The sequence below is a fragment of the Bufo gargarizans genome, chromosome 3, assembly GCF_014858855.1.
Source record: "Bufo gargarizans isolate SCDJY-AF-19 chromosome 3, ASM1485885v1, whole genome shotgun sequence".
Classification (NCBI taxonomy): Eukaryota; Metazoa; Chordata; class Amphibia; order Anura; family Bufonidae; genus Bufo; species Bufo gargarizans.
The window spans coordinates 546352974-546425062 of NC_058082.1; the positions used below are offsets into that span (position 1 = coordinate 546352974).

Sequence of the window (72089 nt, forward strand, 5' to 3'; positions counted from 1 at the left end):
TGATACATTACGAGACGAGAACGGTAGATTTATCTTTGTGAATGGCACAATTGTCCCCCAACTGTTTACCTTTGGTAATGTCTATGCTCCCAACTGTGGTCAAGCTGTGTGGCTCCAAGACGCCATCATGAAATTTGGAGATTTTGCAGAAGGCTTGGCTGTTCTAGGTGGTGACCTCAATGTTACATTGGTGCCCCAACTAGATTCTTCATCAGGTTCCTCGACATTATCAAAAGTTTCTATGAACAAAATAAAGACTGCTCTGACTCAACTATGTTTAATAGATACTTGGAGGGCAATGCATTCTAATGAAAAAGACTATACTTTCTTTTCAGCAGCTCATCAGTCATATCATAGGCTTGATTATTTATTCCTTTCCCACAGTTTCTTAGTAATTGCGTTAGTTTAAAGATTGGGAGTATTCTTCTCTCAGACCATGCTCCAGTTATCATCTCCTTTACAATTCCCAACATGCCAAAGGCAGAGTATAGATGGAGACTCAACAAGACTGCTATTGCGAAACCCTCACATTTCGAAACTGAATGGTCTGCTGGAGGAATATTTCCATTTGAATGAGTCTGTAGATATATCCCCTATGTCACTTTGGGATGCACATAAAACAGTCATTAGAGGCCACTTGATAGCTCTGGGCGCGTACATAAAAAAACAAACAGAAAAAAAATTAAGAGCTTACATTGGAAATCTCTAGATTAGAAATACAACATAGAAGATCGCTGAATGCAGTTACTTTGGCATTCATAGAAGATCTGAATTAAAAAACATACTAAACGCCAATACAGCCAAACTTTTTTTATCAACCCAATACAAATATGCCCATGGCAATAAAGCCTCAAAGTTAATGTTCTCTCAACTTAAAAAAAGGAAAGCCGTAGCATAATATCCCACATTAAAACTACGGATTCACAGCTAGTCCACAAAACAGACTTGATTGCTGAGCAATTTTGTAACTACTACAAACAATTATATAATCTGCGAAATACCCTAACCCCCGCTCAGACTGACCTGAGAAAAAAACACATACAATCATGGCTGAATACGCTAAACCTACCCTTGTTAACGACATCTCAGGTAGACAAACTAAAGTCCCTCTTCAAGTTGTCTGAACTCCAAATAGCTTTAAAAAACTCCTGTCAACAAAAGTCCAGGCCCTGATGGACTTCCGATTTTGTATTATTCTACATTTAAAGAGGTTCTATTGCCTAAAATGTTAAACGTCTGTAACAAAGCGCGAGAAGGGGCAGCTTTCTCCAGTGATATGGTATCGGCTCAGATTACTATAATTCCTAAACCTAATAAGGACCATACAATCTGCTCGAATTATAGACCAATCTCTCTCTTAAATAATGACTTAAAAATGTGTGCGAAAATGCTAGCCAATCGGTTAAAAACGTACTTACCGGATCTTATCTCGGCAGAGCAAGTCGGTTTTATTCCCGGTAGAGAGGGGAAAAATAATATAACCAGAATAATTCAACTTATGCAAATAGCTAATAAAACGAAAACTCTGTTGGCTATTCTCAGTATGAACGCTGAGAAAGCGTTCGACAGGGTAGATTGGGTATTTATGTCACGAGCCTTGGCCAAATACGGTATCCCGGATACCTTCATAGCAGGGGTCATGGCTATGTACCAAGACCCCACAGCCCGCATCTTAGTGAACGGCACCCTTTCCCCAAGGTTCCACATTACTAATGGTAAGCGTAAAGGTTGCCCTCTTTCACTGCTACTATTTGTACTTGTAATTGAAACGCTTCTGCCGTCTTTTCGGCAAAATAGTGATATTGCTGGAATGTCGGTGGGATCCACAGTCCATAAAACCGCTGCCTTTGCAGATGATGTTTTAATACTGATCACTAACCCCAAGAAAGCGTTCCCAGCAATTGTGTCAATCCTTCAGACATTCCATACATTATCCAACTTCTCTGTGAATCTTTCAATATCTACAATTCTAATTGTGTCTATCCCAGCTACAGAAATGACTGCGTTACAGTCACTTGCTTCCTTTAAGTGGACTTCGAGTTCAATAACGTTTTTAGGTGTAAAACTCACACCTGATTTTTCAGATCTATTCAGAGAGAATTTCCTCCAGCTACATGAAAGGTTAGAAAACTTGATAGGCTCATTGGATATACCTTTCATTACATGGTTTGGACATAGAACGCAAATTAAGTCCATCCTTATGCCCACTATCCTTTATTATCTCCAAGCTTTACCAATATCAATTCCCAAATATTATTTTGAAAGATTACAAAAAATTCTCTCGAGATTCTTATGGGGAGGTAGGAAAGCTAGGTTACCTTATAAACAAATAATACAACGACCCACAACAGGGGGCCTTGGAGTCCCAGATCTCTATACATACCACAAGGCGATAGTGTGCTCCAGATGCCTGGATTGGTTGAGACCGTTTGGGAACCATTTGGACCTAGGGGTTTCTCAAGGACACTAGGGCGGTGCTACAAGCTTTTGCTGATTTTAAGTGGAGGGACAACTACTCATGGGTAACAGCGGACATTACGTCCTTATACACCAATATTCCCCACAATTTGGCCATCATTGCGCTGAGGTGGTTTTTTGAACATTATAGTGATTACACCCAGACACTGAGGGAATATGTTGTCCACGTGGTGGATTTCCTCCTCAGGCACAATTATTTTTTGTTTGGTGAGAATTTTTATTTACAGGTGTCGGGGGTGTCGATGGGGGCCAAGTTCTCTCCCTCCATAGCTAATATATTTATGGCATGGTGGGAGGGATGCTTTCTCCTCATCGACACCCTCCCACTCCTGGACCACCTGCTCTGGTATGGACGTTACATCGATGACCTGCTGATGGTGTGGTCTGGTGATGTGACGTCCATACCGGAGTTAATGGAGTATTTTAATTCCAAGGTGGATGATATACAATTTGTGTTTCATACTCACCAAACTGAGATTCAATTTTTGGATCTGTGCCTGAGGGGGGATCCCTCCACTAGTGCAGTCAACACACTGACTTATCGCAAACAATTAGCAGGTAATACCATACTTCTGGCCCAGTCATGCCATCCTTCCCATACTATCCATAGCATCCCCAGGGGTGAACTTATACGTGCCCGTCGCAATTGTTCCGATCAGAGAGCTTTTGAAACAGAAGCCTCTAACATCACTAATAGACTGTTACGTAGGGACTATTCACAGCAAGATATACAACATGCTAAAAAAATGGTTTCACAAATTAATAGACAGTCGTTGATTTTTCCGGTACAATCTCAGGCACGCAGGTCACCAGTGGATTCTAATCATTGCCAGCAAGCAACTTATTTCGTTACACAATATAGCCAAGAGTTTTCTGCCATATGTAAAATTATGAAGAAATATTTTAATGTACTCAATTTTGATGGCGAGTGGTCTGATATTGTGTCTAACGGAATAAAGTGTGTAGCTAAGAAAGCACCCACCCTAGGCAATATTATTAGCCCTAGCTTTTTTTCAGTGTCCAAAAAACCACAAGCCACCTGGTTACAGCATAAAGGTAACTTTAAGTGTGGTCATAAAAAATGCATTTGTTGCCAACATATGACTACTGAAAAAACGTTCAGGTCCATGAATAACGAGAGGATATACAATATTCAATCCTACATCAATTGTAACACCAAATACGTGGTGTATCTTGTTACATGTACGGCTTGTTCTTTGTTGTATGTAGGCTGCACCACTACCCCCTTAAAAAATCGGATTCGCAGACACATTTCCGATGTGCCTCATTATAAGGACCGGAATGTCTCTGCAGTCAGCCTGCATTTTGCAGTGGTACATGCTGGTGATGTATCCCACCTACTAGTAAAGGGTATAGAAAGAGTTTTTTTGCCGCCTAGGGGGGGGGATCACAGGAGGAAACTCCTCAATAGGGAGGCTTTCTGGATTTTCCAGTTAGAATCTCGCCAGCCCTGTGGTTTAAATAGACGTCATGATCTCATTTTACAGTATTGATTTGGGACCGTTTCGTCTTTTCTACCACACATATGCTTTGCTATTAGTACTTTTGCTCTGTTTGTACTTGTATTTTTACTTAGTACAATGATCACTGTTTTTAGTGACTTAATTTATCTATATGTAAGTGTTTTCCTTTTGCTGGTGTCTGCCATTGTTTAATAGGGTTTCTATTTTGTCATGTGCATGGGAACGCCCCCTTAGGTCTCCACCTCCCAGGTGATATCCATCAGCCTGGGGTTAGTTTGGGCTACTTAAGGGAGAGCTCCCATTTCATTAACACGTTTGTCATGAGGAAGGACCCATATTCCTTTGAGGTCTGAAACATGTTGACTGTGTTTGTACACCTGTATGGATTTTAACTCGCTGGAATAAAGTTTTGCATTTTTTCACCGGAGAGAGCTGGATTTTCTTCTCTTTCTCATTTGGACCTAGAGGTTGAAAACAGTATATCACCTCTCCCAATCTGTTCTCTGCTCTTCATAGATTGCTCCCACGCAAATAAAGTAATAAGATCTCTCAATTCCATTACCAGATATGCGCTACATTTATGGATTGACTCTAACTGGAAAAGTCAACTAGCTCCGAACTATCTTGTACTGCTACAAGTAAATTCTTCTATTTATTTTCAGGAAACTTTAACATTGGCGGCCTTGCGGGTCCACCCCTCAATGGTCAGTTTATCCAACTTCCACTTGGCACACTTTATTCAAGTCATAAAAAAACAGGTGTGCCAAACTTCAGGAAAATAGCTATAAGATATTAACGCAATGGTACTATGCCCTAAACTTAGGGAGCATGCCCTAATGCCTGGACTTGCCCTAAAATAAAGCTCTACTGGCAGACAGTATGTAAAAATATCTGAGAAGTATGCATTGTTCCTATCTCGATGTCACCTAAACTATGCCTTTTTGGGATATATAGTGATATTAATTGCTCTAAACCTACCCGTACGCTTTGCAATGTCTTGTTAGCTGCAGCTAGATTACTGATTGCAGTGTGTTGGAAGTCTATGGACTCTCCAGGATTGCCACATTGGACTCAGAAATCCGATCAACTGTACCGCCTTGAGAAAATAGCCTACTGGGACTCCTGTGCATCTCATCAATTTGAGAAGGTTTGGGGGCCCTGTAAAAAGTATAGAAACTTCTCAGATACCTAAATTAATCAATAGGATTAGCGAAAGGGAGATTAGCTCCCATTATAATGATGGGGTCTTGGGTGGAGCCCTGGTGCCTCCTACGCTTTCATTATACCACGTATTCCTTTGAAGTGCAGTGCTACATTTATGCTATATCTTCACATTCCAGCAAGATAATTCATGATACCTGAGGGGTTCCAATTAATTTTATAACCCACTTCCTTTCCTTATCCCCTTATTCCCCCCCCCCCCCTATTTCTTCTCCCTCCCTTTCCCCGGTTACGAAGGCTCCTAATATACTGTTATGCAGCTATGACTTGCTCCTTGGTATTTCACAAATCTGAGAAACTGATTTTTGATGCAGCATTTTAACTTTATTCTGTAAAAATCTAATGTTTTGACTGACTATCTAAATTTCCATGTGTAGCGGCATATTTGTTATTGCAAATTGTTCATAGTATTGTACAATAAAAATAATTTTACAACAAAATTGATGAAAATACAAGAAGAAAACTGGTCTGGGAGGCTACTAAGAGGCCTACAGAAACAATAAAGGAGCTGCAGGAATATCTGGCAAGTACTGGTTGTGTGGTATATGTGACAACAATCTCCCGTATTCTTCATATGTCTGGGCAATGGGGTAGAGTGGCAAGACGAAATCCTTTTCTTACAAAGAAAACATCCAAGCCAGGCTACATTTTGCAAAAAGTCTCCTTCATGCTTCTGCTAGAAAGCTGAACATGAAGAGGAACTTCATCTTTCAGCATGACAACGACTCAAAGCATACATCCAAATCAACAAAGGAATGGCTTCACCAGAAGAAGATTAAAGTTTTGGAATGGACCAGCCAGAGCCCAGATCCGAATCCGATGGAAAATCTGTGGGGTGATCTGAAGAGGGCTGTGCACAGGAGATGCCCTCGCAATCTGACAGATTTGGAGTGTTTTTGCAAAGAAGAGTGGGCAAATCTTGCCAAGTAAAAATGTGCCATGCTGATAGACTCATACCCCAAAAGAGTGCTGTAAAAAAAATCAAAAGGTGCTTCAACAAAGTATTAGTATAAGGGTGTGCACACTTATGCAGCCATATTAATAACAACAAATACCCATATAAAGTTGTCATAGATAATTTATTCCACTTAGAGTCATTCCTCCTCTAGGTGAAATCAATAAAAAAAAATAATGTCCTTTTCATAATGAAAGTCATACAACCTGTTATATAGGATATAATATGGAGTATGTCATATATGTGAATTATAGATAGAGAGTCATGTGGTTGTATGTATGTATATCCCATACATACATACAGCCACATGACTCTCTATCTATAATTATCATCAGGATGTAAAATGCTCATTGTTTACACTCATTCTCACATGAAAAGGTCTCGGAGTATCCCAGGAATCTCCTACAGATGCTAAATAGGAGTGTGAACAATAGGTCTCTACCCTGCAAATACAATGTGTAAATGAAGGACTATCTCAGGAGGCCAGGGCATGCTAAACTGGTTGATAAGAAGGTCACACCAATATTCTTCCATTGTATATTGTAATGAGGGAAGCCAGATCTGATTATGAAAGGTTTTATTGATTATGAAGGTGGGGCTGGGTGTTTCTTGGGGGAAGAGGAGGAGCAGATAGTTATGGCCACGAAAGGGGTATAAAAGACACAAGTATTGCTCAGAAAGCTAGACTTCACCAAGGGAATTTACTTGGATTACTGACTTGCTGAAGAGAAGACACTGAGTGGAGATCAAGTCCTGAGTGTGTGGAAGGTCTATGTCTGGTGTCACTGAACTGACTGTAAGTGGAAGTGTATGAGGAACAGTGAGGCAGATGTATTAACAGGTTTGTTAACTTTTTCAAATGTGTCACAAAATCCTCTGTACTCTCTTCTTGTTAGCAGTTACAACCACTTTGGTTTCATTTGTTTCTACTGCACACATTTCTTTGCTTTATACACATTTATCATATGTAAATCTAGGTTTAAATATAGCTTTTTGTGGCAAAAACATCAGCTCCAAGTCTAATCTGAAGGTCTGTAGGACATATGACATGTAGGACACAAAAGGTAATTTTATTAATTAGGTGGTATTTTTTTCTTGATTCTTTTTAAAAACTCAGCATGCAAAAAAATTATTTTCAGGTATTTTTAAATCTCTTTCACTTTATGGAACCAAAATATGCCAGAAAAGTGCAAGTAGTAAGGTCTTTTCAGATCTAATTGGAATGTTTTCCCATTTCTTAAAATCTATAAAAATCTACAATTTTAAAATACCTATGGATAGTAGGAGGATACTCAGATCTCTAAAGAGATTGTATTAAAGGGAGTCTGTCAGCAGATTTGCCCCTTTTTAACAGTTGCCATTATGCTGTAGCCGCAAAACAGACGATTAACACGGTACCTTTATACGCTTTGGTGGACTTTTAAATCTGCCAAAAACGAACTTTGATGAGGGCTCGCAAGTGCCCAGGGCGGAGTCCACCGTGTTGGAGCCCAGGCAGCTCTGCCTCTTCGGCTCTTATCCCCGCCCAGCCTCCTCCTCTGCTCGCCTATATGTTGTCTCTCCCCCTCAGCGAGATCCCGCGCCGATGCGATAACTTCCTTGGCCGGGGCATGCGCACTGCAATGCCCATTGCTGACACGGCATCGCAGTAGCTTATGCGCATGCCCCGACCAAGGAAGTTATCGCATCGGCGCGGGATCTCGCTGAGGGGGAGAGACAACAGATAGGCGAGCAGAGGAGGAGGCTGGGCGGGGATAAGAGCCGAAGAGGCAGAGCTGCCTGGGCTCCAACACGGTGGACTCCGCCCTGGGCACTTGCGAGCCCTCATCAAAGTTCGTTTTTGGCAGATTTAAAAGTCCACCAAAGCGTATAAAGGTACCGTGTTAATCGTCTGTTTTGCGGCTACAGCATAATGGCAACTGTTAAAAAGGGGTAAATCTGCTGACAGACTCCCTTTAAAGGCTTGTCACTTGTCAGCAGATAAAGGTTAATTGCTGGGTTGTGTTTTTGATGTCTGCTATTTTGTCCCTCTCCATACTGCGTATGGTGCGTATAGACATATTGAGACATAGAGGGGGAATTTATCATTTGCAGTGTTTTAAGTCTGTTCACTGTTCGCCATTGTCCCTCTCCATACTGCGTATGGTGCGTATAGACATATTGAGACATAGAGGGGGAATTTATCATTTGCAGTGTTTTAAGTCTGTTCACTGTTCGCCATTGTGTACTGTGTGTGAGCTTGTTGCAGGATTTTTGGGTTGTTTATATGGGACCATGTTTCAGTTTGGAGGTGCAAAATGAGGAAGGACACATTTCCATGCAACTTGTTAAATGATTCTTAAATAAAAGATTCATAATTTTTATGGAACTGTGAAATACCTTTGGGGGGAAAATGCTCTATTTTGACGTGTGTCTCTCCATTGTATTTCCATTTTGTTGGGGGGAAAATGCTCTATTTTGACGTGTGTCTCTCCATTCTATTTCCATAGGGGTTATTTTCACAGTCTGTATCTTCTCCTCTTGTCTATGTACTCGTTAGTCTTGCTATTTAATTCTGTCTGTGTGATGTTCTGTCTTGCATTTATGTGTTCCTGCCTAGTATGTTTGGGTTTCAGTCATCTTTGCTATGTCTGCCTGATATTTTTGGTACGTTCTGGTTTCAAAAGTTGCTGCCATGTGTGCAATATTTAGACTGGTCTTCTCTATATGTGTGGGTCCTTAAAGGGGTTGACCGGGTTCAGAGCTGAACCTGGACATACCCAGAATTTCACCCAGGCAGCCCCCTGACAGAAGCATCAGAGCATTTTATGTGCTGAATTGCGCAGGGCAAAGGAAATTTGTGCATAGTGATGTCGCAAACATAAAATTTTCCGTTCGCGAACGGCAAACGCGAATTTCCGCAAATGTTCGCAAACATGCGAACCGGGCGAACCGCAATAGACTTTAATAGGAAGGCAAATTTGAAAACCCACAGGGACTCTTTGTGGACACAATAGTGATGGAAAAGTTGTTTCAAGGGGACTATAACCTGGACTGTGGCATGCCGGAGGAGGACCCATGGCAAAACTCCCATGGAAAATTACATAGTTGACCCAGAGTGTGGTAAGTTGAAATCGCAATGCGATTTATAGAACTTGAATTAATCGCATTGCGATTTCAACTTTTTCAAATCCGACAGTACATTCTAGCATGGAGTCGTTCACATGGTGATGGGGACGCTCCATGAGCACGGAAGTCAGCAGAAGTTCTAAGTTGAATTCGCAATGCGATTAATATAACCTGCATTAATCGCATTGCGATTACAACTTAGATCTGAGTTCCTAATGGTTGTATTGCTAGAATTGACAACGAATATAGCACTATATTCTCAATCTTCATTATATTCTATCAATATAACCATTAGGAACCCAACTCTAAGTTGTAATCGCATTGCGATTACGACTTTGTGACACTGCAGCTTCAGAATTAATCTAAGATGGATGCTGTCCTTGCTTTTTGATAGGCGGTGGGAGGGTCTGGGAGGGAGGGTCTGCTGCTGATTGGCTGGAATGTGTCTGCTGACTGTGAGGAACAGGGTCAAAGTTTGCCTAATGATGACGTATAGGAGGCGGACCGAACATCGCATATGTTCGCCCGCAGCGGCGAACAAGCTATGTTCGCCGGGAACTATTCGCCGGCGAACTATTCGGGACATCTCTATTTGTGGAGTTCCGGTGTCATACCGTGCTCTCCTTAGGGCTGCCAGGTGGCGGTTTCTGCCCAGCAGTGAGCCCGGTGATGTCACCGGCACTTATTGGCGGGCTTTAGCGCTGCCTTAGCCTGTAAAGCCTATAAAAGATTTCACAAATGTTCCTCATATTGTTTGTACAATTTTAACATGTTTTCTCTGGTAAGAAAATCACATTGATAACTAGAAGAGAAATACTCCAGTCTCTATGCACTTGAAGTCTTCTAACTGGCATATTACTAAAAGTTTAATGTGCTAAAAAAAATTGGTAATCAGTGATTTTACCTATTTTTAAATGAAGACTGGTGTTTCTAACCTTGATAGATTTTACTTATATAAAAACGTCTGACTTCATGGTATTTAAATGTTTTTTTAAATATTTAAAGTTTATATAATTTACTATGAAAAGAAAACACCATATCTTAAAAAAAATCTGTTTTTTTCCAGGTGAAGATTGGATGAAATGCTTTCATTGAAGTTAAATTTTACCTCCCTCTTATGAAGTAGAAGATAATCAAGCAAAGATTGTCAGTAGTAAAACTAGACATAAACTGGATGAAATGTCTGCGAGTTCTCAATGTGGGACATTTTTTGAAAATAAATTGCACCTTTATATACACAAGGAAATTCACAAGGATAAAAGGCCATTTCCATGTTTAGAATGTGAGAACAATTTTAATACAAAAGCACATCTCGTTGAACATCAGAGAATTCACACAGGAGAGAAGCCATTTCCATGTCCAGAATGTGGGAAGAGTTTTAGGCTTAAGCATCATATTGTGGTACATTTGAAAACTCATACAGGAGAGAAGCCAAATTGCTGTTCAAAATGTGGAAAAAGTTTTGCTCAAAAATCACATCTTGTTCAACATCTCAGAACTCACACAGGAGAGAAACCATACTCATGTCTTGAATGCGGAAAATGTTTTAATCAGAAACCACATCTTGATAAACATCAGAAAACTCACACAGGGGAGAAGCCATATTCATGTCCTGAATGTGGGAAATGTTTTAATCAGAAACCACATCTTGATACACATCAGAGAACTCACACAGGAGAGAAGCCATATTCATGTCCTGAATGTGAAAAGTGTTTTACTGAGAAAGCAGGTCTTATTAAACATCAGAGAACTCACACAGGGGAGAAGCCATATTCATGTCCTGAATGTGAGAGACGTTTTAATCAGAAATCGCATCTTGACACACATCAGAGAACTCACACAGGAGAGAAGCCATATTCATGCCCTGAATGTGAAAAGTGTTTTACTGAGAAATCAAGTCTTGCTAGACATCAGAGAATTCACGTAGGAGAGAAGCCATTTTCCTGTCCTGAATGTGAAAAATATTTTACTTTGAAAACCGATCTTAATAAACATCTGAGAATTCACACATAAAAAGGCCATATTAATGAACAGAATGTAGGAGGTGTTTTGATCATAAAACAAATCTTGTGAATCATGTAAGAATTCCTATGGGAGAATCAATTTGTGTCTAATGTCTCAAACCAAGGTACCAATCGATACTGAAGCCATCTTTGTATTCCTGCTTTAAAATAGTTTTCAAGTTTAAAAATCGAATGCTGAACTCATTTCAACTCATCTGAGCTTATACATTTGATCTAGGCTCCAAAAGTCACTTCGCTCTTCCCTAATAATAGCTTATGTTTAAGTTCCTTCACTTTGCCTAATTGTATCATATTTTTTGTACACCATGTTCTTTTTATTTCTTTTCCACCACTTCTGTCTAGGAAGGCAAGAACTATTTTATTATAGCTATAGTCAAAATGGAAATGTCTAAAAAGAGAGAGTATATTCATCTCTCTTGCCTCCATCTCCAGCACGTCTACACACCGAGGCAACATAACCGGAAGATGGTCTAGTTCTGGTCTATTTCCCATAGATGTTCGGCTTTGACAGCAACAAAAATTACTCGTTCAAAAACATTATAATTGCAAAAATGCACAAAAATGGCATTACAAATCGATCTGTGAACCAACACATAGGGTCCAATCACACGTCCGTATGTGTTTTGTGGATACGCAAATTGCGGATCCGCAAAACACGGACACCGGCAATGTGCGTTCCGTATTTTGCGGACAGCACATCGCCGGCACTCTCATAGAAAATTCCTTTTCTAGTCCGCAATTGTGGACAAGAATAGGATATGTTCTGTTTTTTTTCAGAACGGAAGTGCAGATCCGCAAATGCGGATGCGGACAGCACATTCCGGCCCCATTGAAAATTAATGTGTCCGCACCTGTTCCGCAAAATTGCTGAACGGATGCTAACCCATTTTGCGGACGTGTGAATGGACCCTTAAGGTAATTTAATCCATAGTGTTTTTATGTAATTGTTCATTTTCTAAAGCATTTTTATGTGTTTTTGACATTTTAGGGGAAAAAAGCACAGTTGCCAAATGTTTGCTTTAAGATAATAAAACATTATGAAGTATACTACATTTGTTGTGATGATTTCCCAGTATATATTTTTTCTTAGTTCATGGTATAATTTCCATCATTTCAACCGTCCTTTTAAACACTCCATATTATATGTGGAAGTAAAAAAGCTGAATTGTGACTTCATAAGTAGAGATGAGTGAATTTAAAAAAAATTGATTCGTGGGTTTGCCAATTTTTTAAAATTATTTGTTTGATCCGAATGTATTTGCAGTGAATCGCGTTAAAAAACTGCTATTTCCGGACTGCAGAGAGCCTTCATAGTGGTGTAGAACACTGTGCCTTGCAGTAACACGCATAGTAAGTCTGCTGTGGTAGTGAAATAATACTTTGAGTCAGTATGACATGCAGATGACAGGCGTCGCTCTTAGAATCACTGCACACTTCGATGTTAATGTCAAGAAGAAGCACACTCCTTTTACACCCTCGTCAGCTAATTCCACATAGATGTCAACAGAACCTGTTCTATTAGACGCTTATACAAGTAGAGCCCCCCTGACAGAGTGGAGAGGGTGTCAGCAGTAAGTTTGTGTTGACGTTACTGATTATTTTGCGCTTGCTCTGATTCGTCATAACAATAAACCACAAAAAACAGATACTGTCTGTGGAACATACGCCTTCACTCGGTCAGCATTTGGTCAGTAATCTATCAGTATTGCCAATGCCCAAAAAAACAGGAGTGGATCCAAAACAGAGATGAAACGTGAATTGAATATTTGCATGTCTTCTGTGTTTTGTACTCACTCCTGCTTTTGGCTACCAAGCCAATTCTGATGGGACCATACAGGTTTTACAGCTACCACACAAACAGGAGCCGTTGTACGTCCCATTTTTCCTTCTTTCTGACAGATCAGAAGAAAGGTCAAAAAGCGGCCCAAACAAGAAGTGGGGAGGGTGGTATCAACCTGAGAAGTCCACATAGTGGCCCTATGACATAGCCGTGAGGTGGAAGCAGAATGAGGAGACCACAGAGTGGCCCAATGACAGAGACTGGAAGTGGTGGCAGCAGCAAGATCAGGAGGAGGCAACAGAGTGGCACAATGACAGAGTGTGGAGATGGCATCAGCATGAGGAACCCACAGAGCAGGGGCATAGCTAGAAATGACTGGGCCCCATAGCAAAATTTTTTATGATTTAAGATCCCCCTCCCGGATATCCCACCCCCACATACCTCTCGGACCTCGACCGCCACATCTGAAGCTCCTAATGCACTTGCGACAGTTACGCGTAGGACTGAGCACAGACGGTTGGTCACTGGCAACGCATTTGTATGAATCTAAAATTATATATAATATTTTTAATTACACCTCAGATCAGACCACCAATGTTAATCAGACCTCAGCTAACAGCCCCAATAAGATCTCCAATGTTAATAAGACCCCAATAAGACCTCAGATGATAACACCTCAGCTCAGACCCCAATATGAATGACCCCCAATCAGACCTCAGATAAGAGCCCCATGCCTCATAGCTGCCCCAGTAGCCTCATAGCAGCTCCCAGTCCCTCTCACCAGCCCCCAGTGCCTCTCCACCACCCCCAGTACCCTCTCCACCAGCCTCCAGTGCTCCCTCCCCGGTATTAAAATCTTTGGTGGGCAGTGCACCCTCCCCTGTATTAAAATCATTGGTGGGCAGTGCACCCTTATAGCAATGCGCCGCACAGACCTGTGAAGAGTTAGAAGAAGGAGCAGCGCCCGGCGGCCACAGCGCATGTAAGTATGCTGCTAAGTAACTGGCCATGGCAGACAGGACTTCAGTAGCGTCCTGGCTGACATGGTAACCGCACGCTTCTTTTCATAATTTACTTGATTGCCTTTTGTATCTACTGTTTCTCTAGCATTAAGTAAAAGCGATAAAACATCAATAAATTCCTGACGCTGAAACAGATAAATGGTAACCCAAAGGAGACCGTTCACATGGAAGTGCCTCCTTAACACAAGTCTGTGCTACCCCAGTTCATTTATCAAGCACGGGGAATAGCACAATTAACCCTTTCAGTAACAGGAGGAACCAAAACAGAAGGAACCCAGACACTAGCAACAGGATTAGAAACAGCAGGTTTAGGAACAAAACGAGTTAACAGAGAAAAAAAATCTGAAAATAAATCAGAGGATGAAGGGACAGACTGAGAATGTTTTCTCACCAACAGGCTGCTCCCGATGTGCAGGCAGAGTATCCATCATAGAGTGCTGCTGCTATTCCAGCGCAGATGCTTGAAAAGAAGATCCAGGACATGAAGAGTTAACTCCATGTGCACGCCCCGGGTGCTGATGTTCTGGTCAGCTGACCCTTGAAGCTCCGCCCACTGCAGAGCCGCGCTCTCCTCAGGCAGCCTGTAATGAAGACTCTCGGACGCTGCCATCAGCTGACACACATACATGCACTATTAACCCCTCAGGGACAGTTTTGCCATGTGTCCTCCAAGCAGTGCTGCTCTGCGGGGGCCCCTTTCATGAGGCATGTTTTGGCATGTAACCTGTCTCTAGGTGATGTAGACAAGTGTCCCCAGCCGCTGTGCAGACAGGTGGAGGGTGATGCGGCGCAGCACGCACCATGCGGAGGGGTGTGACAGCCAGGGAGCAGACAGGGAGGAGCCCAGCTCACACACAGGCCGCCCTCCCTGGGATCTCCTGTTATCTGACGTAATCCTCGCTTATATAGCCGACTCCGTACACATCCATCCAGAATGGCTCTCCTGGCTTGAGGGGGCTCCGTGGGCCCCCCTAACTTAGGGGCCCGATCGCAAATGCGACCGCTGCAACCCCTATAGCTACGCCAGTGCCACAGAGTATCACAATGACAGAGTGGTGGCAGCAGGAGTGGTGGCAGCTGGAGCATCAGGAGGAGGCCAAATAGAGTCACAATCGACAGAGCAGAGGTGGTGGCAGCATGAGGAGACCACAGAGTGACAAGGTGACATACTGTGGAGATGGCAGCAGCATCAGGAGACCGCAGAGTGGCACAATGACAGAGACTGGAGGTGGCGACAGCAGCAGCAGCATCAGAAGTAGGCCACAGAGTCGCACAATGACATCAGATGTGTGGCATCAGTTGGGTGTCAGCATCAGAGTAGTAGCTGAGGCAGGTAGCCAGAAGAAACCAGTCTCTTTTTTTAAGGTTTGGGTGAGGCGGCATGGATGATCTAATCAGATGCATCAGGCATTAGTGGGTGGAAATCCTGCCTGATCCACGCCTCATTCATCTTGACAAAGGTCAGTCTCTCCCCATTTCGGATGGACAGGCAAGTTCTTCTTGGGGTAACTATGGCCCCCGCTGCACTAAACACCCGCTCTGATGCCACACTACTGGCCGGGCAGGACAGCTTTTCCAGGGCAGTACTGGCCGGGCAGGACAGCTCAGCCAGTTGCGGCCACAAATCCAGTTTGGCTGCCCAGTAGTCCAGTGTATCTTCAATGATGGCTGGCAGGATGCTGTCAAAGTTCGCCACCACCTGCTGGTTCAGGTCCTGCACCAGGTCTAGCTGCTGCTGCTGGTGAGTAGTTTCTTCACTATGCGGTAGAAGAAAGCTGCTCATCAGTGACTGTAGACTCAGGCTGCTACTAATGAAGCTGGTACTGCTCCTGCCACCCCACCCCTTTCCAGCAGCCATGGTAGTAGAACGTGAGCGCAGGGTTCAGACTTGTGAGAGGATGGACAATGGCGCATATAGGCAGCGGCTAACTGACTACATACGATGTCTCTGTAGTAATTACATTTGTCCTCCCTCTCAATGGGTGTAAAAAAGGCCCCCATTTTGGACCGGTAGTGAGGGTCCAACAAGGTGGAGAACCAGAAGTCACCCCTCTGCTGAATGGTGACAATTCGGCTGTCACTATGCAAGCAGGTGAGTATGCATCGGGCCATTTGTGCAAGTGATTAAGAGGGATTCCCTGCATCCATCTCCACTGCATACTGCCACAGTGTGTCTGGGTCCTCTGTCTTGTCTTCCTCATTGCCCTGTGGCTCCTCTGGCTGCTTCTCCTCTCCTGTCACCTGAGTAGAAAAACCACCCATTTCGCTCCACATTTCCTGTGCTCCAATGTCCTCCTCCCCTCCTCCTCCTCCTCTTCCAGTTCAGCCCCCACAGGGCTCATGTGGCCGTGAGGTCTAAGCACCACATCTCCTGTCCCCTGACCAGCCATTGTTACCACCATCTAGTCCAGGACATGAAGCAGTAGAATGAGGTTGTTCATCACGGAATCCTGGTGACTGACAAATAATGTGGCCTCCTCAAAGGGCCTGAGCAAACGGCAGGTGTCACGCATGAGCTGCCACTGTCTGACATTGAAGTTACACAGGGGAGGAATCTTGTCCACTTGGATCATCAAGAAATCATTGATGGCCTTTCTCTTTTCGTATAGTCGGTCCAACATATGGAGGGTGGAATTCCAACGGGTGGAAACATGGCATATCAGCCTATGTTGGGGGATGCCGTTCTGCTGCTGCAGCTCAAGGAAGGTGTGCTTGGTGAAGTACGAGTGGCTGAAGTGCATGCAAAGTTTCCTGCCTATTTTTAGGATGTCTTGCAGATGGTTGGAAGACTTCAGGATCCGCTTGACAACCAGTTTGAACACGTGTGCCATGCAGGGCGCATGGCTCAGTCTTCCTTGACGCAGCGCCGACACCATGTTCTTCCCATTGTTGGTCACCATAGTTTCGATTTTAAGTTGTTGCGGAAAAAGCCAAGATTCGATTTCTTGATGAATCACACAGAGCAGTTGCTCCCCTGTATGACTCATTTCGCCAAGCCAAACCAGCTGTAGAACAGCGTGACACCGCCATGTCCTGCACATGTAGTATTCTGGATTGGCATTGTGATTTGTCCCTGCAGTGGAGGCTGAGGACATGGTGGAGGATAAGGCGGCATAGGCGAACACTGTTGCAGGACCAACGGCGTGAGAACGTGGAGGCGGAAGCGGCGTCACCTGGATACATTGCTGGTGTGGCTGGGCAGGAACCACAGTCACCATTTATTGTCCTTGACCGTAGTTACAGCTCCACACGTCGGTGCTGCCGTGCACTTTGGCAGACACCGACAGGCTCAAGGACTGGCCCACCTTCTTTTCTACATGTGTGTGCAGGGCTGGTACTGCCTTTTCACAAAGAAACTACGTCTTGGGGCTCTCCACCTCGGCTCGGCACAAGCCATCAGTTCTCTGAAAGGTGCAGAGTCCACAACTTGGAAAGGAAGGAACTGCAGTACCAGCAACTTGGACAGGAGCACATTCAGCTTCTGCGCCGTTGGATGTGTGCACGCAATTGCTTCGGTGATCGATTGTTGACGTCCTTGCTGTATAGTGGAGCTGAGCCCACAGCATATAGTACTTCTCTGGCTGAGGGAACAGAAAAGGACAGAGTAGGTTGAGGACAAGTGAGGGAACAGGGGCTGCTCCCAGGCCACGCCAACTAAGGGTTGTGTCTGATAAACCCTCCGACTATTGGCTGGGGGTGTCTGATGTCACTTGGGATAAAGTGGATGACAGAGTTAACCAATTAAGAACTGCTGGTCTGCTGGATAAGACACGACTGCTAGATGACACCGGGAGCTCAGACCTCTCGCTGTGACTCCTGCTGCCATGCCCCCTTACTCTGCTGCGACCTGTGCCTACGCCAGAAACATTTAGGCCTCTGCCTCCTCTTTGCAGGGCCTGGCACTTCTCGATCTGACATACTGTTTGCTAAAATAAATAAAAAGGAAATTAAAACACCCCTAAAAACGCAGAATACATTTTTCATTTTGTACTAAATAAGTCACTAAAGGTTTTACCACATATAACTGCAACGCTGAACGCTGAATATATTTTTCATTTTGTACTGAAATACGTCACTAAAGGTTTTACCCCATTTACCCCATATACCCCATATACCCCATATATACTGAACGCTGAATATATTTTTTGTTTTGTACTGAAACACGTCACTAAAGGTTTTACCACATATAACTGCAGCACTAAACGCTGAATATACAGTATTTAGTTTTTTTTACTTAAATACGTCACTAAAGGTTTTACCACATATAAGTGCTACAGCAGCGAATGAGAATGTATATTTTTTTCCTACTGATATATGTTGAAAAACCCTGAGTGACGCATAAGTGCTGCAGCAGCGAATGAGAATTTTCGACTGATAAACGACACTAAAGGCTTTTGAACAGATAACTGCAGCGCTGAACGCAGAATAATGATTCCCTGCACTTGTAAATCGCTTTTTTTTCACAATGAGGTTTTTTTCTATCACTGTCCCTAGCGCCTTCTGACATCTCGACCTGCACTAAGATGCTGTGAAATGATTCCTCCCTATACTTTTCCTACTCCTTGACTAATGTTTCCCTACACTTATAACTCGCTTTTTTTTCACAAACAGGCTTTTCCAATCACTCTCCCTAGCGTCTTCTGTTGTCTCTGCCTGCACTCAGAACATTGGACATTGTCTGAATCCAAGATGGCTGAGGCTATTTATAGGGCTGTGACATCACAGGGCTGGCTGCTGTGGCATTATGGGTGATCCCCCCTTCCCAGAGTTCCTTGCCCCAAGTCCTCACACGTGTAGCAGTACTAACAGCCATTTTAGGAAAAAATTCGATTTGCAACCACGAAGTGCGAGGAAATTAGCATTTGGTGCAAATCATATTTTTCCTGAAATTTGGATCGAATTTCACTTCATCGGCTTTAATTCGCTCATCTCTAATCATAAGTATACAAGAAGAACACATTAGTCAATTGTATTCCTACAGAATTCATCCATCCTTATTTTTCACATATATTTTTTGCCCATGTGCAAAATAAGAAAAGGGTGTATTTATTGGTGTTAAACATTGCTTGGTTTTTCAATGCCATACTGTTGTTGCTGACGAGGAAGGTAGATATGTCATAATAGTACACTCTATCAATAGCGAGTTGTATACTATAGCAAACTTATATGTACCTAACACCAATCAACTAAGGTTTATCAAACACTTCATAGATGTAGTCTCTTGAATTAAACTACTAATTGGTGGAGATTTGAATATCCCTAGGATCCTAAGAATGATAAGAACTCTCCTCTTCACCAACCTATAAAAAGCAACCTTACAAGATATTTTATTCCAAGAAGGGTTATATGATGTGTGGAGATTCCTACATGTTAACGAGAAAGACTTCACATTTTCTCTAACACACATAACTCAATTCATATCCTGAATTGATTTGTTTTTCATAGACAGGTGGTTTCTACAAAAAATTATCTCAGTGAATATCCTTTATTATGACCATGCCACAGTCCATCTCTCTTTTCAAGCGCAATTGAATACTGCTTGGTCAACCCCATGGAACCCAGACATATCCTCTTCTTCACCCAGACAGCCCCTCTGATATGAACATCGGAGCATTTCATGCACCCATGCTCTACCTTTGGTGCACCAATGCTCTACCTTGAGATCTGGTGACATACCGGGCTCTTCACGGATAAGCGCAGCCTAGGGCAGCCCTAAAGACCGCCAATTTGGCCTCCTAGCAGTGCATAAAATAATTTGCTTTTACAGCAATCTAACTTACTCTCAACTGCCTCAGATACCTTAATTGAAGCTTTTCACGTTTAACAATAATAACATGACTTCAGGCACCACTTTGTGGAACACTCATAAAGCCTATATAAGGGGTCACGTCCCTTAAGAGGTAACACATAAAAAATAGAATAGAACAACACAAATAGATACCCTGCTGTCTTTAATTAAACAGTTTGAAGATGAGCATAAAAATACCTTAAGCCATATACTCTACAGATTGAAAAACGCTAGATATCAGCTCTACATTCTTTTACAAAATAAGTCAAAATGGAAATGTCTAAAAGAGAGATTATATTTGTCTCTTTTGCCTCCATCTCCAGCACGTCTACACACAGAGGATACATAACCGGAAGATGGTTCAGGTTATTATCCAAAAGTGCCAAACATCAGATGAGACAAGGCACTTTATATACTTGGAGGACTCGGTTCACTCCTCTCGGTAAGCTCCTCTGCCTCTGTCACTGGATGAGGAGTAAGTGTTCTACATGGTCCACTGGGGATATACACTGATGAGCAGTGATAACGATGTTTTGAACTTTTTACTTTCAGGCTCCATTACTCAATATTAAAGTCAAGGTTTCTTCACCCTTTTTGAGCCACCATTCTGGACTTGTGTAATTGGTGCTTGCATGGATGTCTGTGATCTAACTATGATGAAGCATGCAAACCACCTCCACTGCCATGTTTGATGCTCCAGAACTGATAGATCTTCTGACGATCCAACTTGTTGACTCCAAAATTTTGCCTGTACTTCCACCTCTTGGCTTTGGAATGGAAGGACGGACTTCATTTCTTATTCTTCCAACTGTCACATTATGCAGTTTGGCAATTATACCACCATCGTTGAGCTGTATGATGCTGTTTTTCTCTTTTCTTGGGAAATCTTCTTAATTGGTGCTCCTGGAGTCGAATCAGTAACCTTTCACTTGGGAATCATTCTCATAACACACTGAGCTATAAGAGAATGTGAGAACAGGTTGTAATATGTAGTATAAGAAGAAAAAGATTGTTCCACCACCAGGAGCAAAATAGTAACAATGAAGTTACATGACAAGAATCTGCATAACTAATCATATGCTATACAGTTGCAAGTCCAACTTATGTATAAGAAAGTCTAGATGATTGTCTAAAAAATTATGGTACTCTCATGTCCGAAGCTGTAGTGGATTGTGTGATATGAAGCATGAAATTCAAAAGTTCAAAACATTGTTACCCTTTTGCTCATCAGAGTTCTAATATAGGCGTTTTTCTAGATAGTAAATGACCCCCAAAATGTAATTTAATTATTTGTGTCTTATCTGTGACCCACTCCTGCTTTTGACTTCCAAATTCTGATCAAATACTGATGCAAAACACAGAGCAAATACTTACCATCTGAAAGAGGCCTTATGCTTAATCTTCATCCGTTTTGGCAATTTATGTCTGAATCTTTTTTTTTTACAAGGAAAAAAAGTCCTGCATGCAGGACTTCAATGGCCTTGTTCAGACAGTCAATATTTGGTCAGAGTTTTGCATCAGTAATGGTAAGCCAAAAACACGAGAGGGTTCAAAACAGAGATACTTATGTCCACCTACTTGTCCTCATTCTCCTCAGGGCTCAAGTGACCATGAAATATGGGCACCATGTCTTCTGTCCCCTTGTCAATCAGATTTGTCAGCATCCCCTCCAGGACTAGTAGGTAGAAAATGACATAATTTATCTCATAGTTCTGCTGACTGACAAATAAAGTGTCAGTGTCACACATGAGCTGCCACTGCCTAACGTGAAAGTTACATCGGGGAGTAGACCTGACCATCTGTTGCACTAAGAAATCATAGACCGCCTTGCTCTGCTTGTACAGGTGGCAGTGGCGTAGGGATCTCCATAGCAACCATAGCAGTGGCTATGGGGCCCTACGCCACTGGGGGCCCGCCCGTCCGGACCGCATCATTTTTTTTATACATCACAGCACTCACAGGCAGCCAGGGGGCCGACCTCCCGCCCAGTGTAGTGGGCGGGGCGCGGGCGGTCCAACATGAGGTAGGCCGGCGGATGCGGTGGAGGGGGCCGGAACGGGGGCGTAGCGGAGGCGGAGCCAGGCTGGCACCAGCGCCGCCCGCAGACCGCAGTGCAGGAAAGGAATGAATTTCCCCGCCCCCTCCACCGCCTGAGTCCGCCTCCTGAGTCCTCCCACCCAGTCCCTCTAGTTAGTAGGAGGCGGACTCAGGCGGTGGAGGGGGCGGGGAAATTCATTCCTTTCCTGCACTGCGGTCTGCGGGCGGCGCTGGGCCAGCCTGGCTCCGCCTCCGCTACACCCCCGTTTCGGGCCCCCTCCACCGCATCCGCCGGCCTACCTCATGTTGGACCGCCCGCGCCCCGCCCACTACACTGGGCGCTTAGTGGCCCCCACTCCTCAGCAATGCCATGATCTCACCTAGTAATGACACAGTGTGAGCCCTACAGCTGTCCTCCGCCCGTCCCCGGCATTGTCATCACCGTGCACACACCATTTCCCGCCTACTAACTTGAATTGTAAAGCTCCTATCACAAAGCAGCTCGACTTCCGGCAGACGTCACATGACAGGAATGACGTAACGTGAAACTGCTCTATTAGATTCCTATGGTTCACACTCCTGCTGAGATATGAGGTGTGTATGTACAAGCAGGACTGCAGTGATCAGCATGCATGACTCCATCTATCTATCTATCTATCTATCTATCTATCTATCTATCATATATCTAATCTACAACCCCCTCCGCTCATATTTAGTATTTTGTTTAAACATTTTTTTTTCATGTTTTTCATGTTTTATTAAATGGGACTGGGAGTGGGACTATGGAGGGAGACTGGTCCAGCCTAAAACCTACTACTGCTGTCACTGGATGGCACAGAGGGGTGATGGCACCTACTTCTCCAGGCTGCCTGTGAGGACCAGACATCAGCTGTCTACAGGAAAGGTAAGTGTCTGTCTGTAGAAATAGTGTCTGTCTGTAGAAATAGGTGTATAACTACTTGTAAGTTCATGTGTATGTAATGTGTGTGTGTATATATATATATATATATATATATACACAGTATATATGTCCATATATGTGGTGAGTGCGTATGTGAGTCTGTCCATGTATGTGGTGAGTGCCTGTATGAGTGCGTCCATGTATGTAGTGAGTGCCTGTATGAGTGTGTCCATGTATGTAGTGAGTGCCTGTATTAGAGCGTCCATGTATGTGGTGAGTGTATGAGTGCCTCCATGTATGTGGTGAGTGCCTGTATACGTGCGTCCATGTATGTAGTGAGTTCCTGTATGAGTGCGTCCATTTATGTGGTGAGTGCGTGTATGAGTGCGACCATGTATGTGGTGAGTGTATTAGTGCGTCCATGTATGTGGTGAATGCGTGTATGAGTGCGTCCATGTATGTGGTGAGTGTATGAGTGCATCCATGTATGTGGTGAGTGCCTGTATGAGTGAGTCCATGTATGTGGTGAGTGCCTTTATGAGTGCGTCCATGTATGTGGTGAGTGTATGAGTGCATCCATGTATGTGGTGAGTGCCTGTATGAGTGAGTCCATGTATGTGGTGAGTGCCTTTATGAGTGCGTCCATGTATGTGGTGAGTGCCTGTATGAGTGCGTCCATGTATGTGGTGAGTGCCTGTATGAGTGTGTCCATGTATGTGGTGAATGCGTGTATGAGTGCGTCCATGTATATGGTGAGTGCCTGTATGAGTGCATCCATGTATATGGTGAGTACGTGTATGAGTGCATCCATGTATGTGGTGAATGCGTGTATGAGTGCGTCCATGTATATGGTGAGTGCCTGTATGAGTGCGTCCATGTATGTGGTGAGTGCCTGTATGACTGCGTCCATGTATGTGGTGAATGCGTGTATGAGTGCGTCCATGTATATGGTGAGTACGTGTATGAGTGCGTCCATGTATGTGGCGAGTGTGTGTATGAGTGCGTCCATTAAGTTTGGGAGGGGCCCAGTACAAAAATTTGCTGTGGGGCCCAGTCAGTTCTAGCTACGCCCCTGACAGGTGGTCTATCATGTGGAGGGTGGAGTTCCAATAGGTGGAAGCGTCGCATATCAGGCGATGTTGGGGAAGAGCATTTTGTCTTTGCAGGTCAAGGAAGGCATGTTTTGCACGGTAAGAGTGGCTGAAATGCATGCATAATTTCCTGGGCATTTTTAACATCTCTTGCAGTTCAGTGGAAAACTTGAGGAGCCGGGTGACAACAAGATCGAAGATGTGTACCATGCAGAGCACATGGGTCAGCCCTCATTGACGCAGCATAGACAACATGTTCTTCCTGTTATCAGTAACCATGGTTCCTATCTCTAGTTGGTGAGTAGACAGCAAGTGTTCAATTTCTATATTGATAATGCTGAGCAGATCCTCCCAGGCTGCATGGGGGTTGACCAGGTGCAGAATTTCTTGACAACACAGCCTTGCATTGGCCAGGTGCACTTCATCTTTTGGATCGTTGGATAAGTGCACACATACTAATGTCTTTTTGTCATCGCCTCAGTGAACAATTGCTGTCAAAACAAGTGACAAGGAGTAGGAGCAGGAGGAGCATCAGGAGCTATAGAGGATGGTGAAGGAGATGGGAAAGAATTACAGCTGCCTTCGGCTGATGTTGCTGAGCCTTGACTGCTAGAAAGGGGGTGAGGGCTGGTAGGAGATTCAGCGGTTGCTGCATCAGGCTTTAACACTAAATGAGTGCTATGGTTTTCCCACGCCACTTTATGATGACACCTCTTATCTTTGGCTGCAATCTGCCACTGCATACACCCTTCTTTCTCACTAGCAACAATCCATCCTGTTGTCTCACAGGCAAGCTGCCACCCTCGCTCCCTGATGATAATGATGCCCCTTTTTCACCTGTCTCCCACGTGCAATCAGCTACATCATCATCTACATGTTTGCTCGTCACTTTTGTCACCCTCATATGTCTCTTGTGCACGTCTCTGACCTCTTGCAACATGTGCTCCCATCTGACTGTCACCATCAGTATTTGCACTCCTAGAAGACCTTTCCTCCACCTGGCCTGTAAATGCTGACTGTCCTCAAAAAGCTCATCCTCGCTGAAAAGCGGAGCAAAGCCGGCAGCATACCTTACTTGGCTAGCAGAAGGAGCACCAAAAGCAAGAGGCAGGTTCAGGACAGGTTCCGATTCCTGGATGTGTATCTATTGTCACTTAAAATGATGTTGAAGAGCGAGTCAACCATTCTAGTACAGCTGAATTGTTGGTCAAAACACGACCGCTGGATGAGAGTGGAAGCTTTGGCCACCAACTGTTCTTCTGCTGCTACTTATGCCGGCTACAGCAACAGTTTTGCCTGTTCCTTTTGTGGGCCCAGACAACTGTCTGTTTGCCATAGTGTACAGTACCTGAATCAGTAAGGTAACTATGTAATTAAGTATGAATGGTGCAGCAGGTGAACAAGATAAATGTGCCTATATATTAGACCGCCCATTGATACCTAGTCTGACGCACAGTAAGTCTATGTATAAGAGAACAGATTAAGTATGAATGGCGCAACAGGTGAACTAGATAATTGTGCCTATGTATTAAACCGCTTGTTGACACTGAGTCTGACACACAGTAAGTGTAGGCTTGGGATTTCTGCAAAATCTCCCACTGCCTCACCTGTCATATCCCCAGCACCTCCTGCCTTGCTGCCCGCTGCTGTCTCTGCCAGATGGGGCAGGTGCTGCCAGACACATCCTCCGACCACGCAGTCTCCATGCTCCATCCCTTGCTGGCGTTCCATAGGGGCGCACTCCCACAGCTTCCTGTTATTTATGCTTCCAGGGGCGCATGCTGCCACCTGCATTGACTAGTGGACCTGTCTAACCCTGAGCCTGTCTGATCATCTGTGCTACACTACTATCTGATACTAGCTTCTGACCACTAGCTTGTCTCTGACCATGCTTCAACTTCAGCCTCTGACAATCATCATTAGGCCTCATGCATATGACCGTTGCAAACCGCAGATCTGCAAAAAACAGAAGCCACCCGTGTGACTTCAGCAATTTGCGGAACGGAACCGGCAGCCCATTGTAGAAATGCCTATTCTTGCCCACAAAACGGACAAGAATAGGACATGCTATATTTTTTATGCGGGGCCACGGAACAGTGGAGCATTGAAGTTAATGGGTCCGCCTACAAGCCGCAAAAACTGCGGACCCGAACAACGGTCGTGTGCACGAGGCCTTATTATCATCTGCTGCCTTTACTCCAGATTTCTCTGCAATACCACTTCTCCCCACTGTGTCTGCTATTAGACTCAGTTCACACTGTAACCGCAACTTGAGCTATTTTGACCATTACCTGTTCTCTGATTCTGTGAGTCAGCTGTCAACCATATAAGCTAATCCTGTTGGTAGTGGTTCAGTTTCATTCTTGCTGCATTTTGTCTTGTCTCCTGTGCAAGTGCTCAATAACATTCTAGGGATTAGTGGCTACCATTGACACAGAAAATCCACACCATATCTGGTTTGACAGTGAGTCCCATCCACTAGTCATAACAGTAAGTCTATGTATAACAGAACAGATTAAAAATCAACAAGCGTTTAACTCTGTGCCCTTAGAAGCCATCACAGCCATGCCTACTAATGGCATGGCTGTGATTGGCCAGTGCAGCATGTTACCCAGCCTCTATATAAGCTGGAGTCACGTAGTGCTGCATGTCACTCTGCTGTTACTAGTGTAGGGAGAGGATGCTGCTGCTGCTGTGAGGGAGAGAATAGGAAAGAATCTTTAATTAGAAGAAGTTGTTAACTCAGCGATCTACATACATTTAGTTGTGTGGGTGCAGTGCACAATCTTTTTACCCTGCCCTGAGCCCAGTGACACAGAAAAATAACTTTTATCCGTCTGGTAATTAGGTGGGCGGCGGCCGCCATTTAATGCAAGCTCAGTGCACCAGCACTGCATATTTGCATTTGTGACATTCAAATCCAAGCTTGAAATACTGCAATAATAATCTGGGTTTAAAAAAAACACCAATTTTTGGCAATATCCTAAATCTGGTGCCTTTACAGCATTTGTCAGTGTGAAATAGAAGCTTGCAATACTACAATAATTTTCTGGGTTTAAAAAATCACTCATTTTTTGCAAGATCCTACATCTGGGGCCTATGCTGCATTTGTCAGTGTGAAATCCGATCTTTAAAAAGTGCAATAATTTTCTGGGTCTAAAAAACACCAATTTTTGGAAATACCGTACATTAGGTGCCTATGCTGCATTTTTTTAGTGTGAAATACTGCAATAATAATCTAGGTTTAAAAAAACACCAATTTTTGGCAATATCCTACATCTGGTGCCTTTGAAGCATTTGTCAGCATGAAAGACAAGCTTGAAATTCTTCAATCATTTTCTGGGTTTAAAAAAACATCTATTTTGGACAAAAATAAAATTTTCACCGTTTGCTGCATCTGTCAGTGTGAGATACACGCATTAGATACTGGTGTTCTATTCTGGTTTAAAAAAAAAACAGTATCTACACGCGTTAGATACTGGTGTTCTTTTCTGTTATTAAAAAAAACACAAATTTTTTTGCAATATCCTACATCTGGTGACTTTGCAGCATTTATCAGTGTGAAAGACAAGCTTGAAATACTTCAATAATTTTCTGGGTTTAAAAAACACCAATTTTGGACAAAAAACTAAATTTGTAGTCTTTGCTGCATCTGTTCAGTGTGAGATACACGCGTTAGATAATGGTGTTCTATTCTGTTATTAAAAAAACACCTATTTTGGGCAAAATACTTAATTTTGCAGCCTGTACTGCATTTGTTAGTGTGACATACAAGCTAGAAATTCTTCAATAATTTTCTGGGTTTGAAAACACTTTTTTTTTGCAATATCCTACATCTGAGGCCTATGCTGCATTTGTTAGTGTGACATACAAGCTAGAAATACTGCAATAATATTCTGGGTTTAAAAAAACACCCATTTTGGGCAATACCCTACATCTGAAGCCTATGCTGCATTTCTTAGTGTGACATACAAGCGGAAAATACTACAATAATATTCTGGGTTTAAAAATAACACCCATCTTGGGCCAAATACTAAATTTGCAGTCTTGGCTGCATCTGTCAGTGTGAGATACACGCGTTAGATACTGATGTTCTTTTCTGTTATTCTGTTATTTAAAAAAAAACACCAATTTTTTTGCAATATCCTACATCTGGTGCCTTTGCAGCATTTATCAGTGTGAAAGACAAGCTTGAAATACTTCAATAATTTTATGGGTTTAAAAAACACCTATTTTGGACCAAAAATTTAATTTGCAGTCTTTGCTGCATCTGTCAGTGTGAGATACATGTGTTAAATACCTGTGTTCTATTCTGTTATAAAAAAAACACCAATTTTGGGCAAAATACTTAATTTTGCAGCCTATGCTGCATCTGTCAATGTGAGATATAAGCTTGAAATACTGCAATAATATTCTGGGTTTAAAAAAACACCCATTTTTGGCAATACCCTACATCTGGGGCCTATGCTGCATTTGTTAGTGTGAGATACACGTGATAAATACTGGTGTTCTATTCTGTTATAAAAAAAACACCAATTTTGGGGAAAATAAGTAATTTTGCAGCCTATGTTGCATTTGTTAGTGTGACAAACAAGCTAGAGTACTGCAATAATAATCTGGGTTAAAAAAATCAAAATCAAACATTTTGGCAATATTCTACATCTGGTGCCTTTTCAGCATTTGTCAGTGTGTAAGACAAGCTTGAAATACTTCAATAATTTTCTAGTTTAAAAAAAAAACACCAATTTTTGGCATTACCCTACATCTGGTGCCTTTGCAGTCTCCTGCTGCTGCTGCTTATTAGCCTTGCGTTGCTGCAGGCTGGTCTCTCGCTGCTGTAGATTATCCTCCATGAGGGCCTTCACAACAGCCTCCATTATATCGTGGGGCACTGGTTTTAATACAGCTGGTTCAATGTACGACATACAACCGTGCCTGAAAAATGCAGAAACCAAAAATATCGGCATTCACGCCAGTCTCACTGCTCTTGCCAGCATCCTCCACCAACTGTGGGGTTTTGCTCTGGTAGATAGGGTAAGCGGGCGCAGTACAGAGGCAAAATACAAGTTGATAACTCAAAATGTCAGTGTTTATTCACATTTGAAGCAATTGCACAAAACAGCATGTAACTTTGCAGTCTTGGTGTTGATTCACACACAATGGAAATTCATATAACATAAGTCACGGTGCCGGCAGTTCTGCATCCAGTAGTCCACAGCAGGCTTTAGGGGGCCTGTTTCCCCAGGGTGCGGCTCTCAGCCCTCCGGCATGGCACAAAACCTTAGATCCACCAAAAAAACTGAGACATCTCTGCTGAGCGAAGCTGCATATTAAAGAACAGCCAGGTGCTGCCAAAACCTGGAGCGGCACTTAAACGCTGGTCCGGTATTTGACCTCACCTGGCTGGAAACCAACCCAGCCGCACATGCTGGGAGGAAAATACCTGCCTTTCCAGACACAACTCCTCACTGTGTCACAAAGGACACAACATTTTTTGTTTTACCAACTGAATATTTTGATAAGATAATTTATATCCAGATTGATATAAAATGTGGCGCACAGGACCGACAGAATCTATGGTAGAGGTGCTCACAGTAAAGAGGAATCACCCTTCCTCTAGGGTTAATAAAATAAATACAAAAAATACTGGGCACTCTAACTGTCTATAAAACCACATACCGTATTTTTCGCCGTATAAGACGCACTTTTTCTTCCCCCAAAATGGGGGAGAAATGCCCCTGCGTCTTATACGGCGAATGCAGTCAGTTTTACATCGCTGGATGCGATGTAAAGCGAGCGGGGACTCGGGGAGGGACTGGGAGGAGGAGCTGGGGCCGGCAATAGCGGCGGGGCGGTGCAGTCACTGTACTAAAGGCCCGCCCCGCCGCTCCGGTGTACTAATAAAATGTCATATTCAATTAATGGTTACTAGATATGCCCCTTTATGCCTAATGGTACCTTAAATCCTAAGCGCATCCGTACAATGCAGGCCGGGCGGGCGGCAGCGTAACTCCCTGATGTCACGTGCCTGCGCCGCCTACTTTATGAATGAAGCAGGCGGCGCAGGCAAGTGACGTCAGTGAGTGACGCGCCGCGCCGGCTGCCCGGCCTGCCGGCATTGTACTAAAGCGCTTAGGATTTAAGGTACTTTTAGGAATAAAGAGGCATATTTAATAACTATTAACTGAATAAGACATATTATATTAGTATACTGGAGCGGCGGGGGATCTGTGGATGGCACAGTTATGGGCTGGGAGGGTCTGTGGATGACACATGTATAACAGTGCCATCCACAGATCCCCCCCCTGTAACAGTGCCAGCCACAGATCCCCCCATAACAGTGTCTGTCATCCACAGTTCCCTCATAACAGTGTCCGTCATCCACAGTTCCCCCCATAACAGTGTCCGTCATCCACAGTTCCCTCATAACAGTGTCCGTCATCCACAGTTCCCCCCATAACAGTGTCCGTCATCCACAGATCCCCCCATAACAGTGTCCGTCATCTACAGATCCCCCCATAACAGTGTCCGTCATCCACAGATCCCCCCATAACAGTGTCCGTCATCCACAGATCCCCCCATAACAGTGTCCGTCATCCACAGATCCCCCCATAACAGTGTCCGTCATCCACAGATCCCCCCATAACAGTGTCCGTCATCCACAGATCCCCAGTAATAGTGCCATCCACAGACCACCTAGTTCCAAACCCACAGCACACCTTTTGGTTAAAAAATTTTTTTTTCTTATTTTCCTCCCCAAAAACCTAGGTGCGTCTTATACGCCGGTGCGTCTTATACGGCGAAAAATACGGTAGTTTATTAATAAAATTGCAATAATAAACAGTGATATTAATACATATAAATTAATATAATGCAAAATAAATACAAATAATAACACACTAAATCCTACAATATACAATATAAAATAACATCCGGATAAATATTATAAAATCAATATATACTACTAAGTTGTTCAAAAAGTCCTTATATTGCTGATAAAGTCTGTGTATAAAGTGCAGCAGTACAGTCCCTTAGGGATATAGAGTCTCACAGTTCAAATATCTTCACCTCCAAGTATGTTCGTTAATAAGTTAGTTGCAGTGAGACATATGCGGCGTCCCGCTATACTCACAGTTTGACTCGAGTTTCCTTGGCTTTTTCCATGCATACCATATCGTGCTGGTTTTCCGGTACAGTTGGTGGCTGTGTCCGGCCCTCGTTTGTGCTCCTGCAGTCTCTCTCGGTCCCTCTTTAGTTGCCGCTCCGTATAAAAAAAGAGCCGGCACTCTGCGCTGGACTTCGTTTGCACGTGTCGTTTGTAGCTCGTGCTTCTATGCGACAGTCCTGTATAAATGCGCATCTTCAGGGTTGAGTAAGCACTAAAGATATCAACGTAGATATGGTTGATGTCCGTCCGGGGGTCTTTACACCAGATGCGTTTCGGGGTGTTAATACCCCTTCCTCAGTGGTAATGACTCCCCCTTGTAACTTTCCTTATAAAGCCTTTGACTAATTGCATTTTCAAGACCGCTGTGAGGTCTAATCTTTTCCTACAAATCCTGGTATGGATTCCGGAAAGCAGATCAGTTATACGTCCATATCCATTTGTAGTATTCCAAATAATGTAAAAATTATTTTGAGCCTTTCAAAGACCTCATAAAATTTTTTGTTTTTCTGTCGATAGAGCTACATGAGGACTTGTTTTTGTAGGACTTCCGTTACTACCATTTTGGACTATATGCATTTTTTATAGAGCATTTTTTGGATGGTGGAATAAAAAAAACCCCTGTATCTTGGTATTTTACTCAGATGGTTCACCATGTAGGATCAAAATCATTTTGTTCTATAGTTCATTATTAGTACCTTTATTTTTTTATCACACAAAAAATATGGTTTTGAAATTGATTTTTTTTATATTTTTCCCACTTTTTTTTTTTTTAATAGATCATAAAATGTTATTAATGATTGTCTAAAATATAAGCCTGGCACTATTAATAACCACAAATAACCATATAAAGTTGTCATAGATAGTTTATTCCACTTAGAGTCATTCCTCCTCTAGGTGAAATCAATAAAAAAAATAATGTCCTTTTCATAATGAAAGTCATACAACCTGTTATATAGGATATAATATGGAGTATGTCATATATGTGAATTATAGATAGAGAGTCATGTGGTTGTATGTATGTATATCCCATATATACATACAATCACATGACTATCTATCTATAATTCTCATCAGGATGTAAAATGCTCATTGTTTACACTGATTCTCACATGAAAAGGTCTCGGAGTCTCCCAGGAATCTCTTACAGATGCTAAATTGGAGTGTGAACAATAGGTCTCTACCCTGCAAATACAATGTGTAAATGAAGGAGGCCAGGACATGCTAAACTGGTTGATAAGAAGGTCACACCAATATTCTTCCATTGTATATTGTAATGAGGGAAGCCAGATCTGATTATGAAAGGTTTCATTGATTATGAAGGTGGGGCTGGGTGTTTCTTGGGGGAAGAGGAGGAGCAGATAGTTATAGCCACGAAAGGGGTATAAAAGACACAAGTATTGCTCAGAAAGCTAGACTTCACCAAGGGAATTTACTTGGATCACTGACTTGCTGAAGAGAAGACACTTAGTGGAGATTAAGTCCTGAGTGTGTGGAAGGTCTATGTCTGGTGTCACTGAACTGACTGTAAGTGGAAGTGTATGAGGAACAGTGGAGCAGATGTATTAACAGGTTTGTTAACTTTTTCAAATGTGTCACAAAATCCTCTGTACTCTCTTCTTGTTAGCAGTTACAACCACTTTGGTTTCATTTGTTTCTACTGCACACATTTCTTTGCTTTATACACATTTATAATATGTAAATCTAGGTTTAAATATAGATTTTTGTGGCAAAAACATCAGTTCCAAGTCTAATCTGAAGGTCTGTAGGACTTATGACATGTAGGACACAAAAGGTAATTTTATTAATTAGGTGGCATTTTTTTCTTGATTCTTTTTAAAAACTCAGCATGCTAAAAGATTTATTTTCAGGTATTCTCTATATCTCTTTCACTTTATGGAACCAAAATTTGCCAGAAAAGTGCAAGTAGTATGGTCTTTTCAGATCTAATTGGAAAGTTTTCCCATTTCTTCAAATCGGTTAATTGCTGGGTTGTGTTTTTGATGTCTGTTCTGCTATTATGTCCCTCTCCATACTGCGTATGGTTCGTATAGACATATTGAGACATATAGGGGAAATTTATAATTTGCAGTGTTTTAAGTCTGTTCACTGTTCGCCATTGTGTACTGTGTGTGAGCTTGTTGCAGGATTTTGGGGTTGTTTATATGGGACCATGTTTCAGTTTGGAGGTGCAAATCCACCTCCATTGTTTGTGTACTGGCCTCTATGAGGAAGGACACATTCTTTTCTACGCAACTTGTTAAATGATTCTTAAATAAAGGATTCACAATTTTTATAGAACTGTGAAATACCTTTGTCGGGGGGAAAATGCTCTATTTTGACGAGTGTCTCTCCATTCTATTTCCATAGGGGTTATTTTCACAGTCTGTATCTTCTCCTCTTGTCTATGTACTCGTTAGTCTTGCTATTTAATTCTGTCTGTGTGATGTTCTGTCTTGCATTTATGTGTTCATGCCTAGTATGTTTGGGTTTCAGTCATCATTGCTATGTCTGCCTGATATCTTTGGTACGTTCTGATTTCAAAAGTTGCTGCCATGTGTGCAATATTTAGACGGGTCTTCTCTATATGTGTGGGTCCTTAAAGGGGTTGTCCGGGTTCAGAGCTGAACCTGGACATACCCAGAATTTCACCCAGGCAGCCCTCTGACAGAAGCATCAGAGCATTTTATGCTCCAATGCTCTCCATTGCCCTGTGCTGAATTGCGCAGGGCAAAGGCAATTTGTGGAGTTCCGGTGTCATACCCTGCTCTCCTTAGGGCTGCCAGGTGGAGGTTTCTGCCCAGCAGTGAGCCCGGTGATGTCACCGGCACTTATTGGCTTTAGTGCTGGCTTAGCCTGTAAAGCCTATAAAAGATTTCACAAATGTTCCTCATATTGCTTGTACAATTTTAAGATGTTTTCTCTGGTAAGAAAATCACATTGATAACTAGAAGAGAAATACTCCAGTCTCTATGCACTTGTAGACTTCTAACTGGCATATTACCAACAGTTTAATGTGCTAAAAAAATTGGTAACAACCTTCCTTTAATCAGTGATTTTACCTATTTTTAAATGAAGACTGGTGTTTCTAACTTTGATAGATTTTACTTATATAAAAACGTCTGACTTCATGGTATTTAAATATTTCTTAAACCTTTCAAGTTTATATGATTTACTATGAAAAGAAAACACCTTATCTTAAAAAAATCTGTTTTTTTCCAGGTGAAGATTGGATGAAATGCTTTCATATAAGTCAAATTTTACCTCCCTCTTATGAAGTAGAAGATAATCAAGCAAAGTTTGTCAGTAGTAAAACTAAACATAATCTGGATGAAATGTCTGCGAGTTCTCAATGTGAGAATTTTTTTGAAAATAAATTGCACCTTTATATACACAAGGAAATTCACAAGGATAAAAGGACATTTCCATGTTTAGAATGTGAGAACAATTTTAATACAAAAGCACATCTTGTTGAACATCAGAGAATTCACACAGGAGAGAAGCCATTTCCATGTCCAGAATGTGGGAAGAGTTTTAAGCTTAAGCATCATATTGTGGTACATTTGAAAACCCATACAGGAGAGAAGGCAAATTGCTGTTCAAAATGTGGAAAAAGTTTTGCTCAAAAATCACATCTTGTTCAACATCTCAGAATCCACACAGGAGAGAAGCCATTTTCATGTGCAGAATGTGGGAAATGTTTTAATCAGAAACAACATCGTGATAAACATGAGAAAACTCACACAGGGGAGAAGCCATATTCATGTCCTGAATGTGGGAAATGTTTTAATCAGAAACCACATCTTGATACACATCAGAGAACTCACACAGGAGAGAAGCCATATTCCTGTCCTGAATGTGAGAAGTGTTTTACTGAGAAAGCAAGTCTTATTAAACACCAAAAAATTCACACAGGAGAGAAGCCATTTTCATGCCCCGAATGTGGGAAATGTTTTAATCAGAAACCACATCTTGATAAACATCAGAGAACTCACACAGGGGAGAAGCCATATTCATGTCCTGAATGTGAGAGACGTTTTAATCAGAAATCGCATCTTGACACACATCAGAGAACTCACACAGGAGAGAAGCCATTTTCCTGTCCTGAATGTGAAAAATGTTTTAGTTTGAAAACCGATCTTAATAAACATCTGAGAATTCACACATAAAAAGGCCATATTAATGAACAGAATGTAGGAGCTGTTTTGATCGTAAAACAAATCTTGTGAATCATGTAAGAATTCCTAAGGGAGAATCAATTTGTGTCTAATGTCTAAAACCAAGGTACCAATTGGTACTGAAGCCACCTTTGTATTCCTGCTTTAAAATAGTTTTCAAGTTTAAAAATCGAATGGTGAAGTTATTAACCAAAGTCTCACGAGACATTGGTGATAACTCATTTCAACTCATCTGAGCTTATACATTTGATCTAGTCTCCAAAAGTCACTTCGCTCTTCCCTAATAATAGCTTATGTTTAAGTTCCTTCACTTGCCTAATGTATCATATTTTTTTCAACACCATGTTCTTCCTATTTCTTTTCCACCACTTCTGTCTAGGAAGGCAAGAACAATTTTATTATTACTATAGTCAAAATGGAAATGTCTAAAAAGAGAGATTATATTCATCTCTCTTGCCTCCATCTCCAGCAGGTCTACACACCGAGGCAACATAACCGGAAGATGGTCTAGTTCTGGTCTATTTCCCATAGATGTTCGGCTTTGACAGCAACAAAAATTACTAGTTCAATAGTCCCTTAGCTCCATTCACACGTCTGTATGTGTTTTGTGGATACGCAAATTGCGGATCCGCAAAACACGGACACCGGCAATGTGCGTTCCGTATTTTGCGGACAGCACATCGCCGACACTCTCATAGAAAATTCATTTTCTTGTCCGCAATTGCAGACGAGAATAGGATATGTTCTTTTTTTTTTCAGAACGAAAGTGCGGATCTGCAAATGCGGATGCGGACAGCACATTCCGGCCCCATTGAAAATTAATGGGTCTGCACCTGTTCCGCAAAATTGCACAACGGATGCGGACCCATTTTGCGGACGTGTGAATGGACCCTTAAGGTAATTTAATCCATAGTGTTTTCATGTAATTGTTCATTTTCTAAAACATTTTTATGGGAAAAAAGCAAAGTTGCCAAATGTTTGCTTTAAGATAATAAAACATTATGAAGTATACTACATTTGTTGTGATGATTTACCTGTATTTTTTTTTTCTTAGTCCATGGTATAATTTCCATAATTTCAACCGTCCTTTTAAACACTCCATATTATATGTGGAAGTAAAAAAGCTAAATTGTGACTTCATAAGTAGAGATGAGTGAATTTCTAAAAAAAAATTGATTCGGTGGGTTTGCCCAGTTTTTTTTAATTATTTGGTTCAATCCGAATGTATTTGCAGTGAATCGCATAAAAAAACGTCTATTTCCGGACTGCAGAGAGCCTTGATAGTGGTGTAGAACACTGTGTCTTGCAGTAACACGCATATGAAGTCTGCTGTGGTAGTGAAATAATACTTTTAGTCAGTATGACATGCAGATGACAGGCGTCGCTCTTAGAATCACTGCATACTTCACTTATTAGGGCAGTGACGGGGCCAAAACTGACCAAATAACTCAAGTATGAATTCAGGTCGATGTTAACGTCAAGAAGAAGCACACTCCTTTTACACTTTCGTCAGCTGATTCCACATAGATGTCTACAGAACCTGTTCTATTAGACGCTGTGGGGGTCAATTATTACAACAATATAGATAATCTAATAGAGACCACCTGAATCAATTGAAAATATACGGTAAGTGATCAGTTTAAAACTTAACATTTAATACACATAATATAGAAAATTTGGTCCCATGATGATTGGATACAATTGTAGAAAATAAAAGGAGCAGCGCGGTGGTACACCTATGGAGAACAGGTGCAATCAACCAGAACCCAAAAACAGACAATGGTGCTCGGCGGCACTCAAATTAAACCCGGTGGTCCTACCGCTTAGATGAGAAGCTCCTTGGATTCACGACCGCCCGTCCAGTGCTGATAGATATACACACCGTTTGGTGACGGCAGACGTGTGCATCAGGGTGTAGGAATGCTAGGATTGCTGGCCCTAATATCACCCTCGGGCCCTACAATGGCCTAAATGGCGTGACCACGGTATTCCGCGATCAGCCAATGCAGGAACCTACCCCTGGAATTGGTGCGCCCTAATAAGCCCTCAGCTGCCTAGTCCCTACACGCATGTTTCGCAAACATAGAAGAGTGAATGACTCATCAGGGGAAACACGGAGCCTGGGCTGAGACTGTGCAGGGAGTGCTGACAGATGTCATCAGCGGACACTGCACAGAGGCAAAGTTCAGACCACAGTCCAGATAAAAGGAAAATGTGGCCAAACCTAATAAACAGTGAGAAGGACAAACTGATACTCGTCCTAGCCACTGCTAAACACTAATGGCGCATGGGCTGATGTAGCCTGGGGAAGCGCTCAAAACCGCCACCTTTTAAACCAGGACCGAGCCTCAGAAAGAGGCTTGGTCAGGACACTCCCATCCATGGTAGACAGTGCGAAAAAACGCGCGCATGCGCGAAAAAAAAAAAAAAAAAAAAACGGATCGCACAGAGGGGGGAGGTCTTTTCAGCAGACGCCTGTGAGCATGGTTACGTCACCGCACCCGATCCCGTTTGTTTATACGAGACCACGCGGCAGTTGCCAGGCGACCGGGACGCTACTCCCTGACACCGCCGGAAAACGCAGCTACAGGTTAAGTAGCTGTGCAAACATGAATAAGGCATTTAGGCAAACATGATAATCAAAAGAATCCTGGCTAGGATGACAGTATACGAACACCCAGAAACAGAAGGAGGGAAAATGAGGAAAAAACTATACAAATAAAATTAGGAGGACAGAGAGGAGGCAAATGGCATAACAATAAGTTAAATGAGGGATATATCGAGGCCATATAGATCAATAAGTCCAAAAATGGGGGGACCAGTATAGATTGTCTAAATAAAACAGCTATAATTAAGCTGTTCATTTAGGCCGGTAGGTGAGACCGTGCCTAAAATATAGATCCAGCGGGATTCTCTCTGGAGTAAAACACGGTCCCAATCACCCCCACGAATTGGATGCGCCACCTTCTCGATTCCCATTGCTCTCAGACAGCCAGGGTTGCCCTGATGGCAATCATGGACATGTCTGGAGATAACGGTGTCCCTCTGATTGGCAATGTCGCCAAGGTGCTCGCCTAGGCGTCTGCGTAGTTCACGCCTCGTTTTGCCCACGTACTCCAAATTGCACTCGCTGGTAATTTTATAAATCACACCTTGCGTTTTGCAATTAATGAAGTCTTTGATCGGAAAGGACTTATTGAGGTTAGAGCTAAAAAAAGATTTCCCTGTTTGGATAATTTTACACGCTACGCAGCCGCTGCACCTGAAGCAACCCATAGGCAAGCGGTCGAGCCAAGTACCCTGCCTGGATGGTGGAGTAAAATGGCTGTGTACCAGGAGATCCTTTAAATTGCTACCCCTTCGAAATGTTACTTGGGGGTAGTCGTGAATGATGTCCCTGATGTCCGGGTCCATCATTAAAATTGGCCAATGTTTGCCCAGGATCCCACGCATTCTATCGGCACAGCCATCAAAAGTGGCTAAAAGTCGGATCTTCTGGTCACCGGCTGATTTAGCCTTAGGTACCAGGAGGTCCGACCTAGCCGTGTCGACCGCTCTATGATAGGCCTGCTGAAGCACATCGTCCGGGTAACCCCTGTTCAGAAAGCGTACCCTTAGGTCGTTCGCCTTTTTTCTGAAGTCTGGTCCCTCGGAGCAGTTCCGCCTAAGACGCAGATACTGGCCACATGGAATACCCCTTTTGAGGGGGGTGGGGTGGCTACTGCTCCAGTGTAGGACTGAATTAGTAGAGGTAGGCTTTCTGAAAATGGTTGTCGAAAGTTCATCGGACCCCTTTCTGAAGATGGAAATATCAAGAAAGGACAGACTATTGGGGTCAGATTCAAATGTGAATCTAAGGCCTATACTGTTTTGATTAAGCTTGGATACCAAACTAGAGAATGATGACTGAGAATCGTTCCAGATGATAAAGACGTCGTCGATGTAACGTGCCCACAGAGCTATGGGCACGGTACTCGACGACATCTCCTCAGAGAAAACACAGGTTGCCTCCCACCAGCCCAGGAGCAGGTTGGCGTAGGCCGGCGCACAAGAACAGCCCATCGCCGTGCCCCTGAGCTGGTGGTAAAGCTTGTTACCAAAATGAAAAAAATTATGGGTCAAAAGATACTCAAGAAGTCTCAGCACAAATTCATTGTGCCGAGAAAACTGACAGCCCCTCATCCTCAGGAAATAACTTACTGCTTTGAGACCCGCTGCATGGGGAATAGAGGAATAAAGTGCCTCAACATCAATACTCCCCAGAATCGCATGGGGTTCAATGTTAACGCCGTCAAGTCTTTTAAGTAGGTCCATGGTGTCCCTGACATAGGATGGCAGGGACACCACAAAGGGCATAAGGACTTTGTCGATATAAATACCCAGGTTTTGACTGATACAGCCGACCCCCGAGACAATAGGTCTCCGTTTAAGGGGAGTTGTCCCCTTATGGACCTTTGGTAGGCTGTAGAATGTGTCATTTACTGGATATTTAGGGTATAAGAAGTCCAATTCCTCTGCGGAGATCAATTTTTGGGTTTTAGCATCCTGCAGGATATCCCTTAGTTCTACTAGATAAGAGTCTGTCGGGTTGGATGGCAAAACCTCATAGGTGTTTCTGTCCCGAAGAATATGCTCACACATATTTCGATAGTCAGTAGTGTCCATAATCACTGTGTTGCCTCCTTTGTCCGAAGGCTTCACAGTGATTGTGGTATCATTCTTGAGGGCCGTGATAGCCTCCCATTCCTCCCTGGTACAGTTGTTATTCAGGGGGGGGGGGTCAACCATATTAGCTAATCCTGTAGGTAGTGGTTCAGTTTCTTTCTTGCTGCATTTTGTCTTGTCTCCTGTGCAAGTGCTCAATAACATTCTAGGGATTAGTGGCTACCATGCCTTGGTTGACACAGAGAATCCACTCCATATCTGGTTTGACAGTGAGTCCCACCCACTAGTCATAACAGTAAGTCTATGTATAGCAGAACAGATTAAAAATCAACAAGCGTTTAACTCTGTGCCCTTAGAAGCCATCACAGCCATGCCTACTAATGGCATGGCTGTGATTGGCCAGTGCAGCATGTGACCCAGCCTCTATATAAGCTGGAGTCACGTAGTGCTGCACCTCACTATGCTGTTACTAGTGTAGGGATAGGATGCTGCTGCTGTGAGGGAGAGAATAGGAAAGAATCTTTAATTAGAAGAAGTTGTTAACTCAGCGATCTACATACATTTAGTTGTGTGGGTGTAGTGCACAATCTTTTTACCCTGCCCTGAGCCCAGTGACCACAAAAAATAACTTTTATCCATCTGTTAATTAGGTGGGCGGCGGCTGCCATTTAATGCAAGCTCAGTGCATCAGCACTGCATATGTGCATTTGTGACATTCAAATCCAAGCTTAAAAATACTGCAGTAATAATCTGGGTTTAAAAAAACACCCATTTTTGGCAATATCCTAAATCTGGTGCCTTTACAGCATTTGTCAGTGTAAAATAGAAGCTTGCAATACTACAATAATTTTCTGGGTTTAAAAAATCACTCATTTTTTGCAAGATCCTACATCTGGGGCCTATGCTGCATTTGTCAGTGTGAAATCCGATCTTTAAATACTGCAATAATTTTCTGGGTTTAATAAACACCCATTTTTGGAAATACCGTACATTAGGTGCCTATGCTGCATTTTTTTTGTGTGAAATACAAGCGTGAAATACTGCAATAATAATATAGGTTTAAAAAAACACCCATTCTTGCCAATATCCTACATTTGGTGCCTTTGAAGCATTTGTCAGCATGAAAGACAAGCTTGAAATTCTTCAATAATTTTCTGGGTTTAAAAAAACACCTATTTTGGACAAAAATTAATTTTTCAGCCTTTGTTGCATTTGTCAGTGTGAGATACACGCATTAGATACTGGTGTTTTATTCTGTTATTAAAAAAAAACACCCATTTTTTTTGCAATATCCTACATCTGGTGCCTTTGCAGCATTTGTCAGTGTGTAAGACAAGCTTGAAATACTTCAATAATTTTCTGGTTTAAAAAAAAAACAAAACATTTTTGGCAATACCCTACATCTGGTGCATTTGCAGCATTTATCAGTGTGAAAGACAAGCTTGTAATACTTCAATAATTTTCTGGGTTTAAAAAAACACCAATTTTGGACAAAAAACTAAATTTGCAGACTTTGCTGCATCTGTCAGTGTGAGATACCTCTGTATAAGCTGGAGTCACGTAGTGCTGCACCCCACTATGCTGTTACTAGTGTAGGGAGAGGATGCGGCTGCTGTGAGGGAGAGAATAGGAAAGAATCTTTAATCAGAAGAAGTTGTTAACTTAGCGATCTACATACATTTAGTTGTGTGAGTGTAGTGCACAATCTTTTTACCCTGCCCTGAGTCCAGTGACACAGAAAAATAACTTTTATCCGTCTGTCAGTTAGTTGGGCGGCGGTGGCCATTTAATGCAAGCTCAGTGCACCAGCACTGCATATGTGCATTTGTGACATTCAAATCCAAGCTTGAAATACTGCAATAATAATCAGTGTGAGATACACTTGTTAGATACTTGTGTTCTATTCTGTTATTAAAAAAAATCTTCAATAATTTTCTGGGTTTAAAAAAACACCTATTTTGGGCAAAAAAAATAATTTGCGGTCTTTGCTGCATCTGTCAGTGTGAGATACACGCATTACATAATGGTGTTCTATTCTGTTATTAAAAAAACACCTATTTTGGGCAAAATACTTAATTTTTCAGCCTATGCTGCATTTGTTAGTGTGACATAGAAGCTAGAAATACTGCAATAATATTCTGGGTTTAAAAAAACACCCATTTTGGGCAATACCCTACATCTGGGGCCTATGCTGCATTTGTTAGTGTGTAAGACAAGCTTGAAATACTTCAATAATTTTCTGGTTTAAAAAAAACACACCCATTTTTTGCAATATCCAACATCTGGTGCCTTTGCAGCATTATTCAGTGTGAAAGACAAGCTTGAAATACTTCAATAATTTTCTGGGTTTAAAAACACAATTTTTTTGGCAATATCCTACATCTGGGGCCTATGCTGCATTTGTTAGTGTGACATAGAAGCTAGAAATACTGCAATAATATTCTGGGTTTAAAAAAACACCAATTTTGGGCAATACCCTACATCTGGGGCCTATGCTGCATTTGTTAGTGTGACATACAAGTGAAAAATACTACAATAATATTCTGGGTTTAAAAATAACACCCATTTTGGGCCAAATACTAAATTTGCGGTCTTGGCTGTATCTGTCAGTGTGAGATACACGCGTTACATAATGGTGTTCTTTTCTGTTATTAAAAAAACACCTATTTTGGGCAAAATACTTAATTTTTCAGCCTATGCTGCATTTGTTAGTGTGACATACAAGCTAGAAATACTTCAATAATTTTCTGGGTTTAAAAAAACCTTTTTTTGGGGCAATATCCTACATCTGGGGCCTATGCTGCATTTGTTAGTGTGACATACAAGCTAGAAATACTGCAATAATATTCTGGGTTTAAAAAAACACCCATTTTGGGCAATACCCTACATCTGGGGCCTATGCTGCATTTGTTAGTGTGACATACATGCGAAAAATACTACAATAATATTCTGGGTTTAAAAATAACACCCATTTTGGGCCAAATACTAAATTTGCGGTCTTGGCTGCATATGTCAGTGTGAGATACACGTGTTAGATACTGGTGTTCTTTTCTGTTATTCTGTTATTTTAAAAAAACACAATTTTCTTTTGCAATATCCTACATCTGGTGCCTTTGCAGCATTTGTCAGTGTGTAAGACAAGCTTGAAATACTTCAATAATTTTCTGGTTTAAAAAAAACACACCCATTTTTTGCAATATTCAACATCTGGTGCCTTTGCAGCATTAATCAGTGTGAAAGACAAGCTTGAAATACTTCAATAATTTTATAGGTTTAAAAAACACCAATTTTGGACAAAAAAACTAAATTTGCAGTCTTTGCTGCATCTGTCAGTGTGAGATACACGTGTTAGATACCTGTGTTCTATTCTGTTATTTAAAAAAAACACCAATTTTAGGCAAAATAGTTAATTTTGCAGCCTATGCTGCATCTGTCAGCGTGAGATATAAGCTAGAAATACTGTAATAATATTCTGGGTTTAAAAAAACACCCATTTTTGGCAATACCCTACATCTGGGGCCTATGCTGCATTTGTTAGTGTGAGATACACACGATAAATACCTGTGTTCTATTCTGTTATAAAAAAAACACACATTTTGGGGAAAATACTTAATTTTGCAGCCTATGTTGCATTTGTTAGTGTGACAAACAAGCTAGAGTACTGCAATAATAATCTGGGTTAAAAAAATCAAAATCAAACATTTTTGGCAATATTCTACATCTGGTGCCTTTTCGGCATTTGTCAGTGTGTAAGACAAGCTTGAAATACTTCAATAATTTTCTAGTTTCTAAAAAACACCAATTTTTGGCAATACCCTACATCTGCTGCCTCTGCCAATACCCTACATCTGCTGCTGCTGCTTATTAGCCTCGCGTTGCTGCAGGCTGGTCTCTCGCTGCTGTAGATTATCCTCCATGAGGGCCTTCACAACAGCCTCCATTTTATCGCGGGGCACTGGTTTTAATACAGCTGGTTCAATGTACGACATACAACCGTGCCTGAAAAATGCAGAAACCAAAAATATCGGCATTCACGCCAGCCTCACTGCTCTTGCCAGCATCCTCCACCAATTGTGGGGTTTTGCTCTGGTAGATAGGGTAAGCGGGCACAGTACAGAGGCAAAATACAAGTTGTTAACTCAAAATGTCAGTGTTTATTCACATTTGAAGCAATTGCACAAAACAGCATGTAACTTTGCAGTCTTGGTGTTAATTCACACACAATGGAAAGTTCATATAACATAAGTCACGGTGCCGGCAGTTCTGCCTCCAGTAGTCCACAGCAGGCTTTAGGGGGCCTGTTTCCCCAGCGTGCGGCTCTCAGCCCTCCAGCATGGCACAAAACCTTAGATCCCCCAGAAAACTGAGACATCTCTGCTGAGCGAAGCTGCATATTTAAGAACAGCTCACAACTCCTCACTGTGTAACAAAGGACACAGCATTTTTTGTTTTACCAACTGAATATTTTGATAAGATAATTTATATACTGTATTAGTTTCCAAAATTCTATTACTTTTACATTTTTGAAGGGACAGCTTAAAAAACAACAATTCCAGCTTTTTTGGGGGCTTGTTTTTATGGTGTGCACCGTGCTGTATTAGAGACATAATGACTTTTTTCTGAGGGTCAGTTTGAAACAAAAGTAACAAACTTATATTGGTTTTTTTTATATTTTTCTACATGCAAAATAATGTAAAAATTATTTTGAGCCTTTCAAAGACCCATTAACATTTTTTGTTTTTCTGTCGATAGAGCTACATGAGGACTTGTTTTTGTAGGATTTCCGATACTGCCATTTTGGACTATATGCATTTTTTTATAGAGCATTTTTTTGATGGTGGAATAAAAAAAAAACTGTATCTTGGTATTTTACTCAGATGGTTCACCATGTAGGATCAAAATCATTATGTTCTATAGTTCATTAATAGTACCTTTATTTTTTTATCACACAAAAAATATGGTTTTGAAATTGATTTTTTAATATTTTTCCCACGTTTTTTTTTTTTAATAGATCATAAAATGTATTAATGATTGTCTAAAATATAAGCCTGGCACTATTAATAACAAGAAATACCCATATAAAGTTGTCATAGATAGTTTATTCCACTTAGAGTCATTCCTCCTCTAGGTGAAATCAATAAAAAAAATAATGTCCTTTTCATAATGAAAGTCATACAACCTGTTATATAGGATATAATATGGAGTGTCATATATGTGAATTATAGATAGAGAGTCATGTGGTTGTATGTATGTATATCCCATATATACATACAACCACATGACTCTCTATCTGTAATTCTCATCAGGATGTAAAATGCTCATTGTTTACACTGATTCTCATATGAAAAGGTCTCAGAGTATCCCAGGAATCTCTTACAGATGCTGAATAGGAGTGTGAACAATAGGTCTCTACCCTGCAAATACAATGTGTAAATGAAGGACCATCGCAGGAGGCCAGAAAATGCTAAACTGGTTGATAAGAAGGTCACACCAATATACTTCCATTGTATATTGTAATGAGGGAAGCCAGATCTGATTATGAAAGGTTTCATTGATTATGAAGGTGGGGCTGGGTGTTTCTTGGGGGAAGAGGAGGAGCAGATAGTTATGGCCACCAAAGGGGTATAAAAGACACAAGTATTGCTCAGAAAGCTAGACTTCACCAAGGGAATTTACTTGGATCACTGACTTGCTGAAGAGAAGACACTGAGTGGAGATTAAGTCCTGAGTGTGTGGAAGGTCTATGTCTGGTGTCACTGAACTGACTGTAAGTGGAAGTGTATGAGGAACAGTGGAGCAGATGTATTAACAGGTTTGTTAACTTTTTCAAATGTGTCACAAAATCCTCTGTACTCTCTTCTTGTTAGCAGTTACAACCACTTTGGTTTCATTTGTTTCTACTGCACACATTTATTTGCTTTATACACATTTATAATATGTAAATCTAGGTTTAAATATAGCTTTTTGTGGCAAAAACATCAGCTCCAAGTCTAATCTGAAGGTCTGTAGGACATACGACATGTAGGACACAAAAGGTAATTTTATTAATTAGGTGGCATTTTTTTCTTGATTCTTTTTAAAAACTCAGCATGCTAAAAAAAATATTTTCAGGTACTTTTAAATCTCTTTCACTTTATGGAACTGAAATATGCCAGAAAAGTGCAAGTAGTAAGGTCTTTTCAGATCTAATTGGAAAGTTTTCCCATTTCTTCAAATCTATAAAAATCTATAATTTTAAAATACCTATGGATAGTAGGAGGATACTCAGATCTCGAAAGAGATTGTATTAAAGGCTTGTCACTTGTCAGCAGATAAAGGTTATTTGCTGGGTTGTGTTTTTGATGTCTGTTCTGCGTATGGTGCGTATAGACATATTGAGACATATAGGGGGAATTTATCATTTGCAGTGTTTTAAGTCTGTTCACTGTTCGCCATTGTGTACTGTGTGTGAGCTTGTTGCAGGATTTTGGGGTTTATATGGGACCATGTTTCAGTTTGGAGGTGCAAATCCACCTCCATTGTTTGTGTACTGGCCTCTATGAGGAAGGACACATTCTTTTCTATGCAACTTGTTAAATGATTCTTAAATAAAGGATTCACAATTTTTATGGAACTGTGAAATACCTTTGTCAGGGGGAAAATGCTCTTTTTTGACGTGTGTCTCTCCATTCTATTTCCATAGGGGTTATTTTCACAGTCTGTATCTTCTCCTCTTGTCTATGTACTCGTTAGTCTTGCTATTTAATTCTGTCTGTGTGATGTTCTGTCTTGCATTTATGTGTTCCTGCCTAGTATGTTGGGTTTCAGTCATCATTGCTACAGACGTGGACAAAATTGTTGGTACCCTTTGGTCAATGAAAGAAAAAGTCACAATGGTCACAGAAATAACTTTAATCTGACAAAAGTAATAATAAATTAAAATTCTATAAATGTTAACCAATGAAAGTCAGACATTGTTTTTCAACCATGCTTCAACAGAATTATGTAAAAAAATAAACTCATGAAACAGGCATGGACAAAAATGATGGTACCCCTAGAAAACACAGAACATAATGTGACCAAAGGGACATGTTAATTCAAGGTGTGTCCACTAATTAGCATCACAGGTGTCTACAACCTTGTAATCAGCCATTGGGCCTATATATATGGCTCCAGGTAATCACTGTGTTGTTTGGTGATATGGTGTGTACCACACTCGACATGGACCAGAGGAAGCAAAGGAAAGAGCTGTCTCAAGAGATCAGAAAGAAAATTATAGACAAGCATGTTAAAGGTAAAGGCTATAAGACCATCTCCAAGCAACTAGATGTTCCTGTGAGTACAGTTGCACATATTATTCATAAGTTTAAGATCCATGGGACTGTAGCCAACCTCCCTGGACGTGGCCGCAGGAGGAAAATTGATGACAAATCTAAGAGACGGATAATCCGAATGGTAACAAAAGAGCCTAGAAAGACTTCTAAAGAGATTCAAGGTGAACTTCATGCTCAAGGAACATCAGTGTCAGATCGCACCATCCGTCGTTGTTTGAGCCAAAGTGGACTACATGGGAGACGACCAAGGAGGACACCATTGTTGAAAACGAATCATAAAAAAGCAAGACTGGAATATGCCAAACTACATGTTGACAAGCCACAAAGCTTCTGGGAGAATGTCCTGTGGACAGATGAGACAAAAATCGAAGTTTTTGCCAAGGCACATCAGCTGTATGTTCACAGACGAAAAAATGAAGCATATCAAGAAAAGAACACTGTCCCTACTGTGAAACATGGAGGAGGCTCTGTTATGTTCTGGGGCTGCTTTGCTGCGTCTGGCACAGGGTGTCTTGAATCTGTGCAGGGTACAATGAAATCTCAAGACTATCAAGGAATTCTAGAGAGAAATGTACTAGCCAGTGTCAGAAAGCTTGGTCTCAGTCGCAGGTCATGGGTCTTGCAACAGGACAATGACCCAAAACACACCGCTAAAAACACCCAAGAATGGCTAAGAGGAAAAAATTGGACTATTCTAAAGTGGCCTTCTATGAGCCCTGACCTCAATCCTATTGAGCATCTTTGGAAGGAGCTGAAACATGCAGTCTGGAAAAGGCACCCTTCAAACCGGACACAACTGGAGCAGTTTGCTCATGAGGAGTGGGCCAAAATACCTGCTGAGAGGTGCAGATGTCTCATTGACAGTTACAGGAAGCGTTTGATTGCAGTGATTGCCTCAAAAGGTTGCGCAACAAAATATTAAGTTAGGGGTACCATCATTTTTGTCCATGCCTGTTTCATGAGTTTATTTTTTTACATAATTCTGTTGAAGCATGGTTGAAAAACAATGTCTGACTTTCATTGGTTAACATTTATAGAATTTTAATTTATTATTACTTTTGTCAGATTAAAGTTATTTCTGTGACCATTGTGACTTTTTCTTTCATTGACCAAAGGGTACCAACAATTTTGTCCACGTCTGTATGTCTGCCTGATATTTTTGGTACGTTCTGGTTTCAAAAGTTGCTGCCATGTGTGCAATATTTAGACGGGTCTTCTCTATATGTGTGGGTCCTTAAAGGGGTTGTCCGGGTTCAGAGCTGAACCTGGACATACCCAGAATTTCACCCAGGCAGCCCCCTGACAGAAGCATCAGAGCATTTTATGCTCCTATGCTCTCCTTTGCCCTGTGCTGAATTGCGCAGGGCAAAGGCAATTTGTGGCGTTCCGGTGTCATACCCTGCTCTCCTTAGGGCTGCCAGGTGGAGGTTTCTGCCCAGCAGTGAGCCCGGTGACGTCACCGGCACTTATTGGCGGGCTTTAGCGCTGCCTTAGCCTGTAAAGCCTATAAAAGATTTCACAAATGTTCCTCATATTGCTTGTACAATTTTAAGATGTATTCTCTGGTAAGAAAATCACTTGATAACTAGAAGAGAAATACTCCAGTCTCTATGCACTTGTACACTTCTAACTGGCATATTACCAACAGTTTAATGTGCTAAAAAAAATTGGTAACAACCTTCCTTTAATCAGTGATTTTACCTATTTTTAAATGAAGACTGGTGTTTCTAACTTTGCTAGATTTTACATTTATAAAAACGTCTGATATCATGGTATTTAAATATTTCTTAAACCTTTAAAGTTTATATGATTTACTATGAAAAGAAAACACCTTATCTTAAAAAAATCTGTTTTTTTCCAGGTGAAGATTGGATGAAATGCTTTCATAGAAGTCAAATTTTACCTCCCTCTTATGAAGTAGAAGATAATCAAGCAAAGATTGTCAGTAGTAAAACTAGACATAAACTGTATGAAATGTCTGCGAGTTCTCAATGTGGGAAAAAATTTTTAAAAAAATTGCACCTTTATATACACAAGGAAATTCACAAGGATAAAAGGCAATTTCCATGTTTAGAATGTGAGAACAATTTTAATACAAAAGCACATCTCGTTGAACATCAGAGAATTCACACAGGAGAGAAGCCATTTCCATGTCCAGAATGTGGGAAGAGTTTTAAGCGTAAGCATCATATTGTGGTACATTTGAAAACTCATACAGGAGAGAAGCCAAATTGCTGTTCAAAATGTGGAAAAAGTTTTGCTCAAAAATCACATCTTGTTCAACATCTCAGAATCCACACAGGAGAGAAGCCATTTTCATGTGCAGAATGTGGGAAGTGTTTTCGTCACAAATCATATCTTGATATACATCTGAGAACTCACACAGGAGAGAAGCCATACTCATGTCTTGAATGCGGAAAATGTTTTAATCAGAAACCACATCGTGATAAACATCAGAAAACTCACACAGGAGAGAAGCCATATTCATGTCCTGAATGTGGAAAATGTTTTAATCAGAAACCACATCTTGATACACATCAGAGAACTCACACAGGAGAGAAGCCATATTCATGTCCTGAATGTGAGAAGTGTTTTACTGAGAAAGCAAGTCTTATTAAACATCAAAAAATTCACACAGGAGAGAAGCCATTTTCATGCCCGGAATGTGGGAAATGTTTTAATCAAAAAGCACATCTTGATAAACATCAGAGAACTCACACAGGGGAGAAGCCATATTCATGTCCTGAATGTGAGAGACGTTTTAATCAGAATTCGCATCTTGACACACATCAGAGAACTCACACAGGAGAGAAGCCATATTCATGCCCTGAATGTGAAAAGTGTTTTACTGAGAAATCAAGTCTTGCTAGACATCAGAGAATTCACGTAGGAGAGAAGCCATTTTCCTGTCCTGAATGTGAAAAATATTTTACTTTGAAAACCTATCTTAATAAACATCTGAGAATTCACACATAAAAAGGCCATATTAATGAACAGAATGTAGGAGGTGTTTTGATCGTAAAACAAATCTTGTGAATCATGTAAGAATTCCTAAGGGAGAATCAATTTGTGTCTAGTGTCTAGTTAATTAATGTCTAGAACCAAGGTACCAATCGATACTGAAGCCATCTTTGTATTCCTGCTTTAAAATAGTTTTCAAGTTAAAAAATCGAATGGTGAAGTTATTAACCAAAGTCTCACGTCTCGTCTTGGTGATAACTCATTTAATTCATCTGAGCTTATACATTTGATCTAGGCTCCAAAAGTCACTTAGCTTTTCCCTAATAATAGCTTATGTTTAAGTTCCTTTACTTGCCTAATGTATCATATTTTTTTCTACACCATGTTCTTCTTATTTCTTTTCCACCACTTCTGTCTAAGAAGGCAAGAACTATTTTATTATAGCTATAGTCAAAATGGAAATGTCTAAAAAGAGAGATTATATTCATCTCTCTTGCCTCCATCTCTAGCAGGTCTACACACCGAGGCAACATAACCGGAAGATGGTCTAGTTCTGGTCTATTTCCCATAGATGTTTGGCTTTGACAGCAACAAAAATTACTAGTTCAAAAATATTATAACTGCAAAAACTGCATTACAAATCGATCTGTGAACTAACCCTTAGGGTCCATTCACACGTCCGTATGTGTTTTGTGGATACGCAAATTGCGGATCCTCAAAACACGGACACCGGCAATGTGCATTCCGTATTTTGCGGACAGCACATCGCCGGCATTCTGATAGAAAATTCCTTTTCTTGTCTGCAATTGCGGACAAGAATAGGATATGTTCTATTTTTCTTCAGAACGGAAGTGCGGATCCGCAAATGCTTCCGGCCCCATTGAAAATTAACGGGTCCGCACCCGTTTCGCAAAATTGCACAACGGATGCGGACCCATTTCGCGGACGTGTGAATGGACCCTTAAGGTAATTTAATCCATAGTGTTTTCATGTAATTGTTCATTTTCTAAAGCATTTTTATGTGTTTTTGACATTTTATGGGAAAAAAGCACAGTTGCCAAATGTTTGCTTTAAGATAATAAAACATTATGAAGTATACTACATTTGTTGTGATGATTTCCCTGTATTTTTTTTTCTTAGTCCATGGTATAATTTCCATCATTTCAACCGTTCTTTTAAACACTCCATATTATATGTGGAAGTAAAAAAGCTAAATTGTGACTTCATAAGTAGATAATTTGATTCGGTGGGTTTTCCATTTTTTTTAAATTATTTGGTTCGATCTGAATGTATTTGCAGTGAATCGCGTTATAAAACGGCTATTTCCGGACTGCAGAGAGCCTTGATATGGTGTAGAACACTGTGTCTTGCAGTAACACGCATAGGAAGTCTGCTGTGGTGGTGAAATAATACTTTTAGTCAGTATGACATGCAGATGACAGGCGTCGCTCTTAGTATAACTGCACACTTCACTTATTTGTACAGGGCCAAAACTGACCAAATAACTCAAGTATGAATTCAGCCTTACAGGTCGATGTTAACGTCAAGAAGAAGCACACTCCTTTTACACCTTCGGCAGCTGATTCCACATAGATGTTAACAGAACCTGTTCTATTAGACGCTTATACAAGTAGAGCCTCCCTGACAGAGTGGAGAGGGTGTCAGCAGTAAGTTTGTGTTGACGTTACTGATTTTTTTGCCCTTCCTCTGATTCGTCATAACAATAAACCACAAAAAACAGATACTGTCTGTGGAACATCCACCTTCACTCGGTCAGCATTTGGTCAGTAATCTATCAGTATTGCTAATGCCCAAAAAAACAGGAGTGGATCCAAAACAGAGATGAATTGAATATTTGCATGTCTTCTGTGTTTTGTAGCTCACTCCTGCTTTTGGCTACCAAGCCAATGCTGATGGGACCATACAGGTTTTACAGCTACTACACAAACAGGAGCCGTTGTACGTCCCATTTTTCCTTCTTTCTGATAGATCAGAAGAAAGGTCAAATAGTGGCCCAAACATGAAGTGGGGAGGGTGGGATCAGCATGAGAAGTCCACAGAGTGGCCCTATGACATAGCTGTGAGGTGGAAGCAGAATGAGGAGACTACACAGTGGCCAAATGACAGAGACTGGAGGTGACGGCAGCAGCAGCATCAGGAGGATGCCACAGAGTGGCACAATGACAGAGTGTGGAGATGGCAGCAGCATGAGGAACCCACAGAGTATCACAATGACAGAGTGGTGGAAGCAGGAGTGGTGGCAGCAGGAGCATCAGGAGGAGGCCAAATAGAGTCACAATGACAGAGAGCAGAGGTGGTGTCAGCATCAGGAGATGACAGAGTGGCAAGGTGACATAGTGTGGAGATGGCAGCAGCAGCATGAGGAGACCTCAGAGTGACAAGGTGACATACTGTGGAGATGGCAGCAGCAGCATCAGGAGACCGCAGAGTGGCACAATGACAGAGACTGGAGGTGGAGGCAGCATCAGAAGTAGGCCACAGAGTGGCACAATGACAGAGTGTGGAGATGGCAGCAGCATGAGTAACCCACAGAGTATCACAATGACAGTGTGGAGGTGGCAGCAGCATTAATAGGCCATCGAGTGGCACAGTGACAGTCTGGAGGTGGAGGCAGCATCAGGAGGCCACAGAGTGGCACAGAGTCTGTAGGGGACGGTAGTAGCAGCATCAGGAGGATACCACAGAGTGGCAAGGTGATAGAGTGGGGCAGTGGTTGGCAATACCAGTAACCGCTGACAAAGGTGGGTGAAAGAAGGAGCACTTGGCATCAGATGTGTGGCATCAGTTGGATGGCAGCATCAGAGTAGTAGCTGAGGCAGGTAGCCAGAAGAAACCAGTCTCTTTTTTCAAGGTTTGGGTGAGGCGGTATGGATGATCTAATCAGATGCATCAGGCATTAGTGGGTGGAAATCCTGTCTGATCCACGCCTCATTCATCTTGACAAAGGTCAGTCACTCCCCATTTCGGATGGACAGGCAAGTTCTTCTTGGGGTAACTATGGCCCCCGCTGCACTAAACACCCGCTCTGATGCCACACTGGTGCAATGGTGCAGCAGGTGAACAAGATAAACGTGCCTATATATTAGACCGCCCATTGATACCTAGTCTGACGCACAGTTAGTCTATGTATAAGAGAACAGATTAAGTATGAATGGCGCAACAGGTGAACTAGATAAACGTGCCTATGTATTAAACCGCTTGTTGACACTGAGTCTGACACACAGTAAGTGTAGGCTTGGGCTTTCTGCAAAACCTCCCACTGTCTCACCTGTCATATCCCCAGCACCTTCTGCCTTGCTGCCCGCTGCTGTCTCTCCTAAATAGGGCAGGAGCTCGTCTGCCAGACACATCCTCCGACCACACAGTCTCCATGCTCCATCCCTTGCTGGTGTTCCATAGGGGCGCACTCCCACAGCTTCCTGTTATTTATGCTTCCAGGGGCGCATGCTGCCACCTGCACTTGACTAGTGGACCTGTCTAACCCTGAGCCTGTCTGATCATCTGTACCACACTACTATCTGATACTAGCTTCTGACCACTAGCTTGTCTCTGACCATGCTTCAACTTCAGCCTCTGACAATCATCATTAGGCCTCATGCACACGACTGTTGCAAACCGCGGATCCGCAAAAAACGGATGCCAAGCCAGTGAAATATAAAAAGCTAGACCAAAAGACCACCGATTAGCTGGTTAGCTTTTTTGGGGGTGATCATAAATGATAAGATGAATGCGTGTAGCAGCGTAGTTGTGCCCTATGTGTCGGCTGGGTTGCTATGGAAACCTGGAGTAAAGCTGTGTGTATGTAGAGAGTAAGGGCCTGCGAGCTTCTAACTTTCTTGGCTGATAAGGGTCATGTGACCGTGTGTATGACAGTTGGGGTATGAAGTGAAAGGCTTGAAGGCTTGTATTGGCTAATGCAGGCAATTTTTTGGGAATATCTCTGGAACGGTAAGTCCTAGAGATTTGTGAACCCCACAAGATTTATTTTCTGGTAGCAAGGGATGTGTATACCAAGTTTCATTGAAATGGATGGTTGCGGTTTTGAGTTTTTCGCGGAACATACATACATACATACATACACACATATATGCATCTTTTTTATATATATAGATGAGACATACACGGTATAATAGATGCAGTGTGTGAAGAAATATGTGGTCAGTTACATATTACGGTCGCTGTGTGTGAGGGACACGAGGTAGTTGAGCAATAAGTAGTGAGCAATAAGTAAAAACAGAGCATGGAGGGAGGGGAAAATCAAGAGAAAAGGGGAGGACTACCTCTTACTACTCCATTCCAGTCTCTCTGCAGAGCTCATTGTTTACTTGTAATCCTACAACACAGGCCCTGGCAGATGCACTTTAAAAACCTGGGAACTATATCATTGCCATACATAGCATATAAGCCCATACTTATGCAATCCACCACCCAACATTTTAGAAATAAACATTTATTAAATACACAGACTAGAGAGTGGAGGTAAAAAATGGCAATGGCCTGTTTATTAAAACCAAACTTTAATCAAAACTTTACTATACCAATAATGAGCCTAGTCATCAACTCTAACTCAATCAAACCATAACCATACATCAGAGTCCATCCCATCACGGGATGACTATCCTTAAACCACCCACCAGGCCTGAACTGCCTTCAACAAGGCGGCAAGGGCCCCACCAACAGCTATTTCCACCATAGCCAGCCGGTTGAGGTTAAAAATTTCATAACTAGGGTTTGTACCGAACTTTAGGATTTTTGGACCCCGAACCCAAACTTTTCAGTAAAAGTTCGGGTTTGGATTCGGTGTTCGGTTCAGAGAAGCTAATCAACAAGCGTTTAACTCTGTGCTCTTAGAAGCCATTACAGCCATGCCTACTAATGGCATGGCTGTGATTGGCCAGTGCAGCATGTGACCCAGCCTCTGTATAAGCTGGAGTCACGTAGCACTGCACGTCACTCTGCTCTTGGTGATAACTCATTGGTGATAACTCATTTCAACTCATCTGAGCTTATACATTTGATCTAGGCTCCAAAAGTCACTTCGCTCTTCCCTAATAATAGCTTATGTTTAAGTTCCTTCACTTGCCTAATGTATCATATTTTTTTCAACACTCTGCTCTTACTAGTGTAGGGAGAGGATGCTGCTGCTGTGAGGGAGAGAATAGGAAAGAATCTTTAATCAGAAGAAGTTGTTAACTCAGCGATCTACATACAATTAGTTGTGTGGGTGTAGTGCACAATCTTTTTACCCTGCCCTGAGTCCAGTGACACAGAAAACAGAGTCCAGTGACACCGTCTGTCAGTAAGGTGGGCGGCGGCTGGCCATTTAATGCAAGCTCAGTGCACCAGCACTGCATATGTGCATTTGTGACATTCAAATCTAAGCTTGAAATACTGCAATAATAATCAGTGTGAGATACACTTGTTAGATACTTGTGTTCTATTCTGTTATTAAAAAACAATCTTCAATAATTTTCTGGGTTTAAAAAAAACACCTATTTTGGGCAAAAATAATTATTTGCAGTCTTTGCTGCATCTGTCAGTGTGAGATACACGCATTACATAATGGTGTTCTATTCTGTTATTAAAAAAACACCTATTTTGGGCAAAATACAAAATTTTTGAGCCTATGCTGCATTTGTTAGTGTGACATACAAGCTAGAAATATTTCAATAATTTTCTGGGTTTAAAAACAAAATTTTGGGGGGCAATATCCTACATCTGGGGCCTATGCTGCATTTGTTAGTGTGACATACAAGCTAGAAATACTGCAATAATATTCTGGGTTTAAAAAAACACCCATTTTGGGCAATACCCTACATCTGGGGCCTATGCTGCATTTGTTAGTGTGACATACAAGCGAAAAATACTACAATAATATTCTGGGTTTAAAAATAACACCCATTTTGGGCCAAATACTAAATTTGCGGTCTTGGCTGTATCTGTCAGTGTGAGATACGCACGTTACATAATGGTGTTCTTTTCTGTTATAAAAAAAACACCTATTTTGGGCAAAATACTTAATTTTTCAGCCTATGCTGCATTTGTTAGTGTGACATACAAGCTAGAAATACTTCAATAATTTTCTGGGTTTAAAAACACAATTTTTTGGGGCAATATCCTACATCTGGGGCCTATGCTGCATTTGTTAGTGTGACATACAAGCTAGAAATACTACAATAATATTCTGGGTTTAAAAATAACACCCATTTTGGGCCAAATACTAAATTTGCGGTCTTGGCTACATCTGTCAGTGTGAGATACACGCGTTAGATACTAGTGTTCTTTTCTGTTATTCTGTTATAAAAAAAACACACAATTTTTTTGCAATATACTGCATCTGGTGCCTTTGCAGCATTTGTCAGTGTGTAAGACAAGCTTGAAATACTTCAATAATTTTCTGGTTTAAAAAACACAAATTTTGGCCAAAAAAAGTAAATTTGCAGTCTTTGCTGCATCTGTCAGTGTGAGATACACGCGTTAGATACTTGTGTTCTATTCTGTTATTTAAAAAAACACAAATTTTGGGCAAAATACTTAATTTTGCAGCCTATGCTGCATCTGTCAATGTGAGATATAAGCTTGAAATGCTGCAATATTATTCTGGGTTTAAAAAACTAAAAATTTTGGCAATACCCTACATCTAGGGCCTATGCTGCATTTGTTAGTGTGAGATACATGCGATAAATACTGGTGTTCTATTCTGTTATTAAAAAACACCTACAGTCTATGTTGCATTTGTTAGTGTGACATAAAAGCTAGAGTACTGCAATAATAATCTGGGTTAAAAAAAATCTAAATCAAACATTCTTGGCAATATTCTACATCATTTGTCAGTGTGTAAGACAAGCTTGAAATACTTCAAGAATTTTCTAGGTTTTAAAAAAAACTCAAATTTTTGGCAATACCCTACATCTGGCACCTTTGCAGCATTTGTCAGTGTGAAAGACAACCTTTAAACACTTCAATAATTTTCTGGGTTTAAAAAAACACAAATTTTGGACAAAAAACAAAATTTGCAACCTATGCTGCATCTTTCAGTGTGAGATACACGCATTAGATACTGGTGTTCTATTCTGGTTTTTAAAGAAACACCCATTTTGGGCAAAAAAAATCATTTGCAGTCTTTGCTGCATCTGTCAGTGTGAAATACACGCATTAGATAGTGCTGTTCCATTCTGTTATTAAAAAAACACCCATTTTGGGCAAAATACCTAATTTGCAGCCTTTGCTGCATCTGTCAGTTTGACATACAAGCTAGAAATACTGCAATAATATTCTGGGTTTAAAAAAACACCCATTTTGGGCAAAATACTAAATTTACAGCTTTTGCTGCATTTGTCAGTGTGGTATACACGCGTTATTATATTCTGTTATTAAAAAAACATTTTAAGCAAAATACAAAATTTTAGAAATATGAGGAGAGCTTCAAATAAGGGACGTGGCCCCGGTCGTGGTGCTGCTGGTGGAGCTCTTGTTGCAGGGAGAGGACGTGGTCGATCTGTGCCAGCTTCACGCACAAGTGAAACACCTTCCTCAGGTGTGAGTAGGCGACAGAACCTTCAGCGTTATTTGGTCGGGCCTAATGCGGCTCTACGAATGGTGAGGCCAGAAACAAGTACAGGCGATAGTAGATTGGGTTGCTGACAGTGTCTCCAGTTTTTTTACATTGTCTCCCACCCTACTGCTGAAAGATCAGAGTTGGCACCTGCAGCCGATGACCATCAGTCTTTCACCTCACCCCCTTGCAAATCAGCCAAGCAGTCTGAGCCCCAAGTCATGCAGCAGTCTCTTCTGCTTTTTGATGACTCTGCTAGCAGGGTTTCCCAGGGCCATCCACCTAGCCCTGCCGCAGAAGTGGAAGAGATAGAGTGCACCGATGCCCAACCACTTATGTTTCAAGATGAGTACATGGGAGGACCATCGCAGCACGTCTCGGATGATGACAAAACACAGGTGCCAACTGCTGTGGCTTTCGAAAGTGTGTAGACCGACAAGGAGGGCAGGGGTGAAGACTGGGTGGAAGATGATGTGGAGCATGATGAGGTCCTCGACCCCACATGGAATCAAGGTCATGTGATTGACCTGTGTAGTTCGGAGGAAGAGGCGGGGGTCGCACAGAGCCACCAGCACAGCAGAAGAGGGAGCCGGGTGCAAAAGCAGAGCGGCCGTCCTCTAGACAGTACGCCTGCTACTGCCCACCGCAGCAACGGGACCGAGCACACCAAAGCCAATTCCAAGGAGTTCCCTGGCGTGGCAGTTCTTCAGACAATGTGCTGACGACAAAACACGAGTGGTTTGCACGCTGTGCAATCAGAGCCTGAAGCAAGGCATAAACGTTCTAAAGCTGAGCACAACCTGCATAACCAGGCATCTAAGTGCAAAGCACGAGCTGCAGTGGAGTAGACACCTCAAAAATCAAGAAAGGTCTCTGGCTCCTCCTGCTTCCTCTCGTCTCGACCTCTTCACCTACCTCTGGAGTGACAGTGCCACCTGCCACCCCACAAACAGAGGGTCTGCTAACAACACCACCACCTGGGTCACCAAGCATCTCACAGTGGCGGATACAGAGCCTGGTCTCGGGAGGGTCACTTCCAGATTTTTTTCTGTAGAACAGACTATTTACTAGTGTAGAGGTATACTGTATATTGTGTGGCACAGTGTATGCTATATGTGTATAACAAACATATTTCACATGAAAACTTACAATTACTTGGCTTGGCCCTTGGGGATCTCGGACACCACTTCAACACTTTGGCTGGGGAGCTCGGTAAAGCTGATGTTGTGTTTTATCCTAATGAGAAGGATTTCATAATAAGGATTTGGAGAAGGGGCAGAGGAATAGCAGAGCAGGGAGAGACTGGTGCTGCTACTAGAGGGTCATACCATTGGGGAGTAATAAAGCCCACCATAATGCCCCCCCCCCCTCAGTAGCAATAATTCTCCTTATAATGTGCAAAAAATACCCCCTTGTAATGCCCCCAGTTGAGCTAATGTCCCCATAGTGCCCCCATAATGTGCCAGTATAAAATATCCCTATATTTTGCCCCCATAATGCTCATCTCCCTCCTTCCTCCTAGTGCTCCCCATAATGTACCAGCATGAAATGCCTCATATATAGTGCCCCAGTAGATGCCCTTAATGTCACCTATAATTTGCAAGTATAAAATACCCCTTCTTAGTGCCCCCATAGATGACCCCATAGTACTCCTCTCCCCCCTCCCATAGTACCCACCATAATGTGCCCACCATAATGTGCCCCAGTATAAAATGCTACTGTACAGAGCCCCCATATAAAATACCCCTCCTTTGTGGCCTCAGTAGATGCCCCTATAGTGCCCACCAATAATGTGCCAGTAAGAAGTGCCTCCAATAATGTGCCAGTAATAAGTGCCCCCAATAATGTGCCAGTAATACGTGCCCGCAATCATGTGCCAGTAATAAATGCCCCCAATCATTTGCCAGTAATAAGTTCCCCAAATCATGTGCCAGTAATAAGTTCCCCAAATCATGTGCCAGTAATAAGTACCCCCAATCATGTGCCAGTAAAATGTGCCCCCAATCATGTGCCAGTAAAATGTGCCCCAATCATGTGCCAGTAATAAGTGGCCCCAATCATGTGCCAATAACAAAAGCCCTGCAATGTGCCAGTAACAAAAGCCCCGCAATGTGCCAGTAACAAGAGCCCCCCAATGTGCCAGTAACAAGAGCCCCCCCATGTGCCAGTAACAAGAGCCCCCCCAATGTGCTAGTAGCAGGAGCCCTCTTAATGTGCCAATAATAAGAGCCCCCCTAATGTGCCAGTAAAACTACTGTACATATATATAAAAAAAACACTTTTACTTACCTCCATCACACAGCGATGCGATGCAGGCCTCTTACGGCCTGTGTCCCGCGCTGTACGGCTCAGGCGGCGCGCTGACATCATCCTAGTGCCTGCAGCCTATCAGAGGAAGGGGAAGGGACACGCCTCTCTCTCTTCTGCCCTGCCACAGCACAGGCATCTGTATCGCTGTCCTGAGGACGGCGATACAGATGACTATGGAGATGAGCGCTTCGACAATGGAAGCGCTCATCTCCCTGTCCCCTCCGGCCGCCGCCCCTCCACTTCTGAGCAGCTCGGGGGGGGGGGCAATTTCCCCATTGCCCCCCCTGGATCCGCAGATGCATCTCCTCAATGTCCCACGGAAGCGTTCAGCTCTTCATCTCCCAAACACTGGAGCGGAAGAGGAAGTACCCCCCTACCCACCTGCAATCCCTGGCCCTGAATCAAAATGGTTTTATGCCCAGTAAAGGGACCAACTATAATCTGCATCGTCTTTTCTCTAACCTACAGTCCTCTGGAGGGGCTTCACTTTACATTCTGTCTATTGACGCCTCCAAGGCCTTTGATAGGGTTCAGTGGGGATTTCTCTGGAGACTGCTTCACAAGATGGGCTTTGGCCCCAGATTTAGTAACATGATTAAACTGCTGTATAGATCTCCTACTGTTAGAATTGTGTTGATGTCCCAATATTTATGGACCTGACTGTAACTCCCTTATTGTCAGTATGCAAACGAATACGTTTATTCAGAAAAAACTGACCCCAAAGTACTAACGCTACAACCACAGGAAAGAGTTCCAACAAAACCAAGTTAGACAACACGGAATTAGAAACCCACGATTCATGCCATGCCGCAGCACACCAATGACGGTCCCAGAATGCACTGAAACCAGCACTACCTGCTGCATTCTCAGCAACACCCTGAGATCTATCAAGCAAAGGCAAACATTGATGAACGCATAAGGTTCATCAACACTGTCAGCCTCACCTCCACCCACCCCCTCAGCTGCAAGCCAAGCAGGAGCAACATAAGGAAATACAGGCTCAGAAGCAGCAGTCTGAAGAGGGGGAAGAGGCGAAGACCGAGGGAAAAAGGCTTCAAGAGAAGACAAAACTTTAGACAGGGAAGACATAACAGGGGCAAGCTGGGCAGCAGAACACTCACCCAACTGTGGACCCGGTCCAGGTTGAAGAGCTGCAGAAGCTGCCGGCGTGACGTCCTCATGAGATCCCGCAATGGAACCATCTGCTCCTCCACATCCTCGTTCGCTTTCTCTCTGCCATCCTGCAGGTCCCTTCAAACCCCGCAACCCGATGCCAAGGGTCTGAAGGGAGGAATTATAAACCTGCTCGACTCCAGCGCTGCTTAGTCCTGGAGTTGATCCATGATCCTTGGCGAGCCGGAAATTACTGACTTCTCCTGAGGTCCTCTCTTTCCAGTAAGCGTGGCCATGCATGCGCACTAGGAGAGGGATAGAATCTTCTATTCTGGCTCCTCTGCCTTTTGCTCCTCTCGCGAGATTATGACTCCACTTCTTCCCTGGACACCTCCTTCTGCTGCCCTTGTCCTGCCACAGACAAGGCTCCCACCGAAACACTGCCAACGGCTTCCAATGGCTTCGGGGATGATGTGGCCGGCAAAAACGAAAGCTCCACCGAAGGAGGGACGGACGGACCCCGCAGCATGAAACAAATATTCTTGGATCCATGACAGGGCACCTTCTTCTAAAGAGTGGATAGCTCGTTCACCAGGACATCCATAACAGGTACAGTCGGGAAAAGTCCTCACAGTACATGCGGGCACAAAGGATCCTGCTCCACGGGCAGATGCAGTTAAAAGGTGAACTGGCCCGTGGAGCTCAGACACTTATAGCCCATTTACTCAACCCCCCCACCAATTAGACCCTTGTTACCAGGGTCCGAGTAACCCTACTCGGAATCCTGGGACACAATAGGTCATCCAAATTGACCAATTAAGGAAATCAGTGATCCTGACTGATGATAGGAATTCCTTACTGAAGCTGGATCGAAGTCAGTATTGAAAGTAATTAGTGGGTGGAGCCTATTCTCCACTGTAAGCAGCCCCCTTTCCCCACCGGCCCCATACTAGCTGCATGGTCTGCCTCTATATGAGGTATGCCTTGGTCAGTGATTTCTATCAGTGATTGTTATTGTGTAAAGTATAAGGGAAAGAATTCCACCTGTTCTGTGTTTAGAGCCGCACCTGGCGCTGCCCTAGGCTATTTTTAAGGCTAGGCAATCACTGAAGCCCGCCCATTAGTGTTGGTGACATCACCTGGAACACTACTAGGCAGAAGCCTCCAGCTTGCAGAGACCCGGTACGTCACTGGATCTGCTGAAAAAGCCCTTGCCCTGCACTATTCAGTGCAGGGCAAGGGAGAGCATCAGAGCATGAAATGCTCTGATACTCATTACAGAGGGCCTGCTTGGGTGAAGAAGGGGATATATCTGGGTTCAGCTCCAAACCTGGACAACCCCTTTAAGTATGAATGGTGTAGCAGGTGAACTAGATAAACGCACCTATATATTAGACCACCCGTTGACACAGAGTCTGACGCACACTAAGTCTATGTATAACAGAACAGACTATAGGGTTTGTCCGGGTTCAGAGCTGAACCCGCACATACCCAGAATTTCACCCAGGCAGCCCCCCTGACAAGAGCATCAGAGCATTTCATGAGTGAGTATTCAGGTCCAAAGGAAACCAGTGCATTTACTGATTTCAAGCATTAGGATCATGTGATCACCATGTCATCACCGGCCGGGCACTCACATAGAGCACTGGTCAAGTGACAAGGTGACACATCACAACCCCTCCCCACACATTACAGTGCTTTAAAAATACAACACATAGTTTTTACAGAGTATGGAGTTAAAATAGTTATCCGACACTAACAAATGCTCCCCCATATCCCGGGCCCCTCACACTCATTCTACTTGCCTGGCTTCCCTGCTTCCTGCACCGCTTCTAGTCCCTGCACTGCAGCAGCTGCTTCTCCCCATACGTGGATGAAAATGTCTGGTGTTGGGGAGGGGGAGCAGCCGATGAAGGGCAGTGATGGGGACGACCCTCCCTAGTGTCACCAGGGATGGTAGGGAGGCTCATCCCCATCACTGCCTGCCATTGGCTGCTCCCACCCGACACCGGATGTTTTCATCCGTGCACGGGGAGAGACGTTTTGAGAAGTAGCCTAGAGGTCTATTACGACCCCCATGGCTCTGGGTGAGAACTCCAGTAGCATGACCCTGATGTTCCATGACATAAAGGCGAAAGGGAAGTTGATAGTTAGGGATGCCAAGAGCTGGGGCAGTGACAATGGCTTTTTTTTGAGAGATTGGAATGCTTCTATGGCTTCTGCAGTCATTTGGAAAGGAACAGTAGCAACACGGGGTATGCAATCAAACAGTGGCTGCATCAGAACGGATGCATCAGGGATCCATGGTCTACAGTATGAAATTAGTCCCAGAAAGATTTGCAGTTGGTGAGGGGTATCTGGCAGTAGGATGTCTGAGACTGCTTTCTTTCTGGCATCCGTAAGATGCTTACTGCCTTGTGAGATGCAGTGACCTAGGAAAACAACTTTTGGGAGACACAACTGTAATTTAGACCGTGAGACTGCACCCAGCATCTGCCAGGAAGGTAAGAAGTGAGGTAGATGAGTCCAGGCAGACGGGATGTGAGTCAGCACAGAGGAGTAAATCATCCACATATTGTAAGAGTTCCACCTCTGGGTGATCTGCTTGCCATGGTTGTAAGATGGATGCCATTGCTTTGCTAAAGCAGGAAGGACTATTCTTGCTCCTTGAGGCAAAACCGTCCAGGTGTATTGTTTTCCATCATGTGTAAAAGCAAAGAGAAATTGTGAGTCATCATGTAATGGGACAGAGAAAAAGGCATTTGCTAGATCAATGACTGTAAAGATAGCGGCCGTAGGAGGAATGCTAGCAAGCAAGGTGTGGGGATATGGAACAATAGGGGTTTCAAAGACCGTAGCATCATTGATTGCTCTGAGGTCTTGTACCATGCGATATACAGGAGGCTGTCCTTTCACACTTTTCTTTTTGACTGGATATAGGGGAGTGTTACACGGTGAGGTGGTAATTTTAATAGCCCCATTTACAAGAAGAGCCTGTATCTGGAGGGTGATAGCATCTCTCTGGGAAATGGAGAGAGGGTATTGTGCTTTATATGGTAGTAAGTTGGGATTCTTCAAGGTTACAGTGACTGGCGGGACCTTGAGACACCCAATGTCTTGGGGACCTTTGGTCCAAAGGGTATCAGGGATGAGGTGCAAAATGCTTTTGTAACGTATCCCCTTGTTCATGTGATTCAGGCGGCTGGGCTGTTAATGCCATTAGGAGGCAGGTTTCTTCAGGACTCAGTGCTGTACCTAAAACAACTGTACCATTTTCCTTGAACTGGATGTTGGCCCATATTTTCTGAAGAAAATCTGAGCCTAATAAGTTAAAAGGACATGTCTGGCTTACAACAAATTGTGACATTACTCCAGTGGGTAGATGCAACTGTGGAGATTGGTTTTGGGATTTAACGGAGGGAGTAATCAAGAGAGGCTTTGTAATTCAGGTGTCATACAGTCGAGGCACGAGGGCATGCAATTTTCCATCATAGAGATCTTTGCATGGGCTGAGAAGACAGGGAGAGCTTCAGGGCTTAAATAGGGGTCTCCCTTTTGTTCCTTAGTTTCGGATCAAGCCAGTCTGATCCTTATTTGTAACTTCTTGTTTTCTGTTACACCATCCGTCACGGATGGTGTAACAGAAAACAAGAAGTCACATCAGTGCTTGAAATCACTATCCACATAGCATGTGTGCATGAGCAGAGTGTACAATCACTGCACATGTAATAGCACACTTAGCTCTGAATACCGCAGTAGAATTATATTGTGAGTCTCTCACCCCCATAGCACAACGTGTCATACATTGCAAGTCTAAACAGACTGCAAATGTCAATACATTAAAGGGCTACATGTGGGGGTGTTGATATCACATAATAATAACACACTGTTCATCCCTTGAAAACAGTGTTTATTAACAACATAGAGCTATAAAATAAAGCACTGAACGGACTACTGTTATACTAACATAGTAGTGGATTACTAATGTGTAGGTGATAGTACATCAAACGAACAATATCGCAGTTAAATCACACTGCTAATAACCACCCCCATAATAACCACCCCCAGAACATATTGATGCTGTTACCAGCAACACATTACACTATACACCGCAATACCATATAGGGTGTAAAAGTGAATATACAAAAAGGTTATATATGGAGGTGTTGATATTATTAAAATAATAAAAAACTACGCACCACTCCGTTTTCAATGAGTAGCATTTATTATCAAGCACAGTGTTACAACAAAAAGCACATATATTAGTACTGCTATAAACTGGGGTTAAAACTGATACCCTCTGCTTAGTCCTGATAGTTTTAATCATACACATTTTTTCTTTTCTACAATAGCAGTTTTAAGTGAATATAATAAAATATGTAGTTTTAGATACATATATAGTTAGGACCCCTAAAGGGATTTTTTGGTCAGAGGACCGTTTTGTTTGCTGTCAGTAATTATCCTGAGGGTCCTAACAAGGGCTTAAATGTGTGTTTACTTATATTTATAATACAGGTAGTTAGTGGGACATAGTCAGTGTAGTGTCACGCCCTGCCCTGTGGGTGTTCTGCGGAGATCTGTCAGAATTGCTGCCCGTGACTCGATCTGACAGTTTGTTTTGTTGTGAGTTTGAGCAGAATCCAACCTCCTCCCAGGTGTCGGTCTTTAGGAAATTGGTGAGGCTATTTATTCCTCTCTCTCCCTATAGCCTTTGCGGGTTATAGTTCTGCCTTGTGTGAACTCTGAAGTTTGGTGTATTATCTGCTCCAGCACATCTCTAGATAAGTCCTTTTTCCCTTTTTCCTTCTGTGTCTGTTTTGACTAGGCCTCCAGGGAGACGCTAGCTCCTTTGGTTGTTTGAAGGAGCTGGGTGTCTCTTTCCTTCTTTCCTACAGCTGAGGGTTTGGTTTAGTGTGTTTTAGTCTTAGGTACGTGAACATGTGCATGTCTAACACCGAGATATGCACATGGGCTTATCAGCCTATGGAATGTGTTTTTTGATTGCTGGGAGGTGACCCCTTTGTTCCCTAGCTTTTGGGGCCTAGTCAGTTGTTTTGTTTGCTTTGCCGTGTTCTTTTTCCTTCCATTATCTTACCTACTGTGACATGTAGGTTAGATATATGTGATATAGTGTAGCTGATAGGTTCTGCTGTCCATACATACATGCTACAGACATAGTGCTGTGATGTCACAAGTTTACAATACTTAGTGCACCAATCACTAATAAGTAGTCAGACCTGTTAAAGTGTGAAATTACACGTATTGCCTATTCATGTCCTGAAACATTCGCATCATTAGTGCCCATTTTGCAATCGCAAATATATTGGAGCACTCCATCGGCATATAAAGCAATTGTAATGTTCTGCCGTGCCAATCATTTTCTCCAGTCTCAGGAAACTTCTAGCAGCTTGAAGAATGTAGCTATAGTGACCCACGCCTGTATTTTGTGCGCAATACGCAAATATTACATTACCATTTTTTTGCGATCAAGAAAATAATCTAAAATTCGCGAATATATGACAAATATTCTACCAAATATTCACGAAATATTGTGAATTCAAATGTTGCCCCTGCCGCTCATCACTAGCTGGGATGTGCTACAGGGCAATAAGCAAGCAGCTTGTTGAGAAGCCAACAACTGTTGACCCAATAATAAGAAAATGGAAGAATCACAAAAAGACTGTCAATCTTCCTTGGTCTGGGGCTCCATGCAAGATCTTGCCTTGTGGGGTAAGGATGATTTTGCAAAAGGCTAGGAATCAGCCCAGAACTACATGGCAGGATCTAGAAAGTGACATGAAGAGAGCTGGGAAATAGTCTCAAAAATTATCGTTAGTAACACACTACACCGTCATAGATTAAAATCCTGCATGGCAAGCAAGGTCCCCCTGCTCATGCCAGCACATATCCAGGCCTGTTTGAAGTTCGCCTGTGACCATCTGGATGATCCAGAGGAGGCATGGGAGAAGGTCATATGGTCAGATAAAACCAAAAGAGATCTTTTTAGTATCAACTCCACTCGTTATATTTGGAGGAAGAAGGATGAGTACAACCCCAAGAACACTGTCCCAACCGTGAAGTATGGGGGTGGAAACATCATACTTTGGGGGTGCTTTTCTGCAAAAGGGAAAGGACAACTGTATTAAAAGGAGGCTGGGTGGTGTGACTAACTACGACCGCCGCTGCCACAATACGTCACAAAATCGTCATAGCGCCCCTAGTGGTCAATCCGCAAACAGGCCTCCCAGTCACTTTCAACACACCGACAGTCTAACTTGAGTCCGTACAGTTGATAGTCTGAAAGCGCGGGGATTGGACCGCAGATTGACCACAAGTAAGTGTGTGAGCTACCAGACAGGAACTACACACAGGGTAGTTTAACTGCCACCACCTTACAATTTACGGGAGCAAGGAACCCACTATCTGGATAACAGAACCGAGTAGCTTTCTCTTTGGAGAGGCTAGGGTAAGTTTTTGCAGTGTTTGACAGCAGGCATATGGCTAGAGAAATGACTTGGAGGTCATTTATTATATATGGTTAAGGCTGCAGCGCAGCCTGTAAATTGTGGGAGGGGCATGCAGCATTTAAACCAGCACTCACCTCCTCTCCAGCCTGGCGTTCCAGCGGCGTGCCAACCGCTTAACCTTTGGGTCCAAGAGCAGCCCCTGGCTGTTCGACCAGTTTGCCAGGGCTCTCCATTGGATCCTGGTGCATCACAGAGGTCTTCCCATGGTAATTCATTACCTGGACGACTTTTTGCTCATTGAGAACCCTCATCCGCTCCCCTCAATTCCCGCTACCCTCTTGGAGTTCTTCTCCCTCCTCCAGGTGCCCGTGGCCTCCTCCAAGACCGAGGGCCATGCCACCAGGGTGACCTTTCTGGGCATCACATTAGATTCTGTCAAGATGGAGGCCAGTCTGCCACCTGAAAAGTTGACCAGGATCCGCTCTGCCATCTCCCGGGCGGTCAGCGCTCTGTCTCTGACCAAGGCGGAGCTCCAGTCCTTACTGGGTCTTCTGAATCACGCCACGAAGATCATGCCCCAGGGCCGGTCTTTTTTGGCCAGCCTGTTGCATCTTCTTTCCACAGTTCATGACCAGGATTCTGTCGTCCACCTGGACCGCCACGCCATCTCAGACCTTGCCATGTGGAACACCTTCCTTTCAGAATGGAATGGCATTTCCCTCTTCGTTCCCCGCTGGGACTCGGCTTCCCCGATTATTTTCTCGGACGCAGCTGGTTCCATCGGCTTTGCCGCCATCTTCAGGTCCCACTGGCTGGCGGCCAGGTGGACTCCGGAAATCCAAGCAGACCCAGCTGCCATCGGGTCTTCTCCCCTCCTAGAATTATATCCCATCGTGGCTGCCGCCTTGGTCTGGCGCAGCTCCTGGTCCAACTTGCCAGTTTTGTTCGTCACGGACAACCAGTCCCTGGTCGATATTATCAATTCCGGCAGGTCCAGATCTCTCTGAGTCATGGCCCTGCTGCGGAAATTAGTGTGGCTATCCCTCACCCACAGCTTCCATGTCCGTTGTGCTCACATTCCAGGGGATTCCAACACTGCCGCTGACGCCCTCTCCCGTTTCTGTTTTTCCACTTTCTTTCAGGAAATGCCCGAAGCGGATCATTCCGGTACTCAGGTTCCTCCACTCAGCTCATTCATCCTGGATTAGCATCTCTGGTGGTCCAGGCAGAGAGACTGGTCGAGGGTTCTCTTTCCCACAACACAGCTAGGAATTATCGGGCCGGGTTCACAGCTTTCTGCAAGTTTGCTGGAGAATTCCCAAGGGGTCAGCTGGAGGAAACCTCATATGTCATGGCGTTCATTGCATTTTGCCACACCCGCCTCTCCTTGTCGCACAACACCATCAAGCTATATTTAGCGGGGCTCCAGCATCATCGCTTGATCGCCAAGCCAGATGGGGGTTCCATCCTTGCTTCACAAGCCGTCAAAGCAACACTCAGGGGTCTGCAGAAGAAGGGGAAGGGTCCGCGCACCCGTAGACTGCCGGTGACGGGGGAATTGTTCAGAGCCCTATCCTCGGCCTTAGACGGCAGTCCTTTTGGGCCCCCTCTCAGCACGGTTCTGAAGGCGGCTATTTACCTCGGGTTCTACGGCTTCCTCAGGCCTGGTGAATTCACGTCGGGCTCCGGGCGTCATAGCTTTCTCCAGAAACGCCACCTAGTCTGGTCCGCAGACCATTTTGTCCTCCATCTCCCGTCCTCCAAAACCAACCAGTCTGGTCCTCCCACGGAGATTAAGTTTTTCCCTTCAGGTAACCGTTGGTGCCCGGTCAAGGTTCTGTGGCAATTATCGTCCTGCTTCACGGTCTCTCCACCAGACTCCCCTCTTCTGCCTTGTGTAGGTAAGCCACTCACCACATCGAAATTCATGTCCCTCATCCGGTCCCTGATGCAGGGGTTGGGTCACGACCCCAGTACTATTTCAGGTCATTCCTTCCGCATTGGGGCTGCGTCGGCAGCTTCTAAGCATCAGGTCCCCGCACATGTCATTCGCTGCATGGGGCGTTGGCGTTCGTCCTGTTTCGCCCGTTATATTCCAGATCCCCAGGCAGAAATCTCTCAGGCCTTCCGTACACTGGCTTTGTAATATTCAATAAAATTATGTTACCTATTCAGAGTCTTTGGCCCCTTTTCTTGGCGTACCCGCGATCGTGGCTCCCGGCACACCCCAGCCACTAGGTTCAGGGTTAAGGGTTCCCCCTTTCCCACTTCCACCATCCTTAGCCCTGACCACAAATATATATATATATATGTATATACAAATTATCAAGATGTACAGTAATTATTAAAACAATAATCAAGGACAGTATAGTCCAATAAACAAAAAGGGAGAAAAGAAAGAAAATACTTATTTTCCGTAGAAAAGATGTCCGTTGGTGAAATAGTCTGTTGCAGGGATAAAGTCCAAGAAACCTTTGTCCAGATTGTAATAATCCGAATATGCCTACAGCCCACAGGTTCTCTGGCTGAGGCCCTCTTCAGGTGTTGTTAAAAGTGGAGAACTCCTTTAGCAGATTCTAGGCCCTTGTTAATAGGATCCCAGAATCAAGGCGGGGAATTGAGAGTCTGCCTGCTGGGGCAGGCTGTATTTCTGAGATGAATGCCAGTTTTGAAATATGGTATGTGCCATGTCTAGGGATGTCTCCGCTGTACATTAGTAACGAGCACAGATTCACATTCCCCACAAAATATGGAGTTCAGGGATATCAAATATGACAATTATAACCTGTTTTATGATGGAGTAACGCCATAACTTTATCTGGGCATCTCCTAGAGTTATGTTTGTCATATGTAAATGTCCAGTGAATTCTGAGGGATTAGATGACATAATTTTTATGTCCGTAAGATAAATGGTATCCCTAAAAAAGGGTAAAAATCATATCTGAGATCGCGGTGCCTGACTGTCTATAGTTTCACCCAGGTAACTTCCTTTTCAGGAAACTGACTTCACACCTCTTATTTACCAGGGATGCAGACGGATATCCACAGTCTGATCAGTTAATTGTAGAGGACGCCTTAATGAAGCTAGCATTCGGTCCAATTACAGTTTTAGCTGTGATAGACAGTCTGTAGGAAGTCTGAAGCATGCTGGTCTCTATTGACTTGAACAAAAGGACCCTTTTGTTGTCTGGGTACATTGAAGGAGACGCTTTAAGTAATCAGATTGTAAGCTCTGGGGGCCCCTATGGAAATAAGGACTGTTTAATGGGCCCATTGATCGGTAAGGGATAGTAATATTGATAATATTGTGAGGATGGTTCAATATTCTCGTGGATCATCCGTGACAGATGGGGCCATGTATTGCGAGATTTTGGCCAAAACTTCCTTCCCATTGAAGATGGGTCATGGCTGGGTCTTCCAGCATGACAAGGACCCAAAACACACAGCCAGGGCAACTAAGGAGCGGCTCTGTAAGAAGCATTTCAAGTTTCTGGAGTGGCCTAGCCAGTCTCCAAACCTGAACCCAATCAAAAATCTTTGGAGGGATCTGAAACTGAATGTAGCCCAGCGACAGCCCAGAAACCTGAGAGATCTGGAGAGGATCTGTTTGGAGGAGTGGGCCCAAATCCCTGCTGCAGTGTGTGCAAACTTGGTCAAGAACTACAGGAAACATCTGACCTCTGTAATTGCAAACAAAGGTTTCAGCACCAAGTATTAAGTTCTGTTTTTCTATTGTATCAAATACTTATTTCATGCAATAAAATGCAAATTATTTAAGAGTCACACAATGTGATTTTCTTTCATTTAGATTATCTCACAGTTGAAGTGTACCTATGATAAAAAAAATTATAGACCTCTTCATTCTTTGTAGGTGTGAAAATGTGCAAAATTTTGAGTGTATCAAATACTTATTTTTCCCACTGTATATACTATATATTGTAACACACTGTCTATTATATCTTGTACCTCACATTTCATGACATAGCTGTATATAATATATTATAACAGTATACTGAAATGTCTGAAATGTGAGGTACAAGGTATAATAGATGCATAGAAGTGTTACTGAGGCTCACCAGTCGGTCAATATGGATAGAGGTGCTCTATCACCGGTACACCTAGAAACCGTGAGAAAGTGTTGTATTGGAGAAAAAAGTTGTGATGGCACACTCACATTTGGTTTAATGGACTGAATTTATTATTTTTAGTTGGATAATCGATTTACGTAATTATATATGTAAAAATATTAAAAATAGCATAAAATGGAATTGTAAAAAAAGTAAATAAAATATGTTGTGTTTAAGTGTTGAAATAGTCTATTCATTAGATCCTGGAATATATGGTCATAAAAATGCAGTCGGTTGAAACGTTTTTCGCGGAGTGATTGATCATCTCCAGTACATATACGGTGATGATATACAGTCCAGTATAGGTTCAATCACGTGAAAAGCG

At 42.7% G+C, this 72089-nt stretch overlaps 2 protein-coding genes across 2 annotated transcripts; both read left to right on the top strand.

Moving 5' to 3' along the window:
• Window positions 1–10425: 10425 nt before the first annotated feature.
• On the top strand, window positions 10426–11193 carry LOC122931773 (gastrula zinc finger protein XlCGF71.1-like; the record flags this gene model as incomplete). Its single annotated transcript, XM_044285832.1, has 1 exon — window positions 10426–11193. A coding segment is annotated over exon 1 (768 nt), but the record flags the coding sequence as incomplete, so codon positions are not given.
• A 12741-nt stretch (window positions 11194–23934) lies between these two features.
• Window positions 23935–50775, top strand: LOC122931774 (gastrula zinc finger protein XlCGF26.1-like). The gene is made up of 5 exons (XM_044285833.1): window positions 23935–23988; window positions 24046–24160; window positions 34277–35219; window positions 49679–50096; window positions 50743–50775. The coding sequence occupies exons 1-5, from the start codon at window positions 23935–23937 to the stop codon at window positions 50773–50775; spliced, it is 1563 nt and encodes a 520-aa protein (XP_044141768.1).
• The last annotated feature ends 21314 nt before the right edge of the window (window positions 50776–72089 follow it).

Bases quoted from the DNA above. Each gene is read 5' to 3' on its own strand.
- LOC122931774 (XM_044285833.1), top strand. From the start codon at position 23,935: ATGTTGGGGAAGAGCATTTTGTCTTTGCAGGTCAAGGAAGGCATGTTT. The intron at 23,989-24,045 runs GTAAGAGTGGCT...CATCTCTTGCAG, and splicing joins AGGAAGGCATGTTTTGCACG to TTCAGTGGAAAACTTGAGGA. The intron at 50,097-50,742 runs GTAGGAGAGAAG...TATTTCCCATAG, and splicing joins CTAGACATCAGAGAATTCAC to ATGTTTGGCTTTGACAGCAA.